This window comes from Carassius auratus, unplaced genomic scaffold, assembly GCF_003368295.1.
Source record: "Carassius auratus strain Wakin unplaced genomic scaffold, ASM336829v1 scaf_tig00000784, whole genome shotgun sequence".
Lineage (NCBI taxonomy): Eukaryota > Metazoa > Chordata > Actinopteri > Cypriniformes > Cyprinidae > Carassius > Carassius auratus.
In genome coordinates this window covers 1-57,159 of record NW_020523322.1, presented here as the reverse complement: position 1 = coordinate 57,159, position 57,159 = coordinate 1, and the positions used below count along the sequence as shown (strand labels likewise).

General features: G+C 36.8%; 4 protein-coding genes and 1 pseudogene across 4 annotated transcripts; 2 read left to right on the top strand and 3 right to left on the bottom strand.

Annotated features, from left to right (window-relative positions):
* Window positions 1–9,284: 9,284 nt before the first annotated feature.
* On the bottom strand, window positions 9,285–13,925 carry LOC113069077 (growth/differentiation factor 6-A-like). The gene is made up of 2 exons (XM_026242050.1): window positions 13,551–13,925; window positions 9,285–10,541 (listed from the first exon to the last, which is right to left on the bottom strand). Exons 1-2 carry the CDS (start codon window positions 13,855–13,857, stop codon window positions 9,574–9,576), a joined length of 1,275 nt encoding a protein of 424 aa, XP_026097835.1. The 5' UTR covers window positions 13,858–13,925; the 3' UTR covers window positions 9,285–9,573.
* A 3,719-nt stretch (window positions 13,926–17,644) lies between these two features.
* On the top strand, window positions 17,645–23,965 carry LOC113069081 (tripeptidyl-peptidase 1-like). Its single transcript, XM_026242053.1, has 13 exons — window positions 17,645–17,743; window positions 18,034–18,105; window positions 18,208–18,347; window positions 18,425–18,575; window positions 18,662–18,783; window positions 20,148–20,326; window positions 20,421–20,619; window positions 20,846–21,034; window positions 21,198–21,270; window positions 21,344–21,464; window positions 21,602–21,760; window positions 22,395–22,520; window positions 22,890–23,965. Exons 1-13 carry the CDS (start codon window positions 17,739–17,741, stop codon window positions 23,025–23,027), a joined length of 1,674 nt encoding a protein of 557 aa, XP_026097838.1. The 5' UTR covers window positions 17,645–17,738; the 3' UTR covers window positions 23,028–23,965.
* A 743-nt stretch (window positions 23,966–24,708) lies between these two features.
* Window positions 24,709–28,605, bottom strand: LOC113069080 (transcriptional repressor protein YY1-like). Its single transcript, XM_026242052.1, has 5 exons — window positions 27,964–28,605; window positions 26,509–26,671; window positions 26,140–26,200; window positions 25,807–25,965; window positions 24,709–25,680 (listed from the first exon to the last, which is right to left on the bottom strand). The coding sequence occupies exons 1-5, from the start codon at window positions 28,469–28,471 to the stop codon at window positions 25,498–25,500; spliced, it is 1,074 nt and encodes a 357-aa protein (XP_026097837.1). The 5' UTR covers window positions 28,472–28,605; the 3' UTR covers window positions 24,709–25,497.
* Window positions 28,606–30,983: 2,378 nt separating this feature from the next.
* Window positions 30,984–36,262, top strand: LOC113069079 (sphingolipid delta(4)-desaturase/C4-monooxygenase DES2-like). Its single transcript, XM_026242051.1, has 4 exons — window positions 30,984–31,313; window positions 33,820–34,562; window positions 35,468–35,649; window positions 35,983–36,262. Exons 1-3 carry the CDS (start codon window positions 31,232–31,234, stop codon window positions 35,609–35,611), a joined length of 969 nt encoding a protein of 322 aa, XP_026097836.1. The 5' UTR covers window positions 30,984–31,231; the 3' UTR covers window positions 35,612–35,649; window positions 35,983–36,262.
* Window positions 36,263–38,431: 2,169 nt separating this feature from the next.
* On the bottom strand, window positions 38,432–49,955 carry LOC113069078 (ena/VASP-like protein; annotated as a pseudogene).
* Between the last annotated feature and the right edge of the window lie 7,204 nt (window positions 49,956–57,159).

Sequence of the window (57,159 nt, the reverse complement as noted above, 5' to 3'; positions counted from 1 at the left end):
TTGGTATCGGCTTCGCAGTCCATCTTGCTTGCCAGTAGAGATTCTAGAATAATTTTTTTTTTCCGAAAAATCTGAAGGTGACGACAGGAGAGTCATATGTTTAAACCCCTCTCAGCTTTAAAACCATCATGCATCTGAGTCCTCTATTAGATTTATGGGCTGTGGTGAAATCGATCAGGCCGACAGATGTAGAACCCATCACGAATAACTGGTACAGTCGGCAAAGGCAAGCATTATGCAGTTTGTCAGAGAAATCATGCAAAGCAGTTGACAAGAGAATTTGATCTTTCTATTGTGTATGGCTCTCGAGGTCTCACCAAAAATAGCCTTTAGAAATCTGCACGGGAGGTTTTTCCTTTCGCCATTGATGTTATTGGCACTGTTCAGCCGAGGTCATGACAGCCTAACTGAAGGAAATACCCTTCAAGTGTCCACACTGGTGTCTGAGGGGACGTGGTGGACATAGTGGATTAAATGTCAATCTTTCTTAAATTTAGTATTACTGAAACACAATCTTGATTGTTTTCCCATTTGGAGCCTCTGTGAAGTTCTCGGTATGCCTTGCCTTTGTTAAAGACTTTGTGATTTATTAAGTTATTCTGCTCTATAGATTTACGGCACATGACAAATTTTATCTGCCAAAGGATATGACTGATCATGTCTTGACTAAGGTTTGACTAGAGCTATCAGTTAATCGCATTAATTAGTATAATAAATGATCTCAAGCAAGCTTTTTTTTCTGTTTAAGTAAGTTTTTACTGTATTATATTTTATTTTTCTTTGTATTTTTTTTTAAAACAAACAATTAAACAAATATTTTATGCTAGGGCTTTTGTCAGTAAATTGATTTATGCAGTTATTTGCAATCAGTGTATAATGTGATTAATTTTATTAAATCTTTTAATTGACAGCTCAAGTTTAAATTCTTTTTCACAATGAAGAAAAAAAAGTGTTTTAGGGCTTCAGAATATTATGTGACAGTTACTTCTAGTTACTTCTGACATCTTTAAGTGTGCTGAGGAATATGAAGGAGCAAGATCCTTCACAGTCCCGTGGTGGTTTAAGTTCCTATGTAAATCAAATGGGAGGGCTGCTCCTTTTGTTACTCTCAAGTCACAAATTGTGCCTTTAAAATTAAAGATGAGGTTCTTATCAAGCAGTGACATACAGGTACTAGCTCTTGTTAAAATGGCTGTCAGAAAACAAAGAAAAGCCTTATGATGTAGTGGATCTTTGATGACTTGAGGACGCTCTGAATACCAGATTAACATTTTATTCCACTTAGTCGCCGAATATTGTAATGCTACCAGTATTTTAGTGCGTATTATCTAATTCCATGGCAAAAGCATCAAGCTTGTCACAAAACACTTAACAGTCACAAGATTGATGTATGACTGATGTATTTGTGGCATTTAATTTTTCAAATATTCATAAACTTGTTAAATGATTGTAAAATATCTGATATTTTGATTCTCAAATATGTTGTAAGTAACTGTATTTTTGCTTCAGCTAACTTAAAGATTCTTTAATTGACATTGTAACAGTGTATAATTGTGTTTTTATGTGAATAATTTCTAAACAAACAAATGTGCCATGGAGTGTGGAGCAGGACACAAGTAAATTATTTATTTTTAGTGGAACACATTTTTTTTTTAAACTTGACTTAACCAGAGAGTTCACATAAGAACAAAACTCCTACCTGGCATAAAGATATTGTCCTCTTGATGGAAAATGTATTTAATTATAATTAAAAGTTTTGACAGGAACAAAAGGTTAAGAATTCTGTATTCTGTCCATAGAAGTTCATATTGTTAATAAAAAACATTTGCAATCAATTCAATAAAAGTTAGTTTTTAGTAAGAGATTTGTCCAATTTCAACATTTGAATTTTACATTTGTGCTGTTGTTTACTGCTATATTAATTTAATTTAATAAAATGAAAAATTACAATGTTAATTGTCATAAAATATACTTCAAGGAGGACATTTTTGCTTAATATTGTTTTAGCGTTGCATATCACTATTTGATCTCTTATAACTTTTCTTTTTGGTTTTCAGTGAAATGTTTTACACTCAGAACATGTTATTTGATTTCTGTCTGAAGAGAAATTTTATTATTATGGCAGGAAATGCCTGTACTATCATGGGTCAAATACAGTCCTGTCAGCAATGAACTGGAACCTTACAAACCCACTTAATTATGATTTTTTATGAAGCCCAGGCTAACCCTTATTTAAGGCGGGAAATTATGCATATTTGAGCTTTCTTCATATGAATGGACCTCAACATGGATCATTTTTATTTTCCAGTCAGTATCAGCAGCACTCTGGAATAGTGTTTTTCCTGTAAAGCTGCTATTCTTTTAGTTTGAGAACCATTTGGGATTCTTAGGCCCCAACTTGGCTCCTGACACCTCCCAGGAGTTTGCTTTTTGGTGAAAAGAGGAGCCAAAGCGGGAGAAAACCCCGCTGTAGGTTTGTTCTCTGCTTGCGTGGTTCCTGGGGGTTACCAAGTGAAATATTACCTCAAAAAGCCTGGGGACCAGTAATATAATTCAGTCCTCTAACCACCTCTGTCAATGTATTAAAACATCAAAACTCTTGTATTTAACTCTGATGCTCAAGTGACTTGATCTGATTTTCCTGAACTTAAAGGACTAGTCCACCCAATTATGAATATTTTTTTCACCATTTACTCACTGTTCCAAACTAGTATGACTTTCTTTATCTTTGGGGCACATATCCTGGTCTCATGTCCAAATTTTACCATACAATGAAAATGAAAGGGAACTGGGACTGTCAAGCTCTAAAATGACAAAAAAAAGCACCATAAAAGTATCAGAAAATGGCATGTATGTGACAAATCATTCAAAACCAGTCTGAATGATTTGTTTGCAAATCAGATCCTCTGTTTCTCATGTTCAACTCACTGTCTCAGCTTTGTTGAAATGATTAAACACCCCACTGAACGGCAGTGATTTTGAGTCATTGATTTTGGACATTGAGTCAATAACAAAATTTCAGTCTGCTTAAAAAGATTTAGAATATGGTGCATGAGTCATTTGAACCACTTTTGCGGAACTTTTAGGGTCTGTTTACAGAGACGCATTTTTGCATTTAAATATAGGATCCATCTGCAGAGGCGCAGCACTGGTGATTGGAAAAGAAGGCAGGATTTTCACTCATTTCTTGTTTTTCAGTGTGTGAAAATTTGTCATTTTGGAGTTTAACATCACAAGTTCCAAGTGCTTGCCACAAGCTTGTAGCAAGGATAGTTTCAGATTTTTTCTTGAAGATCACTAAATGATGATAGTTTTCATTTTTGGGTGAGCTATGCCTTTAGAAATAAGGGACAGGCTTTGGTACAACACCACACAGATCCTCAGCAGGCATAGCCACCTTTCCCTTCCACAACCGATTGTTCTGCTGATTTGAAATCTGTCTTCAGTACCAGGACGTCCTATAGGTGGTCTGCTCCAGCAGTGATTGGCGCATCCTGTTGCCAAGCGGCTCAGCAAACAGAGAATAAATATTTCCAGCTGATCTGTTTCCCCTTCTTTCTGAGAGTCGGGACTCTCCGTGTAAGCCCAGGTCTCTTTAATCTTCGTTTCCAGGCTTCTCAAAAAGAATGACAAAGCCCCTTAATTTGCTTATCCTTGATTTAAACCAGGAGGCAGGGCTAGTTCATAGAAGGAAATGGAGTAATCCTGCCGGGTGGATTGAATTGTGGCAAAGCAAACAAGCTTTACTGTTTTACATCTCCAGAGTGGTTTGGGTTCTCTTGTGGTGATGAAGAATCGTTCCAGAGATATTCTGGTATTTTCTTGCCAAATATCATCTGCAATAGATCATTTTCTTTTCCCCTGGTCTTTGTTATGTTTTTGTTTTGACATGGCAATAGTTGCTCTTTGTTCCCATCTTTCTCAATTTTTGTACCAACTTATCATCTGAGACGCTCTGATCCAGGGATAAAATTGAAATCGATCTTTTCTAGTATTTGTAAGCCTACTGTGTTTGCTGTTATTGTGAGATTTGTCTTCCAAAAAAGTATTTTCTTATTATAGCAGCACTGATACTGTGGCTATTTCCAATGCATGTAATCCAGGTCCCACATTCTCATACAATGACACAAACCGGTGAGTGTAGGAAAAGCAAACAGTGCATCCCATCCCACAAGCCTGCTCTCACAGGCGTATTGACAAAGTTTTTCAGGTTGTGTAACTAACAGAGAGTCAGAATTGTCCCCGACGATGGCTCATCATTTCTATTGATTTGGTTTAAGTGAATAAGATCAGTTTAAACACCGTATTTACATTCACATCAGGTGTAATAGTGGAATCATGTGCTAAAAGAAGCAGCAAAGTGAAATACAATGAGCAGATATGTATGAAAATCTTAATGGGAAAAACACACTGAGACACGTCAGCCAACCCTGAGTTTGAAGCAATGGCCTGCCTTTGCATTTCAGCTGCATTAAAAAGCTGATAAACAAATGCAATCAACCAGAACGCTTCAGTTACTACTTTATGAGTCTTACATATTTTCCAGGTGCTAGTTTCATAATTAATGTAATGCTGCATACTGCATATCACACATTCAGAAGGGACATGTAAAACAGGTGTGAAAACTTATGCAAGCTGATTCACTCTTCTGGAAAAGCTTTGTAAATTAGTAAATGCCAAATGTTTCAGAAACAACATGTATCTAATTATGCCGTTCTAGTTCGAGTGCAAAACTAAAATGTATCCTATTAGAATCCTTTTTAAGAATACATGTTATACTGTTCATTTAAATATATTATATATATATATACACATTAGGAAATATGTAGTTATGGATAATTGACCAATATACTTAACTAAAAATAATTTCATTTTAATTGATGTATAATTCTTTTATTATAATAGATTTAGTATATATTTTTTTTTTTTTATAATGTTTCATATATATTTATTTTTATATATATATTAATAAAACACATCTGACAAAAATGTTTTAGGAAATGTCTATCAAATGTAATATGTCTTTAAAAGTAGCATTAATTCCCACTGTCAAGTATTAACACTTTGTTTCTAAATGAAAGATTCAGGCCCGTAGTACTATATTTATACATAAAATATTTGTCCCGAACACCAAGAAAACATTTGGATGAGAGCTTCATAATTTCCTCCATCTCAGAATGTCTGTCAACTTTTTGACCTGAATGAGAATTTATATGACAAAAGTGGCTCTCAGGAAAAGACATCTGGACAGATGTCAAAGTCTGGACACTGCAGTGCTGTTTTTGGTCTCAGTTGTGACTGTGACATGATTCAATAAAAAAAGAAACGAGCGTGTTTAAAAAGACCTTTCCTCTCTTAAAGAAAAGCTGTATCTTGTCATGGACTTTAGGCAGTTGTTCAAATATTTGGGGGTCAGTGCTCATCTGAGAAATGGACTTGGTGAGGGTCCACCTATTTTGTCCCTAATTATTTGATATAGTGTATTATTGCAGTATCTGTAGACTTAACAAAGGAAATATTAACGACCTTCATTCAGATTAGTTATGCTATCCATCAAAAAAAAGATTAACAGACAGCATAAACGTCTTTGAATAAGTTATCTCTGTTACTCCTTTTTAAATATTGGAATTATTTTAATAAAAGTGACTGATGAGCCGTCTCCTCCAGTTGCTCTTACATCATAACCTTCTCTGGACATGTGCTCAATGGCAGGACACAAAGTCATTCATAAAAAAAAAAAAAAAAAACATGTGGACCCTCCACTCACATTAGTGTTTCCTGGAGCTCAGCACACAATGCCACACAGCTCCCCTACCAGCGCCGGACAATAATGTATCCAGGTGTTGTATGGATTTTAGAATCACCTGGAAACTTCCTGACTATTGCTGGCAAAAAAATGAGACAAAATATAAACCCAATAATGATTCCGGAACCGTGGGTGAGTCAGACAGTCACATAGGGTTCACTTTCATGTGGATGTCTGGGAAAGAAGATTTGCTGCGGGACTGCTTTTTTTCTTTTAGCATCAATACAGTTTTTTTTTTTTTTTTAAATAAATAAAATCATCTGTACAAAAAAATTATAAAGAAGACGTGTGAAAAGATGAGAAGTGTTTACTTTTTGTTTTTAAATGTAATTTGTTTTATATATATATATATATATATATATATATATATATATATATATATATATATATATATATATATATATATATATATATATATATATCATACATACACTAATAAACAATATATCAAGAAAACAATATATTGCAGATAATTTACAATGGATTATGTACACTTCATTATTTAACAGTATGCATACTCTCACATACAGTAAACAGTGCATTTACAATAAAAAGTCAGAAAAACAAAAAAATGACATTCTTGCTCTGTGTTATGAAATGATCATTTTTGCAGCCAGATAAATACAAAACACTAAATGCATTAAATTAAGGAAAGCACTTTGACATGTGTGCAATAATTTACACTTATATTTTTAACCTTTGTTCTAATAAAAAGAAACAGCTTTTTTATTCCCTCCATATTTTGTTAAGCAAACATATATTTTACCAGCTTATGTTCAGTAAAGTATAACAGATGCCGGTGAAGGTAAGTTAAGATGGCTTAGCACTGATCAGCATGAACGTTCGAGGGGTGCCAAACCCCTTAACTGCACCATGACAATCCTGCAGGCTTTGCATTCATTTCTCTGAGAGCACTTGGCATAGTAAATTAAAACTCCTTCTCTACTAAATGTCTCCTGAGGCTTTTCACTTCAGTCAAATAGCAAGGCACAACTGAGGTAACTCATGCAGCGCTTAAGCTGATAACCTCCAGACCTCTGAACAACAGACAACGGCAATGGCACTTTTTGTGCTTCTCCTTCAACCAAAGATGGCGTCCCCTAATGTTAATCTTTTCCAGCTAGGTGTGGTATTGCGATCGTGTCAATATTGAAAGAAAGGCTGCTTATAAAAAGAATCAGACTGTTTGGAGAAACTGCCTTGAGAGGAATTAGATTAAGGAGCCAGCACATACGATTGGAATTGTTTACAACAAGAAGAGATAAAGACCTCGAGAGAAGGATATTGCTTGGACTATCCTTGACTGGCCAAATGAAATTAATTTGTTTTCATAGATTTCAAATAGATGTCAAAAGATCTCCTTTTTGCATTATATTTTCAGTCTGGTTCAGTCCTGCAGTCTGCAGAACAAGATTTTACCAGATCTGCACAATTTGAACAGGGAAATAGAGAAATACTGCGAGGGGTGCAACTGCTTTCGTCTTGATTGTAAATGGTAAATTGAATTTTCTCATGCAAAAGTACATACAAACAATCAAAACAACAAGCTTGTAACTAACAGTCATTAATGTCCTGTAAAACCACACAGGAAATTTTCTTAAGTGTCACACAGATTTCGTGCCATTATATTATTCTGAACTGCACAGATGCTCTCACTAATTTTTCTGTGGTCTGTTAATTTAGGAATGTAACTTTCATACTGCCACCGTGGACCATGTGACTGATTATCATTCCCATACAATGACACCAACATTAATTAAGGGGAATTACCATGGAGAAATGTCGCAAAAAATGAAAAACAATTGCTGTTATGAATTGAAAAATCTGCTTTGTATTTCTTCATAGTGGAAACAGTTGATGTTATATAAACAGTAAGCAGGCAAATATTTCTGCCCTGACACTGAGATTAATGAACGCTAGAAGCTTATTTTCATTTTGTTCTTATGGCTTGATGTCATTCAGAAGAAGTTCTGTGTAAAACTTTCACACAAACTAACACGAATTTAAGGAGATAATTCACCAAACTTTCAAAAACTGTGTTTTTTTGTCCATGCAACATTCCTCAAAACATCTTTTATGCTCCACAGAAAAAAAACTACAGTTCTGGAATGACATGAATTTAAAATTTTGGGTGAACTAACCTTTTAAAGCCTAAAAACTGGGCATAAATTAAGTCCCTTTTTGTTTTTGTAAGGCACTTTTTTAACTTGTGGCTGTCATTCAGAAATAAACTAGAAATAAACACTGTTGATTTGTATGAAAAATCCATAATAAGGCATGGCATTAAAGCATAAAATGAATGTAATCTAATCTAATTATCAGCTCAAGTAAACAATCTCTTTCAGTAAATGTGGGTGAACACTTAAGACTTCAAACAGCCAAATCTGGTGTCAGAATAAAACAAAACAATCATTTTTAAATTTGGCTCCACAACTCCTTTCACAAAGTAAGGTCTGAGGTCGCTCAATGCAATGAAGTCATTTATCTTGCACATATTGCACACATCACGTACTATACTGCAGCTCTATCATCCGACCAAAGCCAAATCCAGCTCATTAAACGGCTTAATATTAGGTTTAGCATTGAGTGTGTTATTTTAAGACTATGAAATTATATAAATAAACCATTTTATGGTTTATTCTTTTTTATGCAAGCTAGTGCTGAGAAAAAAAGAAGCCTGATTTAAAAAAAAAAATCATCAGGCTCCTATATTAAGCTATCAGTATGACACAGGACTCTCGGAAGTATGCAATTCATTTTTGGTCATGAGAACTCATGCAGCTTCTTTTTTCAAGCCAATTACTTGAGCCATAAATGGCATATGACTAATTACTCTAAATCTGAAGGAAAATTATGTCATGACAATGCTGATTGGCTGATGACACCGCACATGCACAGCCCCCAACCCTTTGAATGTGAATATCCTGAGTTCCCTGAGTATCCTGACAAAAGATAGGGTGAAAATGTCAATTTTGATACGTTTAAGAAAGCTTTGTGTACTGGAAAAACACCTAAAGATGTGGTTTAAATATAATACAGCTATCTTGAATGGATGTCAGTTAATAAAGATGTTTTTGCAACCACACGGTGTAGTTAAAAAATCTAATAAGCTAATGAGGCCATGCTAACCAGCTGAACTTTGACCCCTTCGATTTAAAAAGGAGTCAAACTTTCACTCAGTAAATGTAAACTTTCACTCAGTCAATGCCATATTTAATTAAGGCCACCTGACTCCACAGAGAAACATTTTCAGAGGCACTATCAAATTCTTCAGAGCTATTTCATCTTGAATATAAGCTGACTGTCATGCAAAGCACCTTTAGCTGTTATACACGTTATAGTTGCGTGCTACCGCTGACAGATTCTCAGACTCTGACAGAGTCTTAACGGAGCCAACATTTCTACCACTGCTGCAAGGATACTTCAACACTCTATCATTAAGTTTATATTATAAGAGGATGTAAAATAATTTCTGGAAAGCCTACGTTTTCACTCTTTTTCTGTTGAGGAGTTGTTTATTTGGTTTTGTAAGGGAATTTGGAGCTGTTCGGCACACATGTCCTCCGCTCACTTCTAAAACACAACTCAATGTCTTATCTCCGTTTGAACATACACACATGCTCACTGTCACACACTTACACACTGTCCATCTCACCAGCTCTGACTACTTCAGCTTGCCCACAATGCTGCACTTGGCCTCTGCGTGTGAGGCAGCAGCAGCAGCTTTCGGATAATGTCCAGGGGTAGGTCACCCCTCACTCACATTGCTACCTGCACCCACAACTCTCCACCACCATGTCCTCGTACTGTTTATAAACTACGTTATTCCCAGAGTCAATGTACAGGATGCTGATGGGACTGAGCTTAGTAGGAACGCAACAACTGGGAGGGGTGGACTCTGGGTCCATGGAGTTCATGAGAGTCTGGATGATGGCATGGTTGGTCGGTTCCAGGTGTGACCGTAAAGGGAAGTCACACAAACCCTCACAGTGATAAGCTTCGTAATCTAGTGGTGCAATAATCCAGTCGTCCCAACCCAATTCTTTAAAGTTCACATGAAGCGGCTTCCGGCTGCAACGTGTTCTCCGCCTGCCGCCACCCTTTCCTCCACCGGCACTCCCTGTAACGGGTCCTAAACCAGAACGACCTGCTAGTGCAGTCCGCCTCCTCCGCCGATGTCTTGGGTGACCTTTAATACCATGCTCCGGAGCAGGATTAGGAAATGTATCACTTTTAATGGCCTTTATCTTCTCACGGATCTCCCTAAAGAGGTTCTCCTTCTTCCGAGCTCGAGTAAAGGTCACCAGTAAAGCCCTTTCATGGGTCTGCTGATCCTCGTGGCTCAGACCCAGCATGCCGGGATGCACAACCTCATTATTTGAATCAGAAATGGCTGATATACTGAAGCACAATGGCCTGCTGCCTTCCACGGTCCTGAACAACTTGAGGTGGGTCTTCACACTTGCACCAACATCAAACACATCCCAAGTGGCCGAAGCGGTATCTAGAAGATCAATGGTCCTGGAGGTGAGGAGCAGAGGTTGGTTAGAGGATCCCGGGAGGGAGCAGGTGTGAAGGAGTATTCGGTACAGGTTTCCACCGCTGGAGAGTAAACTGAAAACATCAGGCGATGGCCTCCTCGGTACCCGCAGCTCCACCTCCATCAGTTCATCTAGTCGTGAGAGACCAGACACGTCGAATGTGTACTGCTGGTGGAACTTTAGGGAAGGCTCCTCTGAAGGTATAAGAAAAAGGATGGATTAGCATTGAAATAAGAAATATAAGAATATTAAGAATGAATGCAGCAAGCTTACATGAAGCAGACACTAATGCGTCTTACATATGGCTTTTATGAAAATGGCATACGCAAATTGTCAGTCCTTCTACTCAATGAGAATAACATTCAAAGGCCTGAATGATTTTTACAAACACGAGGTGCAGGATGCTCACGGAGACCAGGTGGAGAGCATCTGGCTGACCTGTCAGACAGTGTCGGCCTTTGCCAGCATCTCCTAATTACACTGATTGAGTGAGAAGAAGTTTTAGCAGGACATTGGAAATGCTCAGCTCTCCGAGAAGCTCTCCTCCTTCCCCTATATGTCCTCAGGAGGATGCAGTAAATTTGAAAGGTGGATGGCTTAAGGGTGTAATTAAATGTTAGGTAACATTTCAAGCTGAGGTGGACCTCAGTATTCTGTGGCCACCATGAACTGGAACTGGTCTTTCATTATTCGCACAGCTAACTTGAAATCACTGCGGGGTACAAAATCTCTGTCTGCAAGATGTTGTCCTCTCCTTTCTTTGTCTGGAGAAAGAAATTGGCTAAAAGAACACATCCAATACTCATTCTCATCCGTGACTGAGATGATGCAGAACCAACCTTTGCTAAGAGAGACCAGACTTTGTGCTCAGAGTAAAACAAGCTTCGATGTTGACATCTTGACATCCAGTTCAAAAACTGGGACCCAGAGTACTATGCAACCTGATACAGAGACCACAGTTTCATGGGTTAAACATGAAGAGGATTCTTCCAATATGAGCTGGCTGCACAAAAACCCAAGGCCAGATCGGGACACATATTGACGTTACATTATGAGAGAGAGAACCTTGAGAATAACAGTAATTGCAAACTGTTTGAAACTATCAGATTTTTGGGGTTTGGTCACAAATGCTGTACCTGTCCTACAGTAATACATGAGAAAGAGCATCCGAAAGTGGTGTTTTGAAAGAAAAGCACCATATATTTATATCCTTTCTGAGACAAAGGAATGCTATAAAAAGGAAAGGTGAACAGTTGGAAGAGGTGTAGAGTAAAACATCCTCCTCTAAACTAATATCCGCTTGCCAGACTAAACAATGACATAACCTTGAAAATGAGCCGAGGCAGTCAGGGACTCAGGTTCAAGTACCATGGGCCTACATAGAGTCATAGTGTTTGCTCTTTTTTTGTCTTCAGACAATTCACAGTCAGTGTGGTCACCAAACTATGGTATGTATGTTGTTTAGTTTTAGGGTTGTTGTTTTTTTGTTTTTTTTTACATTGGCATAATTTATGATGGGGACAGGTGGGACAATCTTCACACAAAGGCATGCTGCATTTCCAGGCCATTTGAACAAGAAACACCTTATATTTAAAGCAAACACATTACTACTAAATCAACAAATTATGATTAATGATTAGAACTGGTCTTTACACAACAACAAAATTCTAGACCCAAAGCATAAGATGAAGGTGTACACTTCAATATTTAAATGTGTCAAGTCATTTTAGCACTTGAACTGGTCAGCAAGAATGATTGCTACCTCATATAATTCTATAACTTAGTTTTTTTTTTTTTATGCTATTGAAATTGTTGATTAAAATGGCTTTTATACATTGCTCAATTAATATTAATGAACTATGCATTCGCCATATCTTGACGTCATACTGTGGTCCATTTTATTATTATTTTATTAATAAGTATTTGTTTACTTTATTTATTTATTTCCCATTGTGATTGCCAATGGTTGTATATTTACTTTACAATAACTAGAGATCAACTCGAATCAAAAATGCATGACTCTTCACTCTTAACAAAATGTGGGAAAATATGAGTGGAAATATAATGCCTGGAATTATTACCTTAATATACGCTTAAACAAATGTGGCATTGTGCACTTTTTATTATTCAAAGGCTGTGCCCTCAAATGTTATAGCAGGCCTGTCAATATATGAATGTCCTTTCAATCTATCGAACATTCAAGAACAGAAGAGTCTCTGATTTCATACAAAAAAAAAATTCCACGCATATCTCCATATATTTGGTCGGGAGAAAAGTTGACATTCATTTCACAATTCTGTTTACGTGACGATCTTTATTTTAACATAAGTTTTAAATTAAATGTTTCTCTGTCTTTATGAGCAACACCTGGAGGAGAACGCGTGCTTCGTTTTAGATATTTTAGCTCAAGGTGCTGCTGAAGATTATTTGTCACAGATGTTGAAAATTTGAGACATTTGACTTAATATTTGGTATTTTTTGGAATTGTACGTAGCCTATTTCGAAAATATTATTGAGAAGTAGATAATCCTAAACAAAACTATAGGTGAGCGATACATGTTCATAAACACATCACCCATTTATATTACAGCAATCCAACTCATACATAATCACTGAGGCAGAGTATTTATTAATTATTATGATTCTTTACAAGTTGAATGGAGAAAGGAAATATGCGCGTAATTCTAATTCAAGATGGACTACGCATTTCTCTTTTTTATGTAAAAACCCAAATTGTGATATTTTTATTGCCATCTTCTTATGGAGTCATAATGATATGCCATAATAATAATAAGAAGAAGAAGAGTTCGTAATTATATTTTTTATAGTCTAATAACAGTTTTGTTGTCGTCTGCAACAAATTATATTAATCGATTATAATAATAATATCTAGGCATCAGAACATTTCTATATATAATAGATGAAATATACCCTACTGTCGTCATGTATATACATTTTAAATCATATTATATCTGTCACACCGATATCGATCATGTTTCAGTGTCAGCTGTCATAATACAAGCGTATTTTGAAGTGATTTATTACTGCAACGTTTACCTTATGCCATTCATTACAACTGATGATTTGATGTGCCAAGTATTATAATAAGATCAGGCTCAATCTGAAGGTATGAAATCTGCAGCGATGGCCTCAAGGAGGAGATCATCTTACAGCCCATCTATTTCTCTGTCTGTCTCACTCACCTGGTCCCAGGTCCATGAAGCTGGTCACTGTATTGGCATATCTCCTGGAGCGCGTCTGGCTGCCGTTGCTTGCGCGTCGGTCCAGTTCCGATAGAGTCCTGTACAGAGAGATCATGTAAGATGGAACATGAACAGATGTGGAGCCGTTCCGTGAGTTCGCGCTGGCTTCTGCAGGACCGCGCGCATCCAGATGTGAGTGGAGCCCGTTATCGGGGTACTGAACCGATCCCAGCACCACTGCCTCAAGAACATTCCCAAAGCAAAAAGAGAACCATAGGAAGGGAGCGGCAGTCTTCTTGGGAGTCATTTTCAGTGGTCTCTGGCCGAAAATGGCAAAGTTGGATGGACTTGATGACTTTGGAAACTCCCCTTTGCTCTTTAGATAGTGTTAATATATTGAACGTGAGTAACACTGAATGCCTGATGCTCACTATTCAAAGAGCGCCCCCAATTGGAAATATTTTAAATCCGAATTCTTAGAGAGAGGATTGATATCATTGCCACTTATTTCACTTTAAAAATAAATACAATTATGTCAGAACAGAATGAACTCAAAATAAAGAATAAAAGGACTTATTCTGCTTTACTAGGAATTTTCTTAGTACAACTGTACTGGGTTTTTTTTTTTTTTATGAGAAACTGACAAACATTTTTCTTAAAAAAAAAATTCTAAAAATGGAAATAAGCGTATTGGAAGTCAATATTTTGATTCGGAAATGTTGCTTTTCATGCTCTACCAACGTTTGCGCAATCGTCCCCCCGTTTACTGTGCGCACACTGCCATCTACCGTTGACAACACTTAACACACATGCAAATATAATGTACTGTAAGTTAAATTACAAAAATGCTTATAGTAAAATCCGTTTTCAATTAAGTAATTAAGTAGCTAGTCCATGCTTTTAAGTACAAATACTGCCTTTCTTATACTACTTGTGCTTTAAAGGGGACAGAATTGTCACACTTCTTACTCCAGTTAATATTCCTCAGTGTAGTTTTCTTTTTGAAAGTCAGTTTCTGTATAAACATCAAATCAATGGTGTGGCTAAAAATACAACATATGAAAAAATTACTATAAAGCTACTAAAGGCATTCACTATGTTATATGATATTCCCTCTGTTTTGCAAGCCATTAGTAAAGGCATTCAAAGATGAATGGCAAGGATTTAGATCTGATTCATTCTTCATGCTATCCATTTTTTAACTAATTTACATCTTGTCAAGTACCAAAAAAATAATGACTGTCATACGCATAATCAGTCAAAAATATACTTCTTTTCACTTGTCACTTACTGGAATCAAAGAAGGAGCACAACAATCCATTATTTCATTACAGCTATGCTCAACTTCTAAAGCTGAAAATGTCCAGCTGAAAATATGGTATCACAGAGATTTAACCTTGGATCACAGTGTTGCAGTAAAGCATATTTTCAATGTTACTACCTGTACACTTAATTTATATAACGTTACACTACTGTACTGGGCCTAAAATACCGTATCTCATCCATGTCAACCTGCAGCTGATTGTGTGTTGATTTGCTGTCTGGATTAACCAACACTTTGCTATAATATATATGGGGTATCAGGTTAAACTCTGGAGGCCAGGATGTACAATTCTTTTGCTTCCTCTCCTGACCTCATCTCCTGACCACATGCACACACAGACATTGGGTTTCTATGTTTTATGGGGAAATTCCATATAGTTAATGACTTCACAAACTTCCCCTCATAATGTAGTCTGATTTATAAGCTGTTTTACTCATGTTGACTAAAAAATAAATGTCCCCAGATCAAAACTACCAGTTTTATAATTCCTCCTCAGTATACAGGTGTTGGTCATATAATTAGAATCATGAAAAAGTTGATTTAATCACCAATTCCATTCAAAAAGTTAAACTTGTATATTATATTCATTCATTACACACAGACTGATAAATTTCAAATGTTTATTTCTTTTAATTTTAATTTTAATTTTTAACTGACAACTAAGGAAAATCTTAAATTCAGTATCTCAGAAAATTAGAATATAACTTAAGACCAATAGAAAGAAAGGATTTTTAGACATCTTGGCCAACTAAAAATTATGAAAATGAAAAGTATGAGCATGTACAGCACTCAATACTTAGTTGGGGCTCCTTTTGCCTGAATTACTGCAGCAATGTGGCGTGGCATGGAGTCGATCAGTCTGTGGCACTGCTCAGGTGTTAAGAGAGCCCAGGTTGCTCTGATAGTGGCCTTCAGCTCTTCGGCATCGTTGGGTCTGGCATATTGCATCTTCCTCTTTACAATAGCCCATAGATTTTCTATGGGGTTCAGGTCAGGTGAGTTTACTGGCCAATTAAAAACAGGGATACCATGATCTTTAAACCAGGTACTGGAAGCTTTGGCACTGTGTGCAGGTGCCAAGTCCTGTTGGAAAATGAAATCTGCATTTCCATAAAGTTGGTCAGCAGCAGGAAGCATGAAGTGCTCTAAAACTTCCTGGTATACAGCTGCGTTGACCTCAGAAAACACAGTGGACGAACATCAGCAGATGACATGACACCACAAACCACGACTATGGAAACTTTTCACTGGACCTCAAGCAATGTGGATTGTGTGCCTCTCCTCTCTTCCTGCAGAATCTGGGACCCTGATATCCAAAGGAAATGCAAAATTTACTTTCATCAGAGAAAATAACTTTGGACCACTCAGCAATAGTCCAGTCCTTTTTGAAGCGAGATGCTTCTGACGCTGTCTTTTGTTCAAGAGTGGCTTGACACAAGGAAGGCGATAGCTGAAACCCATGTCTTGTATATTTCTGTGGATGGTTGTTCTTGAAGCACTGACTCCAGCTGCAGTCCACTCTTTGTGAATCTCCCCCACATTTTTGAATGGGTTTTGTTTCACAATCCTCTCCAGGGTGCGGTCATCCCCATTGCTTGTTCAATTTTTCTATCTTTTCCTTCCCTTCGCCTCTCTATTAATGTGCTTGGACACAGAGCTCTGTGAACAGCCAGCCTTTTTTACAATTACCTTTTGTATCTTGCCCTCCTTGTGCAAGGTGTCAGTGGTCATCTTTTGTACAACTGTCAAGTCAGCAGTCTTCCCCATGATTGTGTAGCCCACAGAACAAGACTGAGAGACCATTTCAAGGCTTTGCAGGTGTTTTGAGTTAATTAGCCGATTGGAGTGTGGCACCAGGTGTCTTCAATATTGAACCTTTTCACAATATTAAAATTTTCTGAGATACTAAATTTGGGATTTTCCTTAGATGTCAGTTATAATCATCATAATTAAAAGAAATAAACATTTGAAATATATCAGTCTGCGTGTAATGAATTGATATAATATACAAGTTTCACTTTTTGAATGGAATAGTTCAAAATTCACATTATTTCACTAATTCACATTAGTGAAATAAATCAACTTTTTGATGATATTTATTTATATGACCAGCACCTGTTCATTGGCCATGTGTGTGTGTGTGTGTGTGTGTGTGTGTGTGTGTGTGTGTGTGTCACACAAATGTAAATATACATACATTATGTGCCACAAATCTCGGTGTTACCCATTACCCATAAATTATTATTAAATGTACTCATTTGACCCTCTATGAAAGTAAGGTATAACATATAACATAACATAACATAACACATTCATAAATGTACATTTTTCAAAATTCCTCCATGATTAGTGGTTGTAGAATATTTGGATACATTAAGAGGGGTTAAATGTCCCAAAGCAAGGTAGGCTATTTGTATTTTTTATTAGAGGATTTCGGATTCATAGCCTCCTTCTCTTTCTTTTTAGGGCATGTTTTCTCTCTCTCTCTCTCTCTCTCTCTCTCTCTCTCACTCTCTCTTTCCAATATATTTATTTTATTTTATATCCTAAATGTATTATGTGGTATGTAGTATAGATATAATATGAAAATTGAGTGTAATCTCAGCCTTTATATGTATATTTCTGTTATGAATGAATGCTTTAAAAAATGCGAATGATGATAATATTTTATGTGCACTGTGTTACCTGTTTTATAAAACCGTTATGAAAACTACGACTTTCTCTGCTTTTCTTGCAAGTTTTAATTCGCAGACACATGCACGTTGAAAGATCAGCTGATGGTCACGTGACTATCACATGATCAGTATATTATGACACAGGCATCGGTGTTGTGTTTTAGATCAGGCTAAACGAACGCGAAAACAATGCGGTGAGTATGTTGTTGTTTGCACAGAGCTATCTTACGCTAATCATAGTTTAAAGATCACGTTTGCTGTTAAATAACTGTTTGTAAGTCTCAGAGACAGCGGGTCACCTTTTGAGGTCAGATGATCAGGACAAAGTTCACATAAACCGGTTCCCTTGTGTATTGTTATAGCATGTTAACTATTTAAGTCAATATTTTAGTTCAAATGACAAAAGTGTTTTTTGCGTTGACCATAAAAATTATTAGATTTGCATTAATGTGGGCTCTTAAAGTGACACTGTTTATTTTTACAGGAGTGCTGTTTTTGTTCTGAGCTTAATTTGGCTCGTCAGTGGAGAGCTGCTTGAGGCTGATCAAGATGCTTCGTAAGACCAAGAGCCCAAATTATGAACTATATTGCTCACTTTTGATTTAATTTAACACTACAGTAGAATCAGCCCTTGAACATCTAATTCTCAATGTTTTAGTGTGCCTGAGGACTGGATTCTGGTGGGACGTGTGGGATCTTTGGAGGAAGTGGAACTTACATTTGCACTGAAGCAGCAGAATGTTAACCAGATGGAGGAGTTACTGAAACTAGTGTCAGACCCGGATTCACATCAATATGGTATTGAGACACTCATTTGTGGTCATCCAAATGATCAAATAAAGAGATGAGTTCTTCTTTTCTCATTTATGTTTTAGGGAAGTATCTGAGTTTGGAAGAAGTCGCTGCTCTTGTTCGGCCATCTCAGCTGACCGAGAAAGTAGTGCAGAATTGGCTCCAGAGTCATGGGGTCAAAAACTGTCACACGGTTGTTACACAGGACTTCCTTCAATGTGTCATGACTGTGCAGTAAGGACAGTTTTTGAGTGAATTTTATATTATAAGTAGACCACAAAAATTAGATCAGTTTCTCATCTTCAATCTGTTCTTCTTAGGGTGGCTGAAAAATTGCTCCCTGGCACTAAATTTCATCGTTACAGGAGAGGTTCAAACACTCTGTTGAGATCAACATCTCTGTACTCCGTTCATGAAGATGTGCATCAGCATCTAGACTTTGGTGAGCAGTTGACACCATCAGCTTCCGTCCTATAAGCCTATGGTGTCATATTTAATAAACATTTCTAAATCTCACTTAGTCATCATGGTGTTACATTGCATTTGATTTGCCCTCCAAAAACTTGAGCATAAAACTGTAGAGCTTTGATCATAAAACTAAGCATTTAAATGTCATCTTACTAAAACATGTTGTTGGAAGGTTGTCCATATTATTGGACCACTGATATGTTTATGTAATTTATGGAAGTAGTCTGTTATACAGTTAAAGTTCTCAATGATTTACAGTACGGGCTATCAGAGTTTTGCTCCACTTAACTGGCCTTAAACTGAGGCTTTTTTTCCTTGAGTACGAGCTTCATAATCTTACTACCGTATTTTCCGGACTGTAAGTCGCACTTTCTTTCATAGTTTGGCTGGTCCTGCGACTTATAGTCAGGTGCGACTTATTCATCAAAATTAATTTGACATGAAAGAGAAATTAACCAAGAGAAATGAACTAACAGAAAACATTACCGTCTCCAGCCGCGAGAGGGCGCTCTATGCTGCTCATTTTCCTGTAGTCTACACCATAGACTGTAAAAAAAATATGGACGTAGTGTCCGTGAAGTCATCCATAGACTCCTCAATAGCAGTTTTGAAGCCTAAAGTGTGTACAGCGGGCCGTCGCCATCTTGGCAGCGAGTCACCGCGCGACTCTCCCGGATAATCGAAAATGGGCAAAAAGGCGGGAGCTGATTGCTGAAGCCACGCCCACCTAGTGCGACGGCATTGTCAGCAGCGGCAATCCACCGGTCACTCAAGTGGCCACGCCCTTAATTATGCAGAACTTTAAGTCTTAATAAAATTTTAACAGATGAGTTTTAAAAAAAATTCACCCTCCTCACAGTTGTCATGAAGGGCAAAATTAGCAATATAGACCAAAATCATTTTTTGAACCAGGCTGTAAACATGTTTTTTTCTGCTGTAAAGTTGGGCATTTTAACATGGGGAGTCTATGGGACTGACTCTCTTCTGCAGCCAGCCTCAAGCGGCCAGTCGATGAATTGCAGTTTTAGTCACTTCCTTATTGCCCTCACGAGACAGAACGGGAGGTTGCTGCTCGATCTACACTGAAGACATAGAGTAGACTGTAGACGGTAACGTTTTCTCTTTGTTCTAAATAAATGCGACTTATAGTCCAGTGCGACTTGTTTTTTTTCCTCATCATGACGTATTTTGGGACTGATGCGACTTATACTCGGGTGCGACTTATAGTCCAAAAAATACGGTATATGGGCCATAAAACATTAATGTATCATGATACAAAACATGTTTTTGCAACGTAATCACTATGACGTGAAGTCTTTTTTCCTTTAATCTTTTTAGTGGGTGGTGTTCACCGTTTTCCACCAAAAGGAAAGGGTATCAGTAAAGGCTGGGAAGGAGCAAGACAATCAGCATTAGGCTTTCACCTGGGCGTCACCCCCTCAGTCCTTAGGAGTCGCTACAACCTCACAGCAAAAGATGTGGGCACTGCCACTAACAACAGTCAGGCAGTGGCACAGGTAAACCTCTCATATTTATTGTGTATTGATTTATTCATATGGAGAGATTTCTGAAGTGTAATTCATGGTTGTGCCGAATATCTCCTCTGCCTAGTTCTTGGAGCAGTACTACCACCCCGCTGACTTGTCTGAGTTTATGAGTCTGTTTGCTAGAGGATTCACACACATGTCAGCTGTAGAGCGGGTCGTGGGCACTCAGGGCGGTGGGAAAGCCGGCATTGAGGCCAGTCTGGATGTGGAGTACATCATGAGCAGTGGAGCAAACATTTCTACATGGGTCTTCACAAATCCAGGTATGTGCTCCATTTCAGCAATATTTTAGTAGACTAATAGATATTAATATTTTGAATTGATTTTTATTTTTAAGTTCTGTTAAGTTTTAGTAATTTTGTTGTCATTTTATTTTCCTCTCAAATGAGCTGATTTTAGTGCATCAGTTGGGTCTGTTTCTGAATAGGTTCTTTTATTTTATTTCATGCATTATAAAGATCATAAGTTTTTCCCTGGTCTTGGTTCCAGGTCGTCATGAGTCTCAGGAGCCGTTCCTTCAGTGGATGCTGCTGCTCAGCAACATGTCTGCATTGCCTTGGGTCCACACCATCAGCTATGGAGATGATGAGGACAGCCTTTCTGATGCCTATATGAACCGCATCAACACCGAGTTCATGAAAGCTGGCCTCAGAGGGATTTCCATGCTCTTTGCTTCTGGTAAGATGATGAAAGTCATGTTGCAGGAACAAGAGCTTTTTATTTGGTGCATTTTATTTAGAAAATCCATTAACAGCATGTTTCTTACACTTGTTCTTTATTTTTACCTCTCTTGGTCTAAGATCTCAAAGAAAGCCACACTCATGTTTTTTTTTTTATTCAGGTGACAGTGGAGCAGGTTGTAGACACTTGACCAAGGAAAGAAATACTTTTAGACCGAGTTTTCCTGCATCCAGGTAGACGCTTCTCTCTAAATATTCTTTAGAACACTGATACTTTCTGTACTGAAAAACTCTGTACTCTATCTAGTCCCTATGTGACCACTGTGGGGGGGACTTCTTTCAAGAACCCCTTCAAACTTACCTACGAGGTCACCGATTACATCAGTGGAGGTGGCTTCAGTAATGTGTTTGCAAGGCCAGGTTATCAGGTAAAGCTCCAGGAGTCTGAATGTCCCTCCACTAATTTGAAACTCCACTAATATTAAAGTAGCTGAAGTCAGGTTTTCAATTATAGTGTCTCATTTCTGAAGACTGACAAACAAGGCTTTTGTGTTGTTTTCTGTAGGCTGGTGCTGTTGACGCGTATATGAAGAGTGTTCAGCCTCTACCTCCTCAGACATATTTCAACATCACTGGAAGAGCCTATCCAGATCTAGCTGCGCTTTCTGACAACTACTGGGTCGTTTCCAACCGGATACCTGTGCCATGGGTCTCTGGGACTTCGGTTAGTAAATGATACAAAAAGAATAGGTTTTTGTTTTAGTACACTTATATTACAGGTTGGTTATATTCATAATTGTGTACATGATGGAATATACTACAATTGATGTAGAGATGCAAAATAGAAGAAACGGTGTACACTGCAGGTGTGCAAGTGTGTAATACTAAGATTTTCTGATAATAAGTCAAGTATAGTTTATTTCTTTATTTTTTTTTTTATAACTTTTATTTAGGATATATTAAATTGATCAAAAATAACTATAAAAGTTACAAATATGATCTATTTTTATAACTTCATATTCATTGAAGAATCGTGAAGAGTGTTTCCACAAAATAAGTAGCAAATTGGTTTTTCAACATTATTAATAAATGATTTCCGATGAAATCGAATGTTATTAAATTGTAATATTTCACAATATTACTGTTTTATAGTATTTTTGATCAAATAAATGTAAATCTTCGTAAGTATAAGACTTTTTAATAGAAATGTAAAAAATTACTGACCCCAAACTTTTGAACCGTTCTGTGCACTAGAAAATGCTATAACAACGTACAATATTGCATACAGGTTAGGTTACAATAGATTACCCAATAATGTCTGTTATTTCGTAATCTGAATGTTTTTTTTTTTCTTCAAGGCATCAACTCCAGTAGTGGGCGGGATTCTCTCCCTCATAAACGACCAGCGCTTCCTGAAGGGACTTCCCTCATTAGGATTCATCAACCCTCGCCTTTACAAACTGCAAGGCAAAGGTCTTTTTGATGTAAGCATTTAAAAAAACATTTAACATTTTAGTTACTCTTTTGGCCTTTTTCCTGTGTTTAGAACTATGAAACATCTACAAAATCTAGATTAAAAATTTCAGGACGTTCTAAATTGTAATGCTGTCCTAAAAGAATTCCTTGTATGAAATTATCATAAAAGTCAGTCTATGTAAATGCTTGCTGTAGTGTCCCTTGTGGCAACTACATGCAGCACACATACACACACACACACAAGCATCTCAGAACGCAGATATGTGTGAAATCGAGCTTGTGTAACTAGAAGCTTAAGAGTGACAGTTAAAACCTGTTCAAGTAACCATATACTCTTAACACTGTTAAATCAATTTGCTTTCTCCTCATACCCTTAGGTAACAGAGGGATGTCACCTGAGTTGTCTGGATGATACAGTTGAAGGGAAGGGTTTCTGTGCCTCCCCTTCATGGGATCCAGTAACAGGATGGGGAACACCCAATTATCCTGCTCTTCTTAAAGCTCTTATGAATTGAGCTGCTGCTTGTTTAGTCAGATTGCAAAAGAAAGGGCCACCCTTTTGCACTTTTTTTTTTTTTTTTTTTTTTTTTTTACTCTGAAAGATATGGTTTTAAAAAAAATTGCTGAATCATCTAAATGACTCATTGTATAATCATATCAAGATCTCATGTTGCCAATCATTTAAGAATTATTTTCACAAAAGAATGTTCTTTCAGTGTAAAATGAACCTTTGATGACTAGCTGCTTAACCCACCCACAGTTCCCCTCGTTTAACAGGTTGTGCAACAGTAGATGAGGTTGATTTGTCCTAATGTAAAGGATCAGGGTTTTACAAGTGTCTTTGGTGTGACAGAAAATATCAATGAATTTGATCTACTTCATACATTTTTATATATATATATATATATATATATATATATATATATATATAAATAATTTTTTAGGAGACAAAGTTCAATAAAGTGCAATATTTCCTAATGATAAATTTCAGTTCCTTTTAAATAGGCTAAACTAGATCCTTTTATCATAAATGTTAGGATGTTCCAAGGTTTAGATGAAGCATGTGCTGAAACCAGCCTAATTATTAAACATACTTGAGAACTGTATAAACCAATGGCCTGTTTTTGACATTTTTAACTGGGTTGATTTGACAGACTTTTGAAGAGGTCCTCAGGGAATTAAATCATGAATGGATTTGTTGGCCTGGAACTACTAGGTTGGTGGTAAGATTGAGAATTTTTTTTTTCTATTAGATGTCTGGTGCACTGAATGTTATTTGAGCAACAGGTCCAACTTGTTTTTTTGTTTTTTTTGTTTGTTTTGAAAATTGCAAAGCCTTCAGGATTCTCTCTGAAAGGTTCATTAATATTTTGATGACTGGTGTTTCATTTCTTTGCTTGAAAAATACAAATTAAAGTTTTTATATTGAAATAAAATGTCTTTTGTGAGCTTACAGTGTTGATTTAATTCAATTTTTTATACTATCCAGAAACATACAAAACCATATACATTTTTGAGAAGGAATTGCAATTTGTTGAACTGTCATTTGGAGTCGGCAGAACATATTTACAATAGTAAACAAGGATGTGATATTGGTGCATGGATCAAATCAGTTTAAAGAGGCTCACAAAAAATGAATAGGAAAAAATAGTTGAAATTCAAATAGATTTTGTTTCTTTACATTAAATACAAACGTAAGTCAGTTATAGGATGTTCATGATATAATATATAGTTCAAGTCTCAATACATGAGGTGTCAGAAAGAGCAAGCTCTAATAGGACCTTTTAAAATATATATATTTTAATATAATTATCTTTAAACAGCATGAATCATGTAATTTACAATTTATAAACTGAATATTGTGCATATGCAAAGTTAGGATTCTGTTAACTGCAATCAATGCGATATCACTGTGGTAATTTTTAAAATAGCATGTGAAACTGCAACTAAATTATCTTATTGAAACACTTCCCATTTTAAACCTTTATATAGTATGTTACAGTAAGTTATATGTTTGATTAAACTAGAGATTTTTATGCTCACTGCTGTTTGTTAATGTTGTCTACTACAGGAAATATGACTCTTTATGTGACAATTTTACCTTTATCCAGACCCATATCATATGGTTTCAAGTTTTTAAAAATCAATCGCAGTAGGACGTTCAGCTTACTGAACAGAATGATGAACTTCAGGCTCTTGGGATCTGCACAGGGGAGTTTAGCTTTATTCCATATCATTAAATAAATTAGAGAATTTGAAGGAAAAGTGTCTTTTTCACATACTGAGCAGATTGTTATTGTGTTACAAAAGAAGGCATGTGTATGTAGCGGTACTTCCTGAAGCTGGATAAAACGGTTTTAATTTGGTTAAACACAATCTAATCAACATCTCTATTATCTACATGATTTCAAAACATTTGTACAGGACAGGTATACAAAATGAGATACCTGCACAGGATACCTCACAAAGAAAAGCTCTATTTACATTGAAAAAAAAAAAGCTGAACAACATCTCATTCTCCTTGAAGAAAAGCATTCACAGGTTTTAAGTCTCGGGGACAACACACACACACACACACACACACTCACACATATTATGACAGCTCTATGCTCTAAAAAGTGTACAATATGCACACTTTTAAGACATCTAAAAAGCAGTCTTTGTCTTTACAAACTGGTAAAGACACACCGATGGGCAATTTGCTTCTTTGGGCTCAGGATAATGAGCATCTTGTATGTGAATGAGGGTCCACAAAATCAATCATATCTTCAAAAGAAGAAACTCTCATAACTCGGGAAGTTATTGAACTCAGGTCTATACCATGAGAAGGTTGTTGGGATAGTTTGGTGTCAGGTCCTCATTCATATTTCAATTCCCATGAAAATGTGCACTGAGATTCTCTTAGAAAAGAATGGTTCTAGAAACGACATACAAAGTGGGTTTTGGAGCAGGAGTCTTTAAGGGAACTTTCCTCAGCGAGCGATCTCACTGATTGTTTTTAGCTTTCGCGTGTGTTAAAATGTGAGACTTCAGGTTGGTGGACTGAGCAAATTTCTTGTTGCAGCCATCGAACGGGCAAACGTACGGTCTGTCTCCAGTGTGAATCCGCACATGTGTGCGCAAGTTAAAGTCCAATGAAAAGCGCTTTCCACATCCCTCAAATGTACACTGGAGGAAAAGGTAAAAAAAAAAAAAGCACATATATCATTTATATTTAACATATTCTAGTTTTATAATAATATAACATAACATTTGAATAATAACATTAATAAAAAGAAACAAAAAAAAAATTACCTGGAAAGGTTTTTCACCAGTATGAACCAACTGATGCCGTTTCAGCTTGGAACTTTCCACAAACGCTTTCCCACATTCAGCGCAGACATGAACCCGCGGCCCATGGGTGTGCAAGTGCTTTCTCATAGCAGAGTTGTCCCGAAACATTTTTGTGCAACCCTATGATAACACACAACTAAAATGTTAAAATCCTGATAAATTCATAAAAAAAATTGACTGGATTCATTTGTTACTTTTTCTGAAGACGAACAATATCATAAATAAGCAATTTTAATACAGACATTTTACATAATTATCATGCACGATAAAAAAAAAAAAAAAACAGTCACTCACTTTGTGAGGACATGCTATTGTCCTTGGGGAGTCATCTTCCTTTATTTTTCTGGGCTTCATTCTGTATTGTGAAAAACATTCAGGATAAGAGGTGTGTGCATGCTGCTTATTTTAGGAGTTTGATAATGAATAAAATACATGAAGCAAATCAAACGCATTCCTTTTGAATACTGAAAAATGCTAAGTGACTTCGACTTGTAAACAATCTATTTACATGTCACTCCATAAGTTTGACATATTTAAAATATTTCAAACGATCTGTGATTCTAATAAAATCATTAAATCTCATGCTTAGGTCCTACTATAAAGCTCTACACAAGAAAAATCAATAAATACTGGAAGTTTCCAGCTTTTTGGACAAATACTCGCCTTGCAAACTCCGCCAGCTGTTTGGGATCTGACAGGTCAATGCCAGGAATGCCACCAGGAGGCAGTTTCTTGCCTGTCATATACTCAGAATAGTCAGGAGGAGAGTTTTCCCCAATAATCTGCTCCTCCACCTCAGTGTCATGATCAACATCTTTCTTATCATCTGTACAAAACACAAGATTAAATGTTTAACGGAGTACTTAATCAAATCACACACTCACAGTATTCACAAAGAGATAAACGTTTTAAGGGCAAATAAAGCAAACAAAAACTAAATGAACTGACGACTGATGAGTGATTCATCTTCAGAATAAAACAATTATATCTATTGTCTCAAACAAGCAATGCATAAGCAAAAAAAAAAAAAACACAATGAACGCCTCTGACACGCATGCGCAGTATGTTGGGCTTTACGGAGAATTTAAAACGGGCTCCGCGTTCACGTACTGTATTTTAATATTCAAGAAATGGCAAACATTTTGGTCGTTACAAGCCAGACTCTTAAATAAAAGTGGATAGTTACAAAATATTTTGCTAATACACAATAACTACAAATATAATTAATTAATATCATGTATAATACATCATTCAGCAGAGCTCTGGACTATGGTGTAGTTTAAACATCTGTATAACGTTACGTTTCAGCGTTTAAAACATTCACCCACCTTGTAATATTTACCTAAAACGACGTGGACAATTACAAACTGTATTTTGACTGTAAAATTCCCGGTTCGAAGTGAATAACATCTTTTCACACCGAAATTTCAAGACCGCAAAGGCTATAACGTTAATAAACATTTCTATATTTTACCAAAGACCGCCTTCCAATATAAACAACTGCATAAGTGTTGATATAAAAACACGTATTATGTTAAGCATTAATAGAATCCCTGCGAAAAATGCGTTTGTCTGGTCACTGTACAAATGGTAATCACGCCTAACTTAAACTGAAAAAAAAAACAATCTAGGGCACAGGAATCTTCTAAATGTATCTCAATTCCTCTGTTACGAGATTTAAATGCGCGGTAACATTTGTTTATCGAGTGTTTGGAGCGTCGTGAGATCGACGGTTAGCAGACAAGCAGCAGCTCGTGTGTCTAGGTCCCTCCCCTTCTCCAAACAGAGCTGCGCCATCGCGGCCTGCAGCAGCGCGCGGACTCACTGTGCCTCTCTCCGCTCGCGCCGCCATCTTTCCCCGCTCACACAACCGCCATGTTTCGGGGCTGCCGCCATACTGGTCTGGAGGAATATGGCGGCGCCCATCCACACTTAAAACATGGCTTCCCATCAAAACAAAAACATTTAGACCGGAGTTATCCTCCTATGTGGCTTTTTGGGTCCGAAAATCGTTTGTGACACTGCGCTATCCGTCAGCTTTATAACGCGCTCTAGAGGAAGAAGGCCCACACGAGGCCTGCGCGAGAACAAAGCACTTGATGCGATGACAAAACTTACCCGATGCCCACATAGTGACGGAAAACTCCCCCTCCAGTGTTTTGATCTGCACTTGCTTCTGCTCCCACTTGCGTCCGCTCGCCTCGGCGGAGTTTAGGAAGCTCTTTTTGACCACTCTTTTCCCGCTGCCTCCCCCTTTCTTCATCCTTCCCGATGGGTTCTTGCCAGACACGGTCACTAAAGTCTGCTCGATATATTCCTCCTCTGCCACAGGGACAGGCACGGGGATGAGGATCTGGTCCTCGAAGCTGTCGTCTGCGTGGAGGTCTGAATCATCGCAGCCCACGACCTCCTCGCGAGTTTGCACCAGAATCACCTCCTGATGGTTGACGTGGTTCGGGTCGTCTGTGACCAACGGCTGCAGCGCGATCATCTGCTGGTGCTCGTCGTCGTCTCCGCCGACCACGGTCGTCTCGATGGTCTCAACTTCGATTTCGTGCAGCTCGACGATCTCTGTCGGCATCTCCGAGCCGTCGGTTTCAATGTACAGTGTCTCACCCGACGCCATTCTTGGCTTTCTTGCGCTCCGAAATTATTTCAAGCAACCCGTGTCAAGTCAACGGCTGGTTCTCGTTCTCCGCCTCCTACTCCACTAACAAACAGGCAAAACTCCGTCCCACATTGACTGACTCTGTCTGAGCATCAGACATGCGAAATCTCGCGAGATCTTGGTCTACGTTTGACCTCATTCTCACCATTAAACTTTTGCAAATTATCCACCAGCGAGTTTTTAATCTTCACTGACACAGTAGCTGTATATCAATAGCAACATTTAATATGCTTTTGAAATGAGGAAATATGTAATAATTCATTTTGAATATGGAGTAATCTATATGATTTATCCATCAAGTTATATTGGTTATTCATGTATGTAGTAGCCTAATAACAATATTTTTTTTTTGGTAAATTTAATTGTTTATACGAAAATATGTTTTGAATTGACATGAGGATATTTAGTCATGCCAAGTCACCTTTATTTATATAGCACTTTATACAATACTGATTTGTTTCAAAGCAGCTTTATAGTTTCAGACAGGGGCAGTTCTCCTCTGGCCAGACGAAACCAACATGGTGTGGTTTAATTCCAGGCTGTAACACAGGTCAGATTGTGCAGAGGACTTGTCTTGTCCTGATGGTTGCGAGGTGATGCGGTCTTCGCAGGGGATCTGTCTTCAGGACGCATCTAGTTGACATGGTCTCTGCTGACATGGTTGTCTCTCGGTGCTGATCTGGTCTTTTAGAGGAAACTATAGATTTACAACTGGGGAAGTGATACTGTATAAGTTCCTTAGGTGTGTTGCATATACTTCAAATTATTTTCTGTTATCCTTAAACAATGCTGTAATGTTTTGTATGTGCAATGTAAACTCAGAAAATGTGATTAGAACGTGATGTTATTAGGTCATGTAATAAATAAATGAATACATTTATAAATAAAATGGCAGATTTTTCAGAAAGTTTGTTTTATACTCTGGCATTTGTGGCATAATGATTTTATGTCTATGTTTGCTTAAATTACTTATCCAGTTATTCATTTTTAATTATTATATATGTGTGCATCTCTTTTTTGCTTTTTTTATATTCATTTATCTCAATAGGCATTATATCCTCCTGAAAACCAGAAGAAAAAAACGATTTTTGTTTTTTTTTATTCATTTTTTGATTTTTGTCATTACATTTGATGGAGCTTAAGAAACAAATAGAGAAACAACTTTGAAAAAAAAAATGTTTGATTAATATTTTATTCTATTTCCAAATAGAGGATGTGAGGACTAAGTTATTCAAATAAAAACAAATAATATATATATATGTGTGTGTGTGTGTGTGTGTATATGTATAGGCAAAAACAATGTTTTATATTTTCATTTCATTATCAGATTTTAGGTTTCATACTATTTTTTTTGCCAAACTTTGTAAAGATGATTCTCAACCAAGCTATAACAATATTTTGATATACTACTGTACTTAAATGTAAAAAAAATTGGAATTGGAGGAAAATACAAAAATCCAAGGCAAAAAAATTCACACACCAAACAAAGAGCAAAGTTAAAGGTCATTGGAATAGTTGTTTATTCCTGAAGATCTACAACAACATCTAAAGTGCATGAACAGAAAATTGACTGCACACACAAACGTTTCAGTCCTGGCTGGACTACCTTTGGTGCATAAATTATTCCCCTTTTATACAATGTATCTATACAGGCATTTAATGCATATTAATGTGTTCTTGGGGCAAACCATAATAAAAAGTATAATATTCGGATCAATAACAATTTCGTAGGAACCTTGATCTGTAAATTATTTTCCTTTTGACTTGTGTCTTCCCAAAATGTCTGATTAACATGATGTTTGTCCTGGTGTCCTATACAGAAGACATGTACAGTATAAAAATGATGCCGTTTCGTAACAAACAATCATATTCCGATTACAAATTTTCGGAGGTTTTTTTTTTTTTTTTTTTTTTTTTTACGACAAAGAATTCGAAAATTAGCCATATTTAAATCAGAATAACAAAACACTATTATATTTCCCTAAGAGTGGTAAAATGTGATCACCCTGTCAATATCAGTCCCATTTAAAGACCAAGGAGAGGGAGCGTTTATGATCAAACCTCCACATTTGATATCTCTAAAAAGCCCTGAATGTGCCCTGTACAGGACATTCAGACTTAAAACAGTGGCATGTGTGGTCTCAGAGAAATTTAGTAAAATAGAATTTCCTCTACAGAAGACAGAAGTCTATTGCTGGGTGAGTCGTGTGTCGTGAATCACAGGACATAACTGTAGGCCTACAACAATAACAATAACAACAACAAAAAAACGCCCTCTCGCGGTAAGGCGAAGCAAACCTGTCTAGACCAGAAATACAGGAATGTGACAGAAAATTGCACGAAACTAAATTATTGGGGAAATAAATAAATAAATTAAATTAAATCAGTCTTTACTGTATACTGCCGGGCGTAAAATTCAAATATAATTAGCAAACGTTTCACAGTCAACGGTTATCCGAGGCAAGGTGCCGTTTTCTTAGCGGGATGAGGCAGACTGTGGGCTGGGCTGCTCTCTGACCAACTTGATCTCGTTACTTCGTTAGGGTTTCGGCTGAAGTTAGTTACCGTTGGTATAGACCATAGACTGTATAAAAACAGGTATAGACTCACACTCAGGCACACCTTCTGCTGTTCTTATCTAAGAGGGCGTGTCCGAAACGAGTCTAGTAAGCGAGGGATCACCTGAGCTCATCACACCAGCAGCACACAGGTGTCAAAATGGGCAAAGCTGTTGGACGCTGGGACTTTGAGTGGGTCTATAACGAGCAGCCGCACACATGGAGAAGAAAAGAAATATTAGGTAAGTTTAAATGAAGTAAAAGAAAGAGACTTGAACGTCAGACACTTGAACGTTGAAATTCGCTAAAACTTAGATGTGGTATGATTTCGGTTAGCCGACTGACTTGAATTGAATTTAAATATCAATTTATTTTATTCAAAGTATTTGGGAGCGTGTTAGATTTTGTTTTCTGGTTGTTTATTTTGTGTTGATAAAAAAAAATATATAACTCAGGTGTGTGCAAGAAGCACTTTATCTAATTACCAGTGCCTGATGTCACGGCATATCTCTGATTATGAAGGTGTTCGGACAGTTAAGATGACATTTATTCATAGTGCATATCTTACCGAACTAATTTAAAATTCAAAAAAGGTACGTTAATTCAATATAGATTATTAGTTCTACTGACAACTTTCTGTGGAAGAGTGTGCGCGTGCCTGCGTACGTATGTAAAGAGGGCGTGCGTTCACAAGTGTTTTTTTTTTTTTTTTTTTAACACCTAACGTTAGCCTACTCTGTAGTCGTGTGTTATACATTCTAAACATTAACTCCCCTCATCCTGCTTGTAATTGAAATCAAACGTACTTTTCCATAGGTTTAGTCTAATATAGTTAACGAGTGTAGACAGATGAAACATAGATGTGTTTTGACTCACATCTATCAGACAATGGCTGCAGGGGATGATAATTGTGTAAACTGATTCCATGCGTTATTGGCACAATAGCAGTGGGTCTTGCTTGGCAACAAAATTCTAGTATTACGGCCATAACTGTAAAGATATCATGTCACGAGTTCAATTACTCATAAAACACATTTTAAGAGCAACTTGGAGATTTCAGCATATCACAAGATGGAAGGTCAGTTTTTTCCCCCTTCTTCTTTTGTGTGCAGAAATAAGGAAATAAAAATCTTACACCGTTTTGACAGATCACACTGGACTGTAAGAACTGCCCCTTTACAGTAATTATACATCAACAGACCCTTAAAACACCTTTTGATATTAATATGATATTGTGAAGTCCATGGGTAGTTTTACACCTCAAGCATTTTAAATATTAATAATGTGTTCTTCTATCATCTTCAGACTATTGCAGAAAGGATTAAGGCACCATTATTATTTACAAACTGTTGTAGGCCAATATTTAAAGTTGATATGATCAAATCTTAAGTAAAATGTATATAAAATATATATTTTGTATAATATTGTATACAAACCCTACTAAATATATTGCATAAATCATTTATAAGTAATGCAGAAAACCTGGTGTTAAATTGAATGGTGTCATTGCATTCCACCCCCAAAAAATAATGGTCTTATCATAGACCAAATAGGATTGTTTTGTGTGTGTGTGTGTGTGTTTAGTACAACCCCAAGCATTACTTTAGGTTGTACCGCCATCTGAGTGGATTCTGGGAGTTTGTGGTAATTTTATTTACACAATTTAGGACATTTTGTTACTCATTAAATGGGTGAACTTGAAACACTGCATGCATGTTGTATTATTTTAGGCTTAAATGTGACTTCCGGAAGCTGAAACACAAACACTTTGTTCAAAATAAACCTGTTTGTGTGTTTCCGTGACATTAAGCCATGACAGGTGTGATCTTGTTCAGAGAAGAGGAGGCTCAAGGGACAGGGAAAGGCGAATCCAAGAATACCTACATGTGTACAAGAACATTACTTATCATTCTGCATCATTTGAAGCCCTTTAGTATTGCCGGCAGCCACCGCTGTGTTTGTTTTGTGAGGGCTATTTGTTTGACCGATATGTAAAATGTAAAGGTCAAACAAATACACAGATCGTTTAACATATGGAACTGAACCAGGAGCATTTCCCTGCTCACTGATGACTGAGGTGCCCAATTCACTTGCCCTACTGTGAATAGCCCTAGATTAAAATGTGGATTAATAATAAACCTAGATTAATACACATGATACACATGTAACCCTACACTTAAACATAAACCAGTAGAAAATGTGGCAATATAAACAGTTTGCATACAGACATTATGCAAATTGCATGAAAAAGTCTCATGGCAGATGTTTGCATGCAGGTCACCTGTAATTGTACAGGTGAAGGTGAGCACTTTGAGAAATAACTTTTGTGGAACTTGTATAAAGGGATTCTGCAGCAGTGAATGGTGCATAAACAGAACATTAGCTGGGCAAACATTTCTGCTAATTAAAAGGCACACCATCACGGGGTGTGTTTGTCCCTTCTGGAGAATTAAGTGGTTGACTACCTACACAATAGTGCCTTAACATGTTTAATAGGTTACCACTAATAACAGAGATAAAGTAGTAATCTCAATAAATTTTTGTAATTTTAAATGGGATGTGAAGGCTTAATTTCAAGTACAATCTGTCTTTAACGGAAGTACGACAAATGTTTTGGTGAGCATAAGATCCTATTTTCAAAAGCATTAAAATCTTAAAGCCTCTATGTGTATGTACGTATATATTATTAAATGTTATTAATATTTGAAGATATCATCTCACGTTCTTAACATTGTTCTCTCTCTTCAGCAAAGTATCCTGAAATCAAGTCTCTGATGGGTCATGATCCCCAGCTGAAGTGGGTCGTGTCAGGGATGGTTCTCACCCAGCTCCTGGCATGTTACATGGTCCATGAGCTCTCCTGGAAGTGGTTGTTGTTTTGGGCGTATGCGTTCGGGGGCTGCATCAACCACTCTTTGACCCTAGCCATCCATGACATTTCACACAATGTGGCCTTTGGCACCAAAAGGGCACTCTGGAACCGCTTGTTCGCCATGTTCGCCAATCTCCCGATTGGCTTGCCTTATTCCGCATCCTTCAAGAAGTACCACATCGACCACCATCGTTATCTTGGAGGTGATGGATTGGACGTAGACATTCCTACTGACCTTGAGGGCTGGTTCTTCTGTACCCCAGCCAGAAAGGTGGTCTGGCTCTTTCTCCAGCCTTTGTTCTATGCGCTCCGTCCATTGGTGGTGAACCCCAAGCCCGTGACCAGGTTGGAGATGCTGAATGCAGTCGTGCAGTTTGTGGTAGACATTATCATCTACTATTTTTGGGGTCTCAAGCCCATTGTCTACCTCATCTCTGGCTCTATACTGTGTATGGGCCTGCATCCAATCTCTGGACACTTCATCGCTGAGCACTACATGTTTATGAAAGGTCATGAAACCTACTCTTATTACGGCCCTCTCAACTTAATAACCTTCAATGTGGGATACCATATGGAGCACCATGACTTTCCTAGCATTCCTGGCAGCAAATTACCTGAGGTATGAGTCTGGCTATATTTTTGTGTTTTTGGGAATATGCGGTTTTAAAATTCTGGCAAAAACAATAAGACATTGATTGTGGCAGATAGTAAAATTATACTCTTTTTGTTAAAAAGAAATAAAGCCCAAATGAAATCATTTGCTTTTACCCAATGCAAGTGAATTTAGGCATCATAATATATTATATATTATGAAAATGAATATTCAGTGAACATGTTATAAAAATGAAAAATGACTAATAACTGATATATTGTACATCTCTGTTGCAGTTTCTTTTCTTTTAATTAAAAGTAAGTTTAAAGTTGCCAAACAATCAGATAACCCCGAAGCCTGTACGTTTATTATTAAGATAAATTCCAAGAAGTTCATAAGTTCAAATCAAAAACATTGAATTTTTTTTCTCAAACATTTTTTTTCCCTAAGAAACTAAATAAAATCTTTCTTATGATGATTTATTTAGTGAATCTGGTCCCAGAAGTGTTATACTTTTCAGGCTAGCGCTCAAGTGGGAGTGTCATGGGAATGTCAAACCCTCTATTGATTTTGACACGGTTACTGATTAAGAGGAAGAATGTGTGAGACTAACTAGAAAGACTAATATTTGCTAAACTTTCATATTTCAACAGTGTCCATAAGGCAATTTAATTGCATTTATAGCTTCCAGACAACACACCTCCAGTGTGAAAGATCTCCCAGGCATGTCTATAAACTGATTAAATACTCACGCAGTGCATTGTATCTGAATATTTAAACGGTAAAGTATAATTATTGACAGAAAACTGACCGTCACTTCACCCATGGTGTAGCTGCATTGTATTTTGTTCGCATTCTTTGGTTCACATACTGTATATCATAGTATATAAACTGAAACGTTTGATTATTTATGGATCTTTCCCATTTTGCAGGTCAAGAGAATTGCAGCAGAGTACTATGACTCACTCCCTCAACACACTTCCTGGATGAGAGTGCTCTGGGACTTTGTGTTTGATGATGCCATCGGCCCCTACGCCAGAATCAAGAGACAATACAAACTTGACAAAAAGGAATGAATTGTGTATTAGACTACTGATCTAACCAAACATACAAGGTATTTACACAATATCTATAGAAATCTGTGAGGCACTTGCAGGCGTTAAGTTAAAAAGGAACAAACCCTTTCACGTGTGAACCTGCATACCCTTTTCATTCTGTCACAGAATTTCATCATATAGATCCATCTGTGTCCAATGTTTGCACAATAACGGTTATGATTTGTGGTTTACTGTTTGGGTGTCTCAAAGCCCAGCTAATCTTCTCAAATTCTTTCCATACACCCATTCCTAATTAAACCATGAAATTTAGTTTAGATGTTGTTCTTATGTTATTCATGTTTGATATCACTGCAGTTATTTGTGATTATCACCTTTTTACACTTTCTCAGCTAAATCCAACTACTGAGATGCCAGCTAATATGTACCTAAGGAAAGAAGTGCTGAGATGAAATGAAGTGGATTTATATTGCCTTTTCATCGGAGGCTTTTTTGAAGATGGAATATTTAATATTTTATGCACTGTTGTGTAACTAGAAGTCTTTAAATATATTGTGTTTAATACATTCTGTCATTTGCGATTTGACTGTATAACTACGAACACCATATCGTTGTGGAATAGATTTGTTCAGCCCAATGTATTTCAATAAATTTCCTTCTTGCATGATGAATCTGAATAATGCCAGAGAGATTTTGTAAGGGGTTCTTTTTTTAATGTTCAATGAGAATGAGACATTTGTTTTAAACGGAAGCATGAGACAAGACTGTTTAAAAGGAAGAAAAGCTTTTAAAATGATTTTAATTCCATCAATCTCACTCTCAACATGTTTAATTTAACTGTAATGTCTGTGAAATATCAACATCAACTTTTAAAATCAGGATCAACCTAATTAAACCAGAATACCTTGTACATTCAAACAATTCACCTAATATTTTAAGCCCCTTTCAATCACATTTTGTGTGTGTGGGTGTGTTTGTGTGTATATATATATATATATATATATATATATATATATATATATATATAGCCATGTCCAAAAAATTTGACACCCTTGGTAAAGATGATCAAATAAGGCTGTGAAAATTAATCTGCATTGTTAATCTTTGAACTTTTATTAAAAAAAAAAATTAAACAAATTATCCGTTCACTGGATAATAAGAATTTAAAATGGGCGCAAATATCCTTATGAAATAAAGGTTTTTCTCAAATACTTGTTGGACACAATTATTGGCACCCCTAGAAATTCTTATGAGTAAAATATCTCTGAAGTATATTCCCATTCATATTCACAATTTTGAGCAATCCAGCGTGATTATAAACATGAAATTATCGAGCCATGGCTTCCTGTTTCACAGAAATATAAAGAGGAGGGAAAACAAAGCCCAAATTCCCTTAATCATCCATAAAAATGGGAAAAACCAAAGAATATATTTCTGATGTGCAGCAAAATATAATTCATCTTCACAAATTAGTGAAGTGGCTTTTAGAAAAGAGCTAGAGCAGTGACAATTCCCATTTCCACTATCAGGACAATAATTAAGAATTTCCAATCAACATAAAATGTTAAGAATCTGCCTGGAAGAGGACGTGTGTCTATATCGTCCCAATGCACAGTGAGAAGGAGAGTTTGAGTGGCTAAACACTCTCCAAGGATCACAGCTGGAGAACTGCAGAAAATAGTCTTGGGTTTAGAAAACCTTAAAAATAATTGTCAAACAGAACCTACATCACCACATGTTGTTTGGGAGGGTTTAGAGAAATATTTTCCTATCTCATCCAAAAACAAAACTCAAGCATATTCAGTTATCAGACATGACTGGAACTTCAGATGGGAATGGCTTCTATTGTGAGATACAAAAAAAAAAATAGCTGTTTAGCAGCAAACACTGAATATGGGTTTGGTGAACACAAAGATAAAAAGTACCCCATGTGTACAATGAAATATACAGCTGTATTTTGGTGTTGTGGCCTATATTTCTGCTGGTGGTCCTGGACGTCTTGTTTAGACATGTCATCATGGATTCTATCAAATACCAACAGATAAAAAATCAGTAAGTGACTGACTCTGTTAGAAATCTTATAATGGGACACATTTGGATCTTCCAACCATACAATAATACAAATACAAACCTCAAAAACAACACAGAAATTGGTCACTGAGCACAAAACCAAGCTTCTGCTAGCCATTACAGTCCTCTGACCTGAACCCTATAGAAAATGAGAGGAGTGAACTGAAGAGGAGAAGCTGGGAATCTGAAGGGTCTGGAGTGATTCTGGATCAAGGAATGGTCTCTGATCTCTTGTCAGGTGTTCTCTAACTTCATCAGGCATTATAGGAGAAGATTTAGACCTGCTGACAAATAGAGGTTTCAAAAAGTGTTGACTAAAAGGGTGCCGTTAATTGTGGCCAATGAGTATTTTAGAAAAACTTTTATTTCATAATGAAATTCCCCCCCCCATTTAAAATTCTAATTATCCAATGAAAGGATACATTTCTGTGAATTTTTTAAAATAAAAGATCAAAAGGATTAACAATGCAGATTAATTTTCAAAGCCCTCTTTGATCATATATATATATATATATACACACACACACACATATAAATATATATATATGTCCATCTCTTGAGCTCATTGATAGAGCATCCATGTTTAACCTCATACCTCAAAATCAGTTAAAACAAAGTTCTACTGAAGTTCTGCATTGGCCAAAAAACAAACAAAATGTCTCAAACCGTTTCAACTGTGGTAGTTAGCTGACAGTTTAGCACAAATGTGTGCAGTTTGTACTTAAAACCAAAGAATAAGAGCATTAATATAAAATATAAAAGACTGTTGTCCAACTTTGTATCTCTCTCATTTAATATAATAATACAATTCTTAACAATAATAACAATGACCAATGAAACGATAAAAACTTAGAAAACAAAACTATCTTCATCAATTTCCAATGAGTTGACTTTAAGACTTGAAAGAGCGAGAGCAGCAAGCTGCACAGTGGACCGTCTCTACGTTCATACCGGAGGAAATAGAAAATTCAGTGTGAAGGTCTATATTTCTATTCGCTCGTTCATTCACTCATCCCTACACACAATCACTCGCTCCAATTCCTTCTGTTCCTCAGCTTTCCCTTGTCCTTTTTGTATCTGCACAACATTTCTGCAACTGAATTCTCCATAGCATTGCAGATATGCTGTGAGAAAACACTTTCATGTGCGCTTTCCTGTACTTCCCCGAACCTTCAGTTGTTGTTTGTCATAGTCGTTGACATTTCTTAAGACTACGTGGAGCCAATCCTCAGCAGTTCCCTTCTAATGGCTAAACGAAAAAGAGAAAATGTTTATCGTTCTCAAGAACTGAAAAGATTCATATAAAAAAAAAAAAAAAAAAAATGCATCCTAAAACTTACCATCAATGATTTCTTCTTTTACTTTCTGCAATTCCCGCACAACCTCCTCCAAGATCTCCTTTTGAACACAACAGATAGGATCATTGTTAGCAGGCCAGTCTATCCTCATTTTTTACACAATACACATCACAATAATATGCCTTTTTGAAAAATATTCTGAACTAACCTGTTTCATTCTGTCAAAGTCGAATGACTCAGCATCACTGGTGTTTCCGATTGGTTTTGCCCTGTACAATGTTCATCATAAATATTTAAATGCAATTTGAACGATCAAAAAATTACCTGCAAGTCGTGTTTGCTGATTAAAAAAAAGTGTAGATATGTTAAATAATAATATTGTTTTTTGATGCAATCTCAGTTTTTATAACCGGTTCATTTTCAGAGTTCAAAGAGGTCATTTTCTATGTGTTTACACAAACGTTCAATGCAAGCTTACACAAAACAAAAAAACCTACATTTTGTGGTTGTCAGAAAGCGAGCAGAACCGGCTTTGTTTGCATTTAGGTCATTCCAGGCTCGTGTTGCCCAGGGCTTTACTTCCTTAACATGACCATTTGTACTGGCAACCGAGCAACAGACATTTACTCACACATGCAAACTCTAAGCTTGATAAAATCATTCATTTCACTGCTCTGGTGCAATCCAGCGTGGAATGCCTCAGCCAATGTCAATTTTAAAGGAACCAAATGTTTTAAAAATAACAAGAAGTCAAGAGACAAAGAACTCGCAGAACAGAGTGAGAAATGAAATGTTTACTTAACAGTAAATCTGTTAAAAAATACCTTGACACAGCTGAAGACTTGTCTGCAGAGTTGGCTCGTTCCCATGGCTTCTTCACAGGATCTGAGAAAAACATTCAAAAACATTTTGTTTTTGCTCACCAAACCTAAATACAGCTCATAATTTACCTAAGAAAAAATATATGATCAAATAAATATATTTCTACCAAAAGGTTTTTAGCTTTCTGAATATCCTATATATTTTGTTTCCACAAAAATACATTTGTTTTCAAAAATAATAAATGTATCTTGATCAGATCAGCATAATAGAATGATTTCTGAAGGAACACCTGACACTGTTCACTGGAGAAATGGCTGCTGAAAAATCTATTATAAACAATTATTTTAATATTATTTCACAAGGTTAGTTTTTACTGTATATTTGATCAGAAATGTAGCATTGATGAGCATTGGAGACTTATTTTAGAAATATTAAAACAATTAACAACCTCAAATTTCTGAGTGATACTGTATATACAGTATAAATTGCTAAATTAACAAAAAATAAATACTTATTAATTAAAAAACACCACCTGAATTTTGTCCACGAGAAGATGAAGGCGATCCATTAGACTCCTCCTGATGTAAGAAAATACACAATGAATGGAAGTGAACAGAACACAATCAGTGTGCGTTTAGACAAATTGTGTACAAAAGCCATACATTTTGACCGTCTTCTGGTTTCTCTGAGGCCTTCCTCCTGCAGAATGACCATATTTAACAATCAATATGTGAACTTCCACAAGTCATGTATCATTAGTTATGGAAAAAAAATGGAGGCGTTCTGACCTCCGTGCTAAAAGAGCATTCATCTCCTGCATGAGACCTTCTCCACCTCCTCCACTGCCTCCACTGGAGCGATTGGCATCGTTCTTGCTACTGCTTTCCTCTGTCTACAAAAGATTAAACATGAAATAATTAGGCAGCAAGATACTATTATTAAACTTTTTGCATAAAAAATGAAATATGTGAAACATGTTGAGGTTTGAGAAAGATAAGTGGCACTCACCCGCTGAACTTTTCGCAGCTTGGCACCAGCTATAGCTGCAGCCAGACCTGACGGAGCAGATCCTCCACCAGCCGGCAGTGGAGGAGGGCAGGAGGGGGCCCTATGGAGGGTGGTGGAGGCCCGGGTGGAGGCGGTCCGGGTGGGGGAGGCCCAGGAGGGGGCGGAGGGGCTGGTGGACCCGCCATGGATGCTGAGGTAGGGGGGTGAACAGGAGGGGTGGATGAGAGCATGGAAGGATGACCCGGTGGAACAGGAGGACCTGCTGGAAGAAAGGAACGTATCACTGTTGTATTCTACACTGAGTGCCTAATTACAAATACACTGCAATGGGAAATATTTGTATGGAACCTTGTTTCCACCACTGAATAAAAAAGAAAAAAGCATTTGTGACTCATCTCAGAATTTAGTTTACAATCTTGCAATTCTTACTTTTTTCTCCCCTCAGAATTCTGTGATATTCCTTGCAAGAATAATTTCCTGCAATTCTGATTTTATAACTTAATAAGAACATTTTTTTTTTAATTTTATTTTTTATTCTGTGGTAGAAACAAGCTTCAATGCATTTGTGTTGACCTAAAGGTGATGTTGTGCATCACTAGCTAAAATGTAGAAAGCAGAATTGCAAACGGGAAAAATCAAAAACAAATTCAAAAGTGAAGGCTCAGTAATAGTTTTATTCCGAGGGGACGCATTAAATTGAGAAGTCATTGTAAAGACATTTTTAAAGCTACAAAAGACTTAAAATAACTGCTGAACTTTCTATTGATCAATGAATCCTGAAAAAAAAGTATTAAAGTTTCCACAAAAATGCAGCAGAACTGTGTTTGATTAAATTAATGCAGCTTTTGGAAGCATAAGAGACTTCTTTAAAAATCTCTTAAAAATCTTTAAAAAAATCTTACCAACCCCAAATCTTGCACAGTATTGTATATTTTTTCTATATGAAAATTATTTCATAAATTCACAAACACTGGGACTTTTGGGTTTGTCGTTTTCAACATTATTTTTGATGCCTCCGAGGTTTATTTGCAAATTTGACAAAACCTCATCCATGTCAGCCAGCTAGATAATATTATCTTGGAGACAAATCGGCAGAATTTGCATAATACATCACAGAAAACCAAATGTTTAAATTTGCAAAGTATATATACAAGTTCAATGCACGTTCAGTGGAGCAACCAAAAAGGACAAGTGACACTGGTCTGTCAAGTGGCCCAAACACTCTCACACTGGCCCTGGGTCAGCAGACCATCCTTAACACTGGCGGGCCAGAATTTGCATATGGTTTCAGTAAAAAAAAAACAAAAAAAAACGTACTGTTCACTTTTTGAGACGGTTTTTGAGATGAAAATGTCAACAGCCCAGTTCCCCCCGGAACAGGTGTGGGAAGACTTTTGGTGGTGGGCAATAAACTACAGAGGGGGTAGCTGATGGGGGTCTGAAATACTTACTGCTGGACGCTGTGGCGTTCTGATAAACAGGAGAGGGAGACATCTTGGGTGTTGCCCCCTCACACAGACTAGTGTGAGAGGTGACTGTGGTGTTTGAATGGGGGTGTGGCCTGGTACAGCTGCTGCTGCTGGTGGAGGGCAGGGCCTTGGAAAGGCTGGCCAATGAGAGGGGGCAGGGGGGACGATTCTAGTATGGGATAGTGTGGGTGCGACAGAGCTCCAGAGGTGGCCAGTAAAGGAGGGTTTTGATACTGGCAGTACTCCTCTACTGGGCCACTGGACGACTGTTGGTGGTGTGTTACAGTCTCCAAGTGGGATGTGTTAACAGGAACTTTGGAGCCACAGGATGGGCCGTTGTTTAGGGGTGGCAAGGGGAGAGCGACAGGCAGAGCAGGTTGTTTGGCTGGCACCGCCATTATAACAGGTGGCGATGCTGTGGGTAATGGAGTGTACATGTGGGTGGAAGACCATGTGGCATGTTTGGGGTCCTGGTGAGTCATCGGAGGGGAAAGAGGGATTTGCTTGACATTGCGAGGTGGAGGGGTGATACCTGGCTGCACGGGGGAGAAAGCAGAAGCCAGGGAGGTGGAAAGCTGGGAAAGCTGCCGTGCCTTTTTTCGAGGGGAGTCCACAGTACGGTAGCCACTCTCTCGTTCCTGGGATGAAGAGGGAGGTGTGGGAGGAGGGTTGCGTGGGGTTAAAGTGAGCATAGGAAGGGGAAGAGTGTTAGCCCGATACTGTCTGAGGTCATGCAGAGTGTTTTCGGACTGAGAGGCGGATGCTGATACTTTAAACTGAAGGGTGGGAGACTGAGAAACAGAGAAAAAGACAACACAAATGACAAACGAAAAGAGAGAAACATGACAGTGATGAAAATCAAGCATCAAAGTGTACATAAAAAAAAAAACGTAAAAAGATGAAATGTGAGCAAAATATACGATGTTGAAAGGATTCTGTACACCTTGCAAACAGGTGAATCTCACAAAAGCATGTAGATCAGATTTCCGAAAAATTAAAGTTGATGACCAACATTTTGTTTCATAGCAACACCATTTTAATTGACAATAAAATAACGCCCTCCCAAATTCTCTTATGATAATGTATCCAGATGTTTTACATTTGAGATGTTTAAAACAATGTTGCTTGTTCTCAATGGCGATTCTCATTACAAAAATTACTAAAAGTGATAAAAGTATAAATGTTAATAGAACATATGCATGATATGCATTTCTAAATAAATAAACAAAATGTAATAAATACATTTTAGTTCGTTGTCACGTATAGATATATGATAATTGTCCTTAAAACCTGATTATTTTATATATCTATTGATTTTCAGTAAAACATTTTTTCTTGATTATAGATTGGGCATGAAATGAGATTTCAACATGTTCTTGACATGTTTCATGAGATTCACCAAAACAGAACTCACAAATGCTGTAATGGCGTTATGAAAGGTGACTGTCTTGGCTGAACTGATGCTGAAGCAGGGGCGGAAACAGAAAGAGAATGTGTGTGTATGACAGAGGATGGACAGCATGTGCTGTTTGGACTGGGGATCTGTTCTGTCACCGGGGAATTTGATATTCCTTAGCATTAACTCTTCTCCAAACAAACTGAAAGGTTACTCTGTGGGTATTAATGAGTGTGTGTTTGTGTATCTTAATTGCACACAGTGCAGTCTCATATCATATTCCACAGAGGTGTGGCATCTTTAGTCTACCTGCAGAGCCAGATGTTCGTCGTTCCCTTTCCATCTGTATCTGGTCCATCATTTGCCTAGGAACAAATGTTAACTCACTTAATGATGTTGGGCAAAGAGACATCTAAACACTCTCAATCCACTGTATGAAACTGACACAAAGACAAGCTCCATTAGAGAGTAAACAATCATGTGTGTTCATGCATTGTTCAGTTCAGCTCGGTAGGTTTTTATAAATGCTAGGCTGTATAGTGCATCAACAGAGTGCAGCTTTTCATCTGTCCACCGGAGGGCAGAATCCAATCTAAACAGCAGTTAAGAAGTGGTCTCAATACTCCTGACAACAAATATTTGAAGGGACTAAAAAATAGTGAGAATTTTTTTATTATTATTATTATCTAATTAGTAATTTTTCACAAAGGTAACTGACTGAACACTACACTTTCAGACCAGTAATGTTAAAAAAAAGTGTGTCTCTAGTGGTACCCAGTGAAATGTAGTTTTTGAATTGGTTTCCCAAACACCATCTGCTATTGGTTGAGCAAACAGATAGGCCTTTGATTGAGTCACTCTTGCTTAAACAGGATTACTCTGAAGGTACCACAGAGAAAAAGTGTTTACACCTTTCAGGGGAATCAGCAGACAAAAAAAAAAATCATCACACACTTCACTTTAAAAAGAGAGCACATGGTATAATTCAGGCCAATGTGACCAATGTTTAAAAGCTTGATTAACATCTGACAGATGTCTCAGAAAAAGTAAGTGTCATTAGAGACGGTCCGCACCTCCTCTGAGCCTCGGCATCATCTGTCACCGATCCATTCTGACGATGTGCTCCTGGCCCTGAAGAAAAAGAAAAGAATTGCACCTCATAATTTAAATATTTCATTTAACTGTCCCTCTGGAATGGTAAAATGTGTGTCTGATTGCTTTAATATATTCTGGCACCTCAAGGTAAACTTGTTTTATGTCATGTGACATTTGTTGTACTCCTCTTTGTTATGTAGTATTATTTAATACTGAATCTATGTTTAATACAGTATGGTTCATGCTTTTCTTTCACCTCACTTAAATTTGCTTGTGATTTTCACAAATCAGGCCATGTCACAAAAACCTGTTTATCCGTCTAATCTGACTAGTAAATTGACAGGTGAATGAGTTTAGTTAGACATATGACCTTTTTCTTCTCCCAAACTTAGACATCTAAGTGCCAAATTATTAAACTATTTCAGTCCAATAAATCAATATTATAGTCCAAACATATTTTGCCAATAATGTCAAGTCACAATCTCCGACACCTCATTACTGGTAGACCATCACCGTTCTGTTGAACTTGTTATAGGGTGTGAAGGAGCTCTGCTAATAATGTAAACACCTCTCAGGTTACAAAGATGATGACTATTTATGTCATATGACATTCAGGGACTCGGTATGGGGCATGATAGCTCAAGGGAGTAAGGAAGGCCCTTCTGTTCAGGGAAAGATGTGGTTTATAATCTTTGGTTGATAGGCACCATCAAACATAATTGAGTTTAGCCCATCAAAATATGAACACTGTAAAGTGTGACTAAAACCAAGGACACTGACTAAACCATAAAATGTTTATAGTTATAGTTGTAATAACCATCACCCAAGCCAATCAGAATCAACCTTTAAAGATCTTGAGCACTGTGTGAATAGCCCTTAAAGCCACTTTTGAAAGTTTATCAATTTAGTGACTACTTTTGCCACAATACTGTTATGCATTTCTTAATTATGCTTCTCAGAAATAATTCAAGTTTCATTTTTTGCATATCGCAATGTTGTCCTAATGTCTTGATTTTTGTAAAGATCTTAAAATCCCAACGCTGATTTCAAAGTATTTTTTAACCGTTTTAGAACCATTTAGCATTAGACATCCTATCTCAATGTCACTGCAACACTGAAACAACAACGGACACTATTTCGACCACATTTCAATATTGAAGGTCGATCATCTGCTGGCTGAGACAAAGCAAACAGCAGCAGCGGATGTCCTGAAATAACACAAAACACACTGATCATAGTGGCAGGACCTGATGAGACTTTAAAAGAAGAAAGTCATTTAAACAGAAACCTCAGGCAGCGCTGCAGACAGAGAATCATAAACAGCACAAACTACTAAACAGTCTAAGTTATTAATAAGTATTAAATAAAGTTCTGCTTTATTAGTAAGTGAGGATGTAATGTATGTGGTTCCTCTAAACAGTTATTGCAGATTGATAAAAAAAGAATGATAAATGACACAAGATACAAATAAAGCAGATGACAGGTGGGACATTTAATGATAAATGATCTGTGTCCTTAAGTTGATTATGGGAGCAGCAGTCTCACTGAATTTAATGCCAGCGAGCAGCGTCACATCCTAAAATACTGTTAATGACTAGCCTATTTACAAAAAGGACACTTTTTTCTTTTCTTTTTTTACAGTACGCACTCATTCTATTTCAACATCTAAGTGGGAAAACAGATTGTCATTGGCACAAAAATAAAATTTTCAGCAGGACTGAATATCATGTCCCCCAAGCAACAGGAATGGGAACATGTTCATACGTCACGTAAGAGCAGCATTTCCCACAGTGTCACAAACATGCAATCCACCTGAGGTCCTGTCTGCAGCAAATGGTCCCATATCATCTGTCCCTATTATAACAGACACCATACAACTGCTAAAATATCTAAAAGTAACATCACATAGATTTCATACTACACATATAGATAACTCAGTCAACACAGGACCACAGTAAACAGACCAACAGCATAAAAATCGCAAGATCAACCTTCCTTAGAATAAAAACAGATATGTGTTTCAGATAAGTGTGGTCTTAAAGCATGAGATGCTATCAGTTCAATAAGAACTTTGTATTCGTATGATCTGTCTAAAATAGTAAGGGGAAAAAAATTCCAATGGAAATTGAACAGAACTCACCATTCTCATCATCAATTTGCAGACCATAAACCATTAATCCAAACCCTGCTGAGCATTCTGGGTAATGCATAAATGCTATTTGCTCCACTGGTGAAGCTAGACAATGTGGCAAGTATTTCCACCTTAAGAATTTAGACCAAGAAGTGCATTAAAAATCTTCTTATGAAGACTTTACTAACCAAATATAATTCTGTGTGCTCTGGATTCAATCATAATGCGTGATATCAATTAAGCTGTGCACTTTGTAACCGGGCAGCATAAAAAGGAATGATATTAGTCCTGATCACGTATCTCTCTCTACTGCAGGTTGTGGAGGTGTAATACACTGTGTGATTTATTTCATGAACTTGATTAAATCACTTGCAATAGCAACATGCTGATACATGGCTGCAGTAGAGTGTATTAAAATGGTTGGCTCGACTGATGCTGTATAAAGTTAATGGATTTGTAGTTTTAAGTGCATCTCAAGAGTCAAATCTGGAGCTCTGGATGTCATTGTGATTTATGGTTAAATAACTAAAATGCCTTGGAGTGGAAATCCCATGCAAATATTGAGATTACTTTGTTTTATGACGCAAATACCATTTCATTTGGTGGTTGTGTGCAGCAGCGGATTCGCTTTGTACCAAATACACATACCATGGTGATCACTGAGCTGAAATGATGATCAAACTGAGATAACAAGAAGTGGAAACACAGATACAATCTCATTGGATGACTTTTTTTATTTTATTTTTTATAAGCCCTGTCATTTTCCTTTATAACACACCTCTTGCATAATATAAATCTGTAGTGTATTTTACAGTTATGTATGTATTAAAATCTGAACCAAATTTGAAATAACATTTTATCACAGTTCTTCCTGAACTCACCAGAAATTCAACTGCACTGAAATAAACACAGTATGCACATGCACAAAATGTATTTGATTTTGATGTGATTTTATTCATTTATTTTTCTTCAATTGAAGAAATGTTAAGTTTAAACATAGCTATATCAGTCAAGCACTAATGATAACTGTTCAGAAATACACGTCACGTCGAACCCTCTACAGTAGACCTCCCAAACCTGCACACGCCTCATCACGAGCTTCTGACAGTAGCTTCCACAACCACATCCTCCATCAAAGACACCACAACAGCCCATCCGAGGCATCACATCACATTATTAAAACATGCGCCTGAATCCCCAGCCCTCAACACTACTTACAGCTGAGTTGTATTACTGTGGAGCTGATCCGGCGGATTGGCGCTGGGGAAAACTCCGGTCCAAGCATGGCTCCACGGCCCTCTCAGGTCCCTTTACAGATATTTATAATGGTGCAGTTTGAGCTCCACTACCAGGTGGGAACCGGTAATAACAGTCAGGACTCCGTACAGGTGAGTTCAGGCAGGTGCACAGCAGCTTCTCTCTTTTCTGCATGCTGAGGTGCGAGCAGCACTTCTAACAACCTCTCTAATTTACTCACCCCAAAAAGCAAGTAACATGCAACACCCATGGCCTGAGACTGTTTGGCTCCGTGGATATTTTAACCAGGGCTGAGCACCAATGGTAGAAGCCCCCTCCCCGCCCCCAAACATCTTATAAGTAGCAGCAGCCTGAAACCAGAGAGGCCTGTGTGCTGTTCTTAAATAAGAGTTACACTACACTTAACGGTCCCATGGATAAGACCCAAACAACAATATTCACGACTACTAGTTGGCATCCCTTACATGAAAGTTATTTATTTTATTTTTTTATTGGCAAGTCCTACACTATCCTATGCTCACCAAGGCTGCATTTATTTAATCAAAAATACAGCAAAACAACAATTTGTGAAATGTTATTACAATATAAAATAACCTTCTATTTTAATATATTTTTTTAATGTAATTTATTGCTGTTATGCATCATCATAACTCCAGGTTTTTTTCTCCCAGAGATCATTTTAATATACTGATTTGTGCTTAAGAAACATGTATTATTGTTATCAATATTGAAAAGAGTTTAATATGTTTGTGAAAACCGTGCAACTTTTTATTTTTTTCAGGCTTCTTTGATGAAGAGTTCAAAAGAACAGCATTTATTTGATAGATAAACATTACAAATGTATTTAGGGTCACCTTTTGATCAATTCAACTTGAATTTTTTTTTTTTTTTAAACACATAGTATAAAAAAGAAAAAAGAAAACTAAAACCCTGGCAGTGCTTTACCCATGAAACCATGTGTAAAAAAGAAGTAGATTCATACAAACTGTCATCACAATTAATTATTCCAAAATTCTTACTTTTAATGCCTTCCAAACCTATGGTCACAGTGTAATAAATCTGAAATATAACTTCTTACATCAAACTAACCAAACACTTTATAGTGGGGCGGCGCAGAGTTCAAAAATACAAGGTTTTGTAAATTACCTGCATCCTGAGAGCTCAGGACATTGAGGGCAAACAGCATGGCAGTGGAGAAGGTGGTGGCCTCCTCTTTGCTGGCAAAGTTCAGCCCGTAAACTTGCCGCGCATCACGCCATTGGTGGAAAGTTGGCGTGGCCTGGTTATATTTCAGACCTTTCACAATAGAGTAGTTTATAACGACCTAGAAGAGTGACGACATGTGGTTATGGATCTGCATCTGTGACATTTTTTCCCTGTAATCAAACCATTTCAAATGCTCTTCAAGGGAAAACCTTTCTCAGGCCAATTATGCATAAATGGCATCTTTAACAACCACGAAAAAAGAACATTTCAGATTTTAAGAAATACAATAACACAAAATGTACATAAGTAAATGTGGATGGGACTGTGCAACTGATGCACACACTGTGTACAGTAAGATCATATCACACAGTGTCTTCTCTGGTTTGTTGTACCATGTTAGTATCTCACCTGCTGGTCCTGTAGTTTGACTCCCACCACACGGAAGCTGTTGCTGACAGTGTTGTGGTAGATGTTGATGCGGCTGAAGCCCTGCTGGCCCGGTTTGACTGGAACCCATTTTTTGCTAGCGTCATCATAGATCATCACAGAGGCTCGGGCTTGACATATGCTCTGTTCACTATGAGAAAGAAACAGGAATGCTAGTTAAAGATTCACTGTTCAACAACAAAGACCACAACGATAAATTACGACACAGGACAATGAAAAACAGATGTCAGACTCTTACCAACAAAAATAATGCTCCAACTTGATTCTGCAACATTTTCTGTGCACATGTGTATTTGAGAGTAATATTTAGCTGTGCGTATTCGGTGAAAGATGCTCTTAAATGGTCGGTGACATTAGTTACCATTGTTTGTTCCAAGAAGACTAAAACAGACAACTCTCCAATAATGCCTTTTGCCATTACTGTGGTATTACGGCACAGTAATTGTTGCACTGTATTTGTTTGAAGACACTTAGCAAGGTGCGGGTTTGTTATCTGTACTAATAGTGTGATGGGCAGATAAGAGTGAGACAGGAATGTACCCGTGTTGACTGTTTGATATGAGGCCATGGTTTAATTAAAGACATGAGGTTCTACACAAAGACATGCTACACTTTTGTTCCTTTATGTTTCTAATTAAATAGATTAAAACAGGTATATTAAATAATTTTGCATAATGTATAATTGTTTATTAATATAATGTTTATTTGTTATATATAGATTTGTTTTGTTAATTTATTGTTTAAAATCAAAAGTTGTATCTTTTAAGATTAGTAAATACACTGTGAACTAACATAAATATATTTATTAACTAACAATAACGAAGGCTAATAAATGCTGTTAAAACATATTGTATGTTCACTGTTAGTTAATGAGACTATTGTAAAGTGTTATCCCATAACAAGCCTATTCATATAAAAATAATTATATTTATATATATAAAGACTTAATTATTTGTATAGTTAAATAGTTGTTTAATGCTTTTTTATGTTTTTATTAATCTCAAAGTATTGCATATTTTTAACAACACTGTATTGTTTTATAAATAATTGTCATTAAAATATTTTTCTGATTCTGAAGTTTCACAAATCCAAATCAGTTCTTGTTTAATTTTAAGTAAAGGCTTGTGGTTTACTCTGTGAGTCAGATTCAGACTGATTCAGTCAGTTCATTCAGTGAAGGATCCAATAGACTAATTCAAACTTGTGACTGTCTTTATTTTATTTTATTTTTTATTTTGTGCACACTGGACTGAAGCATTGTGATCAGTACAAGTCAACTTATATTCAAGCCTTTCACAAACTCCAAACACCTCAAGAGTTTGCACATGTTCACTGAAATGAAGTAAAACACTCGAGCACTGACTGGTTCACACAAAGAAGATTTGGTTTCCTGTTGGTGTGCTAACTTAAGCTAGGCAGATTTCCACCACCACACTCAACTCCCACAGAAACACCCAAATCCAGCCACATACACTCCTTCCACCCGCCTGTATAACTGGAAGAGCAGCAGCGCATGACCTAACTCGAAATAAAACAAAAAAAACGATTCATAAGATAGGGCCATTTGAAACAATACACCTGAATGAATGAATCAGACTCAACGGCTCTGTGACATTATGCCAAAACAGAGAATTCACACTGAACTCAGCGAAAAATGATGCATAAATGGACCATATGAAAAGTGGTTTAGTGGGGGCTGGACTACCGAAGAGAAAAAAAACCCATCATAAAGAAGCAACCTTTTATGAGAAGTGAAAGAAGTGAGTTACAACTCCGCTCAAATATATATATGCTTTTATATCTGCACAAGGCTGATTTTTAAAATGTATATTGTGTATATGTAAAATGTATGTAAATGTATATAAATATATTTTACTCAGTCATGGATGAATGACATGAAGAACTTCTGGAATATACCGGTACATTCTCCATTTAAACTGCATTTTGCATGATTCAAGCACTTTTTAATGAGCTTGTATTAACTGCATGAAATATTTACAAAACATACAAATTAAAAATGTATTTGTAACAATGCAAGACAATATAAAATGTACTAGCAGAGACAAAAAAGGTTATTAAAAGGTTATTAAAAGGCTGTGAAAAACAAATTAGGTCACCAATATCAATGTCCTAAATATTATATTATATATATATATATATATATATATATATATATATATATATATATATATATATATATATATATATATATATATATAGCCAAAAGGATAGATATTTGAACATAGTTTGAACAGTTTTGCCTCAAAACGTCACTAAACTTTACATTTTGCACTTTGAGTAAATCTGCTACAGTGCCTGACAGGCAAGTGGCTGAAAGGAGGACACGCTGAGAGTCTGAATGCTCCACAGATCTAATGCTTTTACTCCATAAAGCACCACTATGGGACAGGGATCTCCTGGGCCTTCCAGCTATAACCCCATTAGCCGAATGCTCTCTAATGTGAATGGGAGTGAGTAAACATGTATATTTTTCAGCGTATGTGTGATGGAGTGGGCCAAAAGCACCTGATCTCATAAGGACACTACATGATTGGTATGGGAACTCCTGTTGAATGCATATGTAGTTCTCACACGTCGCCAGCACAATATAATGAAAGAATGTTTTCTGATGGCTCGCAGAGTTTGGGAGAGATGAGTGTTGCTAAGCGATGGCGTGGTCAAAGCCATTGTTGCCTGGCAGATTGGTGTGATCCGTTCTGCTGAACGTGCTGGAACAGGCCAGACTACACCATTTGTCCATCGCACAGCACTTTGTAGAATGATGAGTATTATTTGCCTTTTATAATGAAATTGTTTGTTGAGCTCTAAACTGTTCTGCACACCTGTGCAAATCTAAGCACGTTTAATTATATGTGAAAAATAGGAGCGTAACAAATGGGCAATGTTTTTTATGTAAATATATACACACACACACATGTTGGTTATTCAATCTACATATTTTAATCAAACATTTTTAGGGCTGAAACGATTCCTCGAGTAACTCGAGTAAATCGATTACAAAAAATGATCGAGGCAAATTCCTCTGCCTCGAAGCCTCTTTTAATTTTTTTTAATCTCACGTCAGGTTCTTTCGCAATGATTGTTTTAATGTGACACAACGCGTTTACGTCACCCACAAAGCGGAAGGAGACACAAGCGCTGTGTCTGAAGTCGCATACTGCAAGGAGACAGCAGTGTTTTGATTTGAGGGCGCGGGCAAACATAAAGAGAACGTCGTGGTGTGTGTCCACTGCAAGATCGAGCTGGCATTCCACAACTAGGGCCCTATGATTTCCGCGATGCGGAAAAATGCGGAGGAAATCGCAGAATCTAGTCATAAAAACGGAATTTACAGTTTAATGCGGAATGGCACGGAATTTGCCAAATTTTGAATGAATTAATAAAAAATAGGTCATTGCACTTACATCAAATCACGTTATGGACTAATCTCTGTAAATATTAAGCCGGAACAGTCTATTTAAATATGAATCCTGCATGTTCTGCATGTCTGTGTTAATGAATGGAGCAGAAGCGCGTCTTCATTCATTAAAAACACTGAAGCGCGCGTGACGCTCCGGTGAATTCAGCGTCTTTCCTCTCACTAAATAAGGACGTGAACACATGAACAACATCTCCAGAACTGCTCCGACAGTCACTTCATGAGCATTTGACCGTTTGATTTGAGTAAAAATAATATCACATCACATACACAGAACTGTACGTAAAGGTACGTCAACCCGTCAAAATAAAAGTCCGGTTAAAGACTATTGTTCAACAGAATGTACATAGCCTACTACTAAAAAAAAAAAAAAAAATTAAGGTTTAATCACACAACATTTCTTCCATGTTTTATTTTTTATAGTAAATCCCCTTTGTTTACTAAAAAGTTAAGTTTGCTTCATTTTTAATAATTAAAAGATAAATTAAATTAAATTAATGTTGTATGTGTTTTAATGTTTAATGTTTTAATAACAAATGTTATTTTTGATGTATGCATTGCATTCTATGCATTTAAAATATAAAAATATTTTTTTTCTAAAAAAGGAAACTTAGTTGTTCATTTTAAGAGACCCAGGAGTCTTATTTTCTCTTGCATAATTAATATTGCACTTTAATTAAGCAAAAACACATTTTATCCGATTACTCGATTAATCGATGGAATTTTTGGTAGAATACTCGATTACTAAAATATTCGATAGCTACAGCCCTAAACATTTTAACAGCAAACTGCAAAACTCGCTGGACTGTTAGAAGTCAACTAATTTAACTAGATTTTTTTTTCTATTAAATCAAATTGACTATAAATATGTTTTTATTCATTAATTTTTTGTTTGTTTTATTTTAAAATACAATAAAATATCAATTTAACATAGAAATAGAAGGAAGGATGGATGATTTTTTCATTTTTGGGTGAACTATTCCTTTAAGACCAATCAACAATCTACTAGAATTCAGGAAACTCATCAGCTAGTAAATGTTGAAAATAGCAAGCCAAGATCCTTTGAGTGTAAATGCCAAGATGGTAAAAGAGAAGGGCAAGGAAAGCTGTTATCGGCCAGAGACTCCAGTTGATAAGCCGCCATAATTAATAAAAGCTGTGAAAAGCCTGGCATTTCCCATTTGGCTCCAGCCATCATCACTATCTCAGCGAACTTGGTCTCCACTCGCCCAAACTCTGTCTCAATAACTGAGAGACAAATAGAGAGAGAGCGAGAGAGATTGAAAGGGTTAGGCTCCTTTTAATCTCATATTAAAAAACATTTAGTCTAAGCTCGAGGCCAAACACAAGGTCTAACTCTGCTTATGTCTGATCACAAGATCTTCACTGCCTCATTTGGCCTGATTTCAGTGCAAATAATTGGCTCTAAGCTGATAGAGGCTAATGCATCTGGACATATGCCTGGTTGTAACACTCTTCACCGTCATTTGGAATGAATGAATGAATCTAAAGTAAGTAAATATGGAAGTCCCCTGTTATTAGAGTGTGGGAGGATTGAGCTGAATTGACAGAGAGTTTGTAAGGAAATGGGGAGGAAATTTTTTAGCTTGTAACCCAGTAATCGTTTTAGGAAGGGTGGAACAAACTAAATCTCTGTCTATGAGTGACACTTCCCACTCACAGGGAGCTTGTGAGGCCTAAGAAGCTGGACTACAGGCTGACTTCCCAGAAAGACTTCCTTCAAGGCCACAATCTAATTACCAAGGATTAGCGTTGCCTGCAACACAGTAATCTCAACATCGAGGAAGTGATGTCACAGAGCACTGAGGAGAATTTAGCCAGGAGCAAAAACTGGCCTCTGCATAATCAAATTAATTCATGTCAATTGTACTGCATACATAATGATAACAATAAGAGACCAAATTACACTACATGAAATGTTTTAAAATGTAATCCTCTGATGGCAAAACTGAGCAAAGTATTATGCTGATTCGGTGCTCAAGTAACATTTCTTAATGCTGCTTGAATTTTTTTGTGGAATCTGTCATTTTTCCAGGATGTTGATATTGAAAAGAAAAGTTCAAATATTTTGTAACATTATAAAAGTCCTTACTGTAACTTTTGATAAATTAAATGCATCCCTTGCTGAGTATATGTATTTAAAAATAAACCTTTTGAACAATTAGCGTATGTCTGTAAGAAGATCACAAGCTAGTAAACCATGAAAGGCAACACACATATTCTTTGCCATGACAGCAATCCAAGCATGCATTGTAGCAAGTTTTGTTGAAAAGAAATAATAATTCAAGATGCATAATAGCATACCACTCTACTCTTACTAGAATCAGCGACTAATGCCCACAATTTATGCTAATGTAAATATTATCTTAATGTAGTAATTCTTTGTGTATTGTTCAGTGTTTTTTTCACAATATTAAACATTATTATAAAAATATGAATAAATATAGAGCTGATTATCATAATAAATAATAAATTATGATGATTATCCTATTATAAAAATTGCTGCTGGTCCATAATGATAATACTGTTAAATGCAGGTAAAACTTTGAATGTGATTTATTCAGTGACAATTGCTAAATAAATGGCAGCATTGGCTTGGTGTCCCCACACTACAAATACAAATGTGTGTCAGCTCCTAAAGCACATCACTTAACTTCAATATTGTATGTCGAATTTACCATCCCCCCAAAATCCTCATCCATACACACACATCTTCCGCTACAGATACAATAAAAGCAGTGGCTGAAGGCCTATGGTCTTTATTTTTGCCTATGAATTAAAGTGCTTGAGTGCTCTGGCAAAACTTTTCAGGAAGGACTGCTAAGTTTATACTGCCCTGGCAGTCGCGGCCTAATGGTTAGAGAAGGGGTGTCAGACTCAGTTACTGGAGGGCCGTAGCCCTGCAGAGTTTAGTTCTAACCGTGCCCACAGCACACATATCATGTAGTTATCAAATAAGCCTAAATGATTAGATTAGCAGGATCAGGTGTGTTTAATTAGGGTTATATCTAAACTGTGCAGGACTGTGGCCCTTCAGGAACTGAGTTCGACACCCTTGGGTTAGAGGGTCAGACTTGTATCTGTTATAATATCGGTTATCATATATGTATCTGTATTAATCGTTATAATACTTTCTGTAAACATTCATTTCTTTGTTTAACCATTCTATCTGTTTATCAGACAGACTTCTATACATGTTAGAGCTTAACAGAACTGTTAACAATGATGAAGAACAAAAGAGAGAGTGAGCTCTTGTGTGCGCTGTCAAAATAAAAGCCTCAAAAACATCAGCTTAGCAGAAAAACTTATTGGCCGATAGCGGTATCTGAAAAAATGACAAATATCAACCTATATATTGGTGACCACTAGTCACATCACTTTCATTTATCCTAAACGTTGTCATCTGTCATTCTCTATGCTCCACATTTTTTTAAAATGCTCACACTTAAGCATTCTCAAAGGGATATAATCGGTTAAATCTTGCTAATTTCACATATGGTTTCTGAGGTTTTGAATGTTCTCAATAGAGCTGTATAAGGCTATAGGCTGAGAGCAGATGCATGTCTTGTGTTTTACTGCTAAAGGTACTACAGAAACACTCACCACATCGCTTCAAGAGAACCACTGGACCGAAAGCGAACATGTCCCCTAAAGCATCTCTTTCTTTAATAACAACATAAATTAAACATGAGCCCTCACACAACATCTTCACAGAGTTTCAATATAAGCCAACCCTTCACAATAATTTATCAGTGTGCAATACTAGTTCACACTTTTTCCAGACTGATGGCAGGCAACCCAAAAGTAATCGCAGGTCTGTTCTAAAATAACTTTATATATTCTAAAACACTAATAAATAATAATTTGATAGAAATTTCAAATATTTCATATAAAGTCAAATAAATTTAGA

Bases quoted from the DNA above. Each gene is read 5' to 3' on its own strand.
- LOC113069080 (XM_026242052.1), bottom strand. From the start codon at position 28,471: ATGGCGTCGGGTGAGACACTGTACATTGAAACCGACGGCTCGGAGATG. The intron at 26,201-26,508 runs GCGAGTATTTGT...TTCACAATACAG, and splicing joins CAGCTGGCGGAGTTTGCAAG to AATGAAGCCCAGAAAAATAA. The intron at 25,966-26,139 runs GTGAGTGACTGT...GTGTTATCATAG, and splicing joins CAATAGCATGTCCTCACAAA to GGTTGCACAAAAATGTTTCG.
- LOC113069077 (XM_026242050.1), bottom strand. From the start codon at position 13,857: ATGACTCCCAAGAAGACTGCCGCTCCCTTCCTATGGTTCTCTTTTTGC. The intron at 10,542-13,550 runs GTGAGTGAGACA...TTATACCTTCAG, and splicing joins CTTCATGGACCTGGGACCAG to AGGAGCCTTCCCTAAAGTTC.
- LOC113069079 (XM_026242051.1), top strand. From the start codon at position 31,232: ATGGGCAAAGCTGTTGGACGCTGGGACTTTGAGTGGGTCTATAACGAG. The intron at 31,314-33,819 runs GTAAGTTTAAAT...CTCTCTCTTCAG, and splicing joins GAGAAGAAAAGAAATATTAG to CAAAGTATCCTGAAATCAAG. The intron at 34,563-35,467 runs GTATGAGTCTGG...CCCATTTTGCAG, and splicing joins CTGGCAGCAAATTACCTGAG to GTCAAGAGAATTGCAGCAGA.
- LOC113069081 (XM_026242053.1), top strand. The intron at 20,327-20,420 runs GTAAACCTCTCA...TCCTCTGCCTAG, and splicing joins ACAGTCAGGCAGTGGCACAG to TTCTTGGAGCAGTACTACCA. The intron at 21,271-21,343 runs GTAGACGCTTCT...TACTCTATCTAG, and splicing joins CCGAGTTTTCCTGCATCCAG to TCCCTATGTGACCACTGTGG.